At 44.9% G+C, this 65308-nt stretch overlaps 1 protein-coding gene and 1 pseudogene across 1 annotated transcript; one reads left to right on the forward strand and one right to left on the reverse strand.

Annotated features, from left to right (window-relative positions):
- The first annotated feature begins 5661 nt into the window (after positions 1–5661).
- Positions 5662–7608, forward strand: LOC136539169 (proline-rich protein 4-like). Its single transcript, XM_066531113.1, has 2 exons — positions 5662–5908; positions 6057–7608. Exons 1-2 carry the CDS (start codon positions 5746–5748, stop codon positions 7379–7381), a joined length of 1488 nt encoding a protein of 495 aa, XP_066387210.1. The 5' UTR covers positions 5662–5745; the 3' UTR covers positions 7382–7608.
- A 48677-nt stretch (positions 7609–56285) lies between these two features.
- On the reverse strand, positions 56286–60712 carry LOC136539170 (26.7 kDa heat shock protein, chloroplastic-like; annotated as a pseudogene).
- Positions 60713–65308: the final 4596 nt, after the last annotated feature.

Genomic DNA, 65308 nt, shown 5'->3' on the forward strand with positions numbered 1-65308 from the left:
GCAGCTTGCTGCCAAGACAAACAATGTTTCAACAGAGATGCAAGAGCTACAAGCTGAATTGGAGGCAGAGAAGCTAGAGTCTGCAGGACTTCAATAGGAGGTTGAAAGATTGGAGGAGTACACACTAGAATATGATGCAAAAATTGACAAATAAGCTGAGGAGATTTAGAGCCTAAAGAAGATGACAACATATGCTCAAAGCCTTATTCAAGAAATGATAACATTTGGACAGGGTCATATCACTCCTCCCTGAGCTTGCTATATGCTCTCAAGACTGTTGAACTGTATTTTGGTGGCTGAAATTTTGGTGCATGGTACTATATGTGTATGGTTGAACAGAAGTTGGCTTGCCTATTACTATAGCTGAACTTGTAATTTGGTGGCTATTACTGTTAGTGTAGTTGAACTTAGAGGTTGTGATCGCTTCAGCTACTTGGGTTGTGCTGTATATATTCCAACTATTGTTACTATTGTTCAGCAGCTTGAATGTGCAACAACAAAGTCCAAGTAGCACAGCCGATCAGGCTGAGAATTTTGGTTTTTGGTACTAGGCAATTTGTTTGCTGGAATTATGTTTTGATGGCTGGAACTTCTGTTTTGGTGGCTAGAACTTATGTTTTGGTGGTAGGACTATTACAGCCATTTTGTATTCATGTTTGTGTATGGGCAGGATAATATATGGTTTTGTATGCACTATTATATGTCTATGGCTGGAACTTGTATTTTGTTGTAGATGAAAATTTTGTATGGTCATTATTTTATTATGAAATTGGTCATGTGGTCTATAATTTGTGATGATTTTTTAAATGGGCCAACGCATAATATGAGCTTGGACTGTAATAATTTGTGATGATTTTTAAAATGGACTAGCCCATCCACCAATTTCTAGCTGGGCAAAAAAAGGATTTAAACAACATGTGGGCCAACTGGGCTGACCCTAATTAAAAAATAAAAACCCATGCTATATGGGCCAATAATGTCATCTGCCACATCATCTGTCATGTAACATGTACCATGTCACCATACACGTGTCATTATTCTGTTCAATAGTGTTGTGACATGTTTAGTGACATATATTGCTGTCACAAGTTAATGACAGAAGAACTATTGTCATTGGATCCATGACTGTGTTCTCTGTTGATCACAGAAGTCGGTAAGTGAACCACCTTCTGTGACGACGGCCACTTTGTCGCTGCAATGTCATAGAGTGCAGCCCGTGACATGAAAAAGGTTGTCATCATCATAATCTAATTGCCATAGAAGCCTATATCTTCTGTAGTGATTTCACCACTGGTTCTCTAGCTCGTCAACATTGCCCAGTTTCACCGCCGGTGAGCAAAACCAGTGGTGATGGTGTGCTTTAGCCCAGAGATGATGAAGTTATTGTAGTAGTGAATGTATATATTTTGACATGATATGGTCGGTGTGGGGGATATACCCCCGGGTACCACAAGATGGTACATGGGCCGCACCATCCGAGTTGGCCCGGCCCGTAAGATCAAGACGTACACGGCTAGATTACAAGTTGTACCAGATATTGTAATAGTACCAAATAGGATACTTTACTTATAACCCTCCTCCTCCAGACCATATAAGGAGAGGTAGGGTCCCCCTCAAAGGAGACGTCTCAATACAATACACCAAAGACATATGACGTAGGGTATTACGTCGATCAGACGGTCCGAACCTGTCTCAATCGCTGTCTCTGCGCCTTGTGTCACCATCTGGTTCCTGATTACACGCACCGTCTACCGATAATCTACCACCACGGGCACCCCCCTCGGTGGACTGCCGACCATATTTCGTCGACAGTGGCGCGCCAGGTAGGGGCCCCTTAAGGGATCGTGCGCGCTGATCCTCCGGTGAACCAGATGGGATCTTTCTTCAACAACGACATCCGTGGCAACTTCAGCTGCCGCGGAGGACGCTTACTCGTCGTGAGGGCCTGGACCTGGCGATCGACGTGCGATCAAGGCTCCAGGCAATCAACAAAGAAAGGCGTATCGATGTATCGAGCTATAGCTAGCTCCATGCAAAAGACGACGTACAAGTCATCCTCAACCAACAAAAAGGACATGCAAGCTAATTGAATACAGAGGTTTGCGTGCGTGTATACACCTACACGTGCATGATGCGGTACATCCACGGAGTAACAAAGCAATGATCATCTACGTTTCACAACACGAGATCAACTTTGATCCAGCCACAGTCAAGCTGACCAAGTAAGATAACAGAAAAATCCAATCGAGCAAACCAGGGAGGCCTACTATCCGATCTACAAGACCATGCAGTTTGTTATGGATGGTCATGATCTTTCAGCCTGCATGCTAACATGCACATGCATGGGTCAGCGTCGCCTAAATAGACAAGCTAAGTTATATTTTTATTATTACAGTATACAGAGTATATATGTATTTCTGGATCTATTTCTCCATGTATCTATTCGTTGGCAGGAATTCATCTCCATCAGCACGGCGTCGTCCTGCTTTGTCGATGCACCGCTGCCACCGTGAGAGAATTCGACTCTGCCTCCGCCTGATAGTGTCGACTCCTACTCCGACTCCAATATGCATGTTGTGCGTCATCAAGTACAAAAGAAACTAGCTATTGGGAACCTGCACTACGTCAATACGAGATATACATCTAGACGACTTCTTCGGCGACTCGGACATCAAGTGAGCTGAAAGCGAGCCGATTGGCAAGTGATAGTCACACACCAAGCGAGCTGTCCGAGCCCACGTCAAGTTGTCGGCAAGCCACGTCGACCACGTCCCGAGCGGCTCCGCCGAGCTCCAACCACCAGACCACCAGACCACGTCCCGAGCGGCTCCGCCGAGCTCCGACCACCAGACCACGTCCTGAGCGGCTCCGCCGAGCTCCGACCACCAGACCACGTCCCGAGCGGCTCCGCCGAGCTCCGACCACCAGACCACGTCCCGAGCAGCTCCGCCGAGCCCCGACCACTAGACCACTAGACCACGTCGCAATGATGATCGCCACGAAGAACGATGCTATGACAACCACGACCACCGTCACAACAGGCCGAAAAGCTCGAGGACCGGACAACTTCATCGCCACCGACCAGATTTCTATCAAAGATAAGTACACTTCTAATATTTATATTTAATATAATTTTCATTACGACGTTTCTCCACAACGTCCTTGCCATGATTATTCTTCAAATAACGCTTGTCCATGTATACAATCTTAAATATAACATACAGCTATACTTAATGCAAATCCTCGACCAGTCATGTTGACGCTCGATGTCTCCAGAAAAGGCCCTGTCTCCAGCTCCTCCCTACACGTGCACGAGCGTCTACCCTCTGCGTTATGGGTGGTCGGCAGCGGCTCCTTAGCGACGCTTTGTTCATCCTACACGTGCACGGGCTCCGTGCCCTGCGTTATGGTTAACGGGCTAGCTAGGGCTGGAGACTTAGCTACATACTAACTGGTCGGGCAATTTATATTAAGTATAAACACAAACTTCACATTAACACTGATGTTTACAAAGCACCAACTGCTTTATCACATCATGCTCATGACTGCTGAGCGTCATACGCTATTTCTTCACCGCTGATTTTTTCTCCATAATTTATTATTTTGTACATCATGTACTACCATTCTACATATTTATATTGCAGGAATTTCGAGCTATGCTTGGGGACTTCGTCGCTCGCTTCTCGACCTACGCTCGGGGATTGCCTCGATCACTCTCCGACCACAGCTCGGAGACTTCGTCGCTCGCTCCTCGACCTATGCTCGGGGACTGCCTCGACCTCTCTCCGACCACGGCTCGGGGACTTTACGTCTCGACTACATGCGACTGTCAACTCGCATACAGTTGGGGTATTTTTTTCTCACTTAGACCTTGCTACAAGGCTCATACCTCGCCTTCCAGCAAGCTCGGGGACTACATCGGTACGATGCACTTGCCGGTGCATCTCGTATCGCCTGTACGACGATTGGATTCTCAACTTAACTGGGAATTCTTTTTAGACCCTGGCACCACGTGTCCTGCGTCACCTACTACCAGGCTCGGGGACTAAGTGGGCATACTTCACCTTGCGGTGAATGTGCTTGTTTTTCGACCTACTACGCCTCTGATGATCAAAGACGCTACGCTTCAAGACGCACTTACATTTCTTTTCAGAAATACAAGTGGGCACACTTCCCAGGATGGAAATCTTTTTTTTTCTTCTTAAGAGCACCATACATTCTTCGGACAACCTATTTCTCCGGCGACAACGGTGGTTGAAGATGTCAAGAACTCAAGCCTCACTGTTCGGAGAAGGTTAAAATGGCGTGTCGCATCAGAATACATGGCGCTCGGGGACTAGCTGTGGGGGATATACCCTCGGGTACCACAAGATGGTACATAGGCCGCACCATCCGAGGTGGTCTGGTCCGTAAGATCAAGACGTACACGGCTAGATTACAAGTTGTACCAGATATTGTAATAGTACAAAATAGAATACTTTACTTGTAACCCTCCTCCTCCAGACTATATAAGGAGAGGCAGGGGTCACCCTCAAAGGAGACATCTCAATACAATACACCAAAGACACGGGACGTAGGGTATTACGTCGATCAGACGGCCCGAACCTGTCTAAATCACTGTCTCTGCGTCTTGTGTCACCATCTGGTTCCTGATTACACGCACCGTCTACCGATAATCTACCACCACGGGCACCCCCTCGGTGGACTGCCGACCATATTTTGTCGACAGTCGGCATTGTTACAATATTTTACCTACTATTTGATATATAACAATAACTTCCAAAATGGCTCTGCTATTGGCCCTGTTCGTTTGGCTGATAAGCTAGGCTAAAAAGTATTATTTGCTGATTTATTGTGAGAGAAAAATATTATTTCATCACTGAAAAAGTACGGCTTATAAGACAAGGGAACAGTGCCATTATTGATTTTTGTGATCAGTTGGTATCAAACCAATAACTCAAATACCTGCTCCAATATTATATTTGTTGTATGCAAATACACACGGTCAAAAAAAAAACTTATTTTGTATCCACATTCTGAAAGTACCGTCCCGTTTCTGAAACAAACTTTATACTACTGTGCTGAAATTTATTGTCCAGCAGATGAGAGCACACCGGACACGCGCTTTACATCAACTTTGCTTTTCCGATGTCACCAATGAAAGGATGCATTACATAGTACATGTACTGACGCTGCATGCATGCAAATGCAAAGTACCGGAACTGACGTAACCCACACAACTCTAAGGCCTTGTTCACTTTTGTAATTTTTTTTTTAACTCGATGAATAATACTACTTTCGTCTTATTTGGCAAATATTGTCTAATCGTGGACCAACTAGGCTCAAAAGATTCATCTCGTGATTTTCAACTAAACTGTGTAATTAGTTTTTTTTTTACCTACATTTAATACTCCATGCAAGCGGCTAAAAATTGATGTGATGTAGAGAAAATGAAAAAACTTGGAATTTGGATGGCATCTAAATAAGGCCTAACTACTACCAACCGACTGGACATGATGAATGGGCAGACAGAGATTGATCAACTCAAATGGACGGCATTAATTCCCGGCCGGTCTGCAATTTCGGCGCCAAAATTATATGTGTGCTGGCGCGCCTCACCTCATGATCATGCGTGCATGCATGTAAGATCGAGCTGTGTTTGATCAATGCATAGGGCTATATAAGGCAAGCATTCCATTGCCTTTCTCCATCTCATCGAGTTATCCATCTATCCATCCTCCAAACATGGCTGCGGCACTTGGGGGCCTTCTCCCCGGCGTCTGCGCCGTGCTGATGGTAATCGCCGTCGCAAGCGCTGCCTCCAGCGAGGCCTCCTCGGTGGTCGTCGGCCTCGCCAAATGCGCCGACTGCACCAGGAAGAACATGAAGGCCGAGGCGGCATTCAAGGGTATATAGAGTACTAGGAGTACATGCATTTAATTATGCTATAACATTAACAGTGCATACTGAACGCTTTACGCTGATCAGTGATTCGGTCAGAAGAAGCTAGCTAGCTGCTGCTGCTACTGACTGTCTTTTCAATCCATGCATGTCAGGTCTTGAGGTGGCGATCAAGTGCAAGAACAGCAATGGCCAGTACGAGAGCAAGGCCATGGGCAAGCTAGATGGCTCCGGCACCTTCAGCATCCCGCTGAGCACGGACCTGCACGCCGCTGACTGCGTCGCGCAGCTCCACAGCGCCTCGGGCACCCCGTGCCCCGGTCAGGAACCTTCCAGGATTGTGCCGCAGTCGTCCGAGGGCAACTTCGTCGTAGTCCCTGGCAAGACAGACTACCCATCGGCAGAATGCGCATCGGCAACCCTGTGCGGGCCGATCAAGAAGCACCTGTTGGACCATTTCCACGAGAAGCCTGTGCCACCGAAGCCGAAGCCAGAGCCAAAGCCAGAACCTAAGCCGCAGCCAGAGTACCACTCCCCTACACCAACATATGGATCCCCAACTCTGATCTACCATCCTCCAGCCAGGCAGTTGTTTAACAAGAAGCACACGCTTGATCACTTTCATAAGGACCACGACTACCATCACTTTTTCAACCACTTCCACAAGAAGCTAGTTCCGCCGAAGCCAAAGCCAGAGCCCAAGCCCAGGCCAGAACCCAAGCCGCAGCCGGAGTACCACTCTCCGACGCCGACGTACGGCTCTCCAACTCCGATCTACCACCCTCCGGCCAGGCATTTGTTCGACAAGAAGCCTTTGCTCGATCACTTCCACAAGGACCATGACTACCACCACTTCTTCGGCCACTTCCACACGAAGCCCGTGCCACCGAAGCCAAAGCCGGAGCCCAAACCTCAGCCTGAGCCTGATCACTTCCACAAGGGCCATGACTACCACCACTTCTTCGATCACTTCCACAAGAAGCCCGTGCCACCCAAGCCCAAGCCAGAGCCCAAACCGCAGCCTGAGCCTGAGTACCACTCTCCGACGCCAACGTATGGGTCACCCACACCAATCTACCACCCTCCGGCCAGACATTTGTTCGACAAGAAGCCCTTGCTCGATCACTTCCATAAGGACCATGACTACCACCACTTCGTTGACCACTTCCACAAGAAGCCTGTGCCACCGAAGCCAAAGCCGGAGCCCAAGCCACATCCTGAGCCTGAGTACCACCACCCGATGCCCACATATGGGTCTCCGACTCCGATCTACCACCCTCCGTCGTTGGACAAAAAGCCATTTCTCGATCACTTCCACAAGGACCATGACTACCACCACTTCTTTGACCACTTCCACAAGAAGCCTGTGCCATCGAAGCCCAAGCCGGAGCCCAAATCGCAGCCACAGCCTGAGTACCACCCCCCGACGCCAACATACGGGTCACCGACTCCCATCTACCACCCTCCGGCCAAGCACTGATCGATGGAGTTTACGATGGTCAGTGATCAACATTGCTAGCTATGAGTTGCATGCGAGGTCTAGCTAGCGTGGTTTGCACTCCTTTTTTTTTTCTACAGAATAAAGTACAGCTGGGTGTGTATACTTATTTGTATTGCGATAGTGTCATAGACTGTACGTTATTTTTAATATGCATGTTCTATGATGTATATACGTTATTTTTAATATGCATGTTCTATGATGTATAAGATTTGAGTGTACGTTATTTGTATTGCGATAGTGTTATACGCGCTATTCTACACCAAGCTGTTATACTGAACAGAATTCAGTACTGTTCAGTAGACGTGTTTCAGTATTTTTCAGTATTTCGAGGTACTGAGTGTATAGTATACTGAACACAATAGAGAAGGACGTGGACGGTCGATCAATGTGCTGAAATGAATAGCACTGTGTGCACGTCGCCACATGGGTGATGTGATGTTATTCTGGATTAGGGACAAGGCTGTCCTGGATATTGTTTTATATGCGAAGAAAACCTTCTCTAAGTATGCATGGACGAAATAAACCGAATCCAAGTCAGGCCATGCTGCTAGTACAGACAAGCTGTATAAATAATGCAAACCATTTTTTCAAGGCCACAATCTTAAAGACAGGTCGGAATTGAACTTGATATTGTGACGACTGCGTGATATTAGTGACACATAATTAAAGACATAAGGTTCTAGATCGAGGTCTTCAATGTTGATCCCAGCTCAGTTAGTGTGACAAGAGGATATACAATTTGAATCAAGCAAGATAATGGAAGTTAATTCAGACATTTACCTGCATTATTGATGCACAGACAACAACCTGCTAGTACATTACTCCATCAATTCGAATTTACAACCTCCATTCCCAAATACTTGGTGTTTTAGGATTTTTAGGACATATTAGTGTTCAACAGAAATTACACATGTACTCCTATTTATATAAGGTGATCCACATAATTAAGAAATAAGTTGCTAATTAATTAAAACTCATGCACGGAGCCAAGCAGGCCGCAATCTGAAGGTAATATGGGCCCAATATAGTGCCGAGGGCTAAAACATCAAGTTTTCTAGGACAACATGTTCATCCTCATGAGATTTTCTGGGACCAAATGATTATTAGCTATATTATAAGTCAAACTTATCTAACTTTGACCATATTATTGAAAAAATGCATGAATGGCTCTGATCGCTTTGCTGAAAAGCCATGGCTGAAAGTATTGTTTGCTGATTTATTATGAGAGAAAATCATTGTTCGTTCGCTAAAATAATACGGCTTATAAGACAAGCGAACAGGGCCTACAACATTAAATTTCTTTCATTAAATTCTCTATGAAATATGTTTTGACAATGCACTTTTTTTTCATGCCTCAACTCTTTAAGTATAAGCACAACAGGAAACGGCTGATTTGCCGGGAGCAAAAAAATTTGCCAGGTGCTTTTTATCGGGCACCCGGCAAAGGAATTCTTTGCCGGGTGCCAGGCTTGGCGGCACCCGGCAAAGAAAGGCCTCCGGCAAAGCAGCCTTTGCCGGGTGCCGGGCACTCGGCAAATTCCAGCCGTCGGCAAAAATTGGTCTTTGTCGGGTGCCGGCCACTCGGCAAAATATGGCCGCCGGCAAAGGTGGCCGGCTTGATGGCGGCCAGCTGCCGTCAGCCTTTGCCGGGTGCCACGCCATTAGGCATCCGGCAAAGAATTTTTTTATTTTTTTTAAATTTCTTTGTCGCGTGCCCCATGACCTGGCACCCGGCAAAGGCTTCTTTGCCGGGTGCCCGGGGTGGCACCCGACAAATTTTTTTTACCCCATTTTTTTGTGGGGACTTGCTACAGTAAATATATCCCTATTTCAAAATTTGGGACAATTATGAGTTTTTTAACTATATTTCCTTAATTTTTTCTGTTTCATTGAATTTTTCTGACTATTCCAAATTTGAACTGCAGGTACATGAAATAATGGAATTTGGTCATTCAAAAAATAGTATTCATGATATTTAGGCTATGTCGAGGCCGTATGCAGGAAGTGGCATGAAATGTCGCGCATCATGTTGTCGTAACATGACGATGTACTCGTGGGGGAAGTTTATTTAAATTATATAAAATCCAAACGATGTCCGAAAATCACGAAACTTGTCGATGTGTCTTGTTATCACATGTGGAGGCCCCGGTAAAAAATTGAGAAAGTTTCGAGCAAGTTGCGACGTCGGCTGCCTAAAACCCAGACATCTCCACATTTACTGTAGCAAGTCCCCACAAAAAAAATGGGGTCAAAAAAACAAAAAAAAAAATAATAATTTGTCGGGTGCCACCCTGGGCACCCGACAAAGAAGCCTTTGCCGGGTGCCAGGTCATGGGGCACCCGGCAAAGAAATTTAAAAAAAAATAAAAAAATTCTTTGCCGGGTGTCGTCGTCACCTGGCACCCGGCAAAGGCCCATGACTAAAAAGGCCGGCCCACGTCCCAGCCCTAACCTATTCCAGCAGACGGTTCGACCTCGCGCCTGCACTCTGCCGCCACCGCCGCCGCTGCCCCTCGCGCTCCGCCGCGCCGCGCCTCGTCGGTCCGCCGCGCCCACGCCTCTCCCGCGCCTCGCCCGCGCCTTGCTCTGCCGCCCAGTCCCGGCGACCCCGCGGCACCGGCACCCACGGCCCAGCGCCCGCACGAGCCGCGCCCACGCCCGGCGGCGCTCGCCCCGGCGGCCGGCCGGCGCTCCCGCCCGGATCCGGCGGCCCCGTGGCCACGGCCCCGCCCCGACGACCCCGGCGGTGCTCGGCCGGCGCTCCTGCCTGGCCCCAACGCCCTAGCCTCGCCGGCCGCAGTGGCCACGCGGCCCCACCTCGCCGACCGTCCCCGACGAGGCCGGCTGCCCGTGGTCCGGCCGCCGGGCTCCTCCCGCCGCCGGCCAGCAGTAGAGGAGGTAGGTGGAAGAAGGGAGGAGGAAGGAAGAAGAAGAAAAAGAAGGGGGAGGAGGAAGAGGAAAAAAGAGAAGGGGAGGAGGAAGAAGAGGAAGAAAGAGAAGGGGAGGAGGAAGAAGAGGAAGGTGCCGACCCGACCACCCGTTGATCCCCGCGCCGTTCCGACCGACCGTTGATCCTCGCGCTGCTACGGTCATCCCCGCCGTCGTCACCGGCCCTCGCTGTTGCCGTTCTTGCCACCAAGGTAAGCCCTACCCTTGTAGTGTTAGTAGTAGTAGTAGTTAGTAGTGTTAGTAGTAGTTAGTTGTAGTGTTAGTAGTAGTAGTTAGTAGTTTTAGTTGTAGTGTTAGTTGTAGTAGTTAGTAGTGTTAGTTGTAGGGTTAGTAAATAGTAGTAGTTAGTAAGTAGTAGTGGTTAGTAGTAGTAGTTTTTAATAGTTAAGTAGTTCTTACTATTAGCATTGTTAGTAGTTAAGTAGTTGTTAGTAGTAGTGTTAGTAGTAGTTGTAGGGTTAGTAGTAATTGTTGTTGTACTACTTCAATACTTTCATGTGCATGGAAAGAGAACTAAAGTATATGGCTCCTCTTGATATATTGGTGGTTGTTGGCCTTCGTGTCCATGTTTGGTATATATGTGGTTGTTGGCCTTCGTGCCATGTTTGGTATATATGTGGTTGTTGGCCTTCGTGTCATGTTTTTTTGTAGGTTTTGGGAACCTCCCCGTGTAGGACCTGTGGGAGGAGGACCTGTGGGAGGAGGACCTTTTTTTGCCCTTTTTTGCAGGAGGAGGACCTGTGGGAGGGACTCGGCGACCCCGATCATCTTCGTCGGCGCTACGGGTCTTCCTGCACCGCGTTGACTCACCACTACATCGACTCTCCACCGCCCCGCTACCCGGACCTCACCGCCACCCTAGGTATAACCCCTCTATCCATATGTGGTCTTTGGTCGCGTAACCTAGTTAGGTGTCTACCGTTCGAAAGAGATACGATCGGAGATATGCAGACCTTTGCATATCTGTGACCGTATCTATTTCGGATTATCCACGCTTTTTGGATAGCCCGCGGATGCGTAGTTGAGGTTAGTTTTCATGCTCCGCTCCGGTTCGAGACGGTGTTTTGGCATCACCTCTCCGTTGTTCTCCGGATACACACTCTCCTTTGCAGGACGTGTATTGGGAGAACGGCGGGGAGGTGCTGCTGAAATTCCATCTCGGATAGGAGCGGAGCATGGAAACTAACCTCATCTACACATCCGTGAGTGGGATTAGGACCTATCCTCACCTATTAGAGAGTAGGGACACAGTGTAGATGCAATTGATGGTCACCTGTGGTGATGTTATATATGCTAGAGGATGGAGGACCGTCAGTGGATGTACACGGGCCGAACAAGTCAGGGTGATGCCAGCTATGAATGGATGTAGAAGACCAATCGTTTCTTGAATCATGCATTTGGCAAGGCCACAAAATTCCCGAAAATGGCTTTGTGTCCCTGCAGCAAGTGTGGTAACAGGAGAATGCTAGACAAGGAACTCATGCGTACACATCTGCACAAGAATGGATTTACGTTGAACTACACCCGGTGGGTCCACCATGGTGAAGCCGATCGTATGAGAGAGGAGGTGGTGAGACAACGCGTTGAGGCTTTTGAGGCTGATGCTAGGGTAGCAGACATGGTAGATGACGTTCACCAAGCATAGTTTGCTGAAGGACGTGAGGAGGCAGAGATGCAGGCAGCCGTAGATGCGTTCAAGTACATGATGGACTCGGCATAGAAACCCCTTCATGCTCATTCTAAGGTCTCCCAGCTGGATGCCATAAGTCGCTTGATGGGGTTAAAGTCCGATTTAAACTGGAGTCGAGAAGGCTTCGATAAGGTGTTGGCCATGGTTGGCACCCTGCTTCCAAAAAACCACGTGTTGCCGAAGACCATGTACGAGGCACACAAGCTCCTTAAAGCACTGAAGATGCCATATGAGCAGATACATGCTTGTCCGAATGGGTGTGTCCTATTTCGAGAAGAACTCAAGGAGGCAAAGTACTGTCCAAAGTGTAAAGCCTCCAGGTTCCTGGAGGTAGAGTCTGGTGATGGTGGTGGCCAGAAGACCCAGCTTAAGATACCCGCCCGAGTCCTACGGCACCTTCCCTTCGTGCTGAGGATTCAAAGGCTATTCATGACCGAGGAAACCGTGAAACAGATGATGTGGCACAAGAATGGCAAACGCTACCATCCTGACAAGATGGTGCATCCATCTGATGGTGAAGCATGGACCAACTTTAATGACAAGCATCGTTTGAAATCCGATGAGGCTCGTAATGTACGTGTCACGCTGGCAACAGATGTGTTCAATCCTTATGGCATGATGTCTGCCCCTTACACATGTTGGCCCGTGTTTGTTATCCCCCTCAATCTCCCCCTTGGCATCGCCTTTCAACGACACAACGTGATCTTGACGTTGATAATTCCCGAGCACCCAGGGAGTAAGATGGGTGTGTTCATGGATCCTGTGATTGATGAGTTGATCAAAGCTTGGAATGAAGGGGTATGGATATACAACCGAGCTACAAAGCAAAGCTTCAAAATGTACGTCTGGTACCAGTACTCCATGCATGACTTCCTGGCGTATGGGTTATTCAGCGCCTGATGTGTTCATGGGAAGTTCTCGTGCCCAATATGCCATGAAGCTGTGAGGTTCATTTGGTTGAAGAGGGTGGTAAGTATTCATCGTTCAATCAACATCGTCAATTCCTAGATTCCAACCATCCATTCCGACAGGACACTAAGAACTTCAGGAAAGGTGTCGCAGTCACGGACCCTAGACCGCACTTGAAGACTGGTGCCGAGGTTCATGCTCAGATAGATGCTCTCTTGCCCAATGAAGAAGGTGGTTTTGTGGGATATAGTGAGCAACACATGTGGACTCATAAGTCCGGCTTGACGAGGCTCCCCTATTTCGATGACCTCCTACTGCCCCATAACATTGATGTAATGCACACTAAAAAGAATATCGCCGAGGCACTTTGGGCAACACTCATGGACACTGACAAGTCTAAGGACAACCCTAAGGCTTGAGTGGACCTAGCAACATTGTGTGATAGACCACAGCAAGTGATGAGGCCTCCTGCAAACGGCAAGAACTGGAAAAGGCCTAAGGCCGATTTTGTCTTGAAACCCGAACAAAGGAGGGAAGTACTACGATGGATCAAGGCGTTAATGTTCCCTGATGGGTATGCAGCGAACCTAAGCAGGGGAGTGAACTTAGGAACTATGCGAGTCAACGGCATGAAGAGTCATGACTACCACGTATGGATTGAGCGGCTTCTTCCGACGATGGTACAAGGCTACGTTCCTGAGCATCTCTGGCTAGTGCTAGCAGAGTTGAGCTATTTCTTCCACCAGCTTTGTAAACTTGGAGAAAGTGGCGCCTGAGTTGCTTTGTAAGTTGGAGAAGATCTTTCCACCCAGCTTCTTCTTGTCGATGCATCATTTGATTGTGCACCTCCCGTATGAGGCCCATATGGGGGGCCTGTGCAGGCCCGTTGGTGCTACCCAATCAAGAGATGTCTGAAGGCCGTTCGCAAAAAATGTAGAAATAAAGCTAAAATTGAGGCTTCCATTGCAGAGGCTTCCATTCTGGAGGAGGTGACAAACTTCACACAGCTATACTACATGGAGAACCTTCCTAGCATGCATAATCCACTCCCTCGCTACAATGTTGACGAGAATGAATCCAACCTTAGCCTTTTCCAAGGGCAACTCGGTAGGTCAAGTGGATCGACCAATAAGAGGTTGGAAAATGAAGAGTGGCGCATGATCATGCTATATGTGTTCCACAACCTACCCGAGGTGAAGTCGTTCATTGAGTAAGTTCTCAAAGAACTTGTTTAAATACGCTATCACTATTCTGCATCCAACTGATTCTTTCTCGTTTGCATAGGGAATTTATTCGTGTATCCTGGCATCAACCAAGGGATCCTACCCCACGGCAAACCGACACCCTTCTTTCACGGGGTCCGAGAGCAGGGAGGCCCGATTTCATTTCTTGGTTCAAAATAAAGGTATTGTCCAATTTACCTCGTACCTAGTTTGAGATTCCGAGTTTCACGTACTTAGTCTGGCAATCTTTCCTTCTTGTGCTTGCAGGCCCAAACCGATGCAACTATGAGTAAGGAGTTGAGACAGGTTGCAAATGGCTTCGACAGTAAGGTGAAAGCTTATTCAGGTTATGATGTGAATGGATATCGCTTTCACACAAGAAGCTACGAGCGAGCTCGGCCCCATCGAAAAACCATAAACAGCGGAGTTTGTACTCCCAGCACTGATGGCCTCGAGTATCATGGCATAATTGAAGATATCTATGAACTTGAATTTTATGGTTCGAAACCTCTTCGTCTCGTCATGTTCAAATGCCACTGGTTCAATCCTCGACTAACGAAACAGAGCCCTAATATTGGTCAAGTCGAGATTCGACATGATTCCATCTATCAAGGAAAAGATGTCTTTATTGTGGTGGATCAGGCCGTGCAGGTTTATTATTTGTCATACGCATGCCAAGGCAACAAGGCTCTTCAGGGTTGGTCTATTGTGCACCAGGTATCGCCACATGGTAGACTAGCTACCCCAAACGATGAAGATTACAATTTCAACCCAAACACATATGATGGAGAGTTCTATCAAGAAGATGGGCTACAAGGGAGGTTGGTGATAGACTTAACCGAGGCGATTGGAATGGAAGTAGACAATGAAAGGGTTGATGACGAGGAAGGAGATGAGGTGCAAAATGCCAAGGACATAGAAATGCTTGAGCGATTACATTTAGATGATGACGATGAAGGCAACATTGAACCATCGGACAGTCTTGTTTATTTGGACAATTTTGATAGTGATGATGAGACATATGATCCAGATAATCCCAATAATGATTATTACTTCTAATACATGTAATACTATGTTATTTTGTAATCGTGTTTTGTTTATTTACTTAGCATCTATTTCTAATACATGTAATGATGTCTTGTTTGTTTCTTTTTAATTGTAGGTGATTGAACAAAGATGGTGGGCGGCAGTGGGCCAAGGAACGTGAACTCGAGGTACCAGAGGGCACGTGAGGACGTAGATGCCGGAGAGAACGCATCGGACGGGAGGAGGCAGAGGGCCAGGAGCTGTGGCAGCGGGAGCGGCAGTAGGAGGGGCCGGCCTCCTCTAGTCAGGCCACGTGACGTGCTGGAGGAGGAGCGCCGTACCACAGACTCCTCGGAGGACGAGCAGGTTCTAGCGACGGATGAGGTTCTGGCGACGGACAGCGAGGGAGAGGCATAGGAGGGCGGCGAGGCCAGAAGTAGTTCCACTGCCTCTGCTATGGCTAGCCCCTACTTGCGAGGTCCCTCAAAACTCCCTGGGCCTCCGCTTCCTCCCGTACGCCCAGTGATCCGCCCCCAGGGGGACAGGTAACAAACTTTAGATTTAATCATAGCTACTTCATATAACCTGTTGAAAATTGTCAGAGAAACTAATAATGTTTGTTAATGACTTGTGCAGGCACTGGGAGGTTGTGTCGCCTGGTGACTCATGCAACCCCAACCACATCTTGGGGCTTGTGTGTAGGCACTATTACCCCGGCATTGTCACACACAAGGGGACTGTGGGGCCGGCCAAATTGTGGGACCACTACAAATCTGCCCCCGACGCAGATTATGAAGACAAGCAGGAGCGGGTTAGGAGAGAGTTCTGGGTAAGTCTCGTTCGCACAACTTTGATCAATACATCGCATTCATTTGACATTTTTTGACATAATGAATTGATACATTGTGTCTATCTGCAGACTTTTTTCAGGTGTGAAGAGGGACAGGAGGAGAGGGCGGAGAAGAACTTGGTGAAAAGTGCCAAGAAACGCATTAGCGACAAGCACTACGAGGAGCGCCTCACTTGCATCATCAAGTACTACGTCACGCGACTTGGTCAGAAAGTCAGCAAGACACAGGCAAGACAGATGCCTCTGACCCAGGAACAGTTCCTTGAGGTAAATGAAGAAGAATAATACTGATTCATTTTGAGATTAAGTAGCTTTCATTTGGTCGTCTTACATCTCAAATTCTTTATGACATGTAGATGATTCCATGGTGGTGCGAGTCCTTTGCCGACTGCTGGGAGATGATCGTGGACAGGTGGTTCATAGAGGGTTATATCCAGGAACACGAAGCCCACAGGGAGCGGGCTTTGCAGGCGACAGGCCCCACACACCACCAAGGCAGCCGCAGCCTCGGCGCGTACAAGCAAGCTTGGGTACGTGAATTCATTTTTAGTATTCTGACGCTCCATTCTGCATGTTTCTTCTAATCATCTTGTTGTCTTTCTCGTAGTCGGCGTCGCATGGTGGCCAGCCTTTGTCCACGTTCATGGCGTATGGACTGGCCCACAAGGGAAAGGCGACTTCCGCTGTCACCTTCAGCCCGGATGACCCACCCGAGTCGTACAGCAACCCGAGCGCCCACACCCGCATCATCTCCTACGCGTCGGAGGCAAGGTCGGTCCAGGGGCCAGACTGGGATTCGAGCACCGACGACATTGATGGCACGACTGTCATGAGGATCGGACAGGGCAAGAAGCATGGGCGGTACTGGCTTGGCGATGGCACCCTCGAGTCCGGCTTTGTTCCCTCCCTCTCCCAGATCCGAGCGGGTCGACGCACTCCAGGTTAGTCCAGTTTAACTCTTCATACATTGATCTTTACATAACTTAGTTACCTTTACATTACTAAAACATTCAATTGAAATGTTGCAGGCCGAGAACGAGAGGATGGCTCAGGAGCTGCGGGACCTGGCGGCGAGGACCGAGGTGGCCAAGCGGGAAAGACAAGCCGAGTGGGCCGAGCGGGAGAGACAGGCCAAGCAGCTGGCGGAGATTACGATGTTCCTGCAGAACTTTGGGCAAGTGAACGGTGTACCTGTGCCGATGTTCGCTCCAGCGCCGCCGCCAGTTGTAGCTAGTCCAGTGAGTATGAATCCATATTGCTTCGACTAGTGCTTTCATTAGATGACTGACTCTAAGCGCCTGAATCTCTTGTCCTTTATGCAGCCTCCGTCGACGGGTTCGAATAACCCATCTCAGGCGCAAGCAGGCAGTGCCGAGTTTCCTTCACCAGGCACTCAGTTTTGTCCCCACCTTTAGTTTGCATCTCTTTTTCACCGCTTGATAGACATGTGATGCACTGTGATCCACTATCGACTTGTTTCGATGGTAATTGGACCTATTATGTTTGTGATGTCGTGTATGTGAGGTATTGTATTCGAGATGTGATATATATGTGTGGGATTGAGTTTGTGATGAGATGGATGTGATATATATGTGCTATATTGTCTTTGTGATGCTTCAGATGTGATATATATCTTTTATATGCTGTGTTTGTGATTATAGAATCAAAAAACAAAATAAAAAAAAAATTTGTGGCTTTGTCGGGTGCCATGGCCCTGGCACTCGGCAAAGCTGGGAATTCCTTTTAGAATTCCTAGCTTTGCCGAGTGCCAGGGCCAGGGCACCCGGCAAAGTTTTTTCAAAAAAAAATTCTTTGCCGGGTGCCCCATGACCTAGCACCCGGCAAAGAAATTACGAAAAAAAATAAAAAAACTCTTTGCCGGGTGCCCCTGCGGTGCGACACCCGGCAAAGAAATTATAAAAAAAATAAAAAAAATCTTTGCCGGGTGCCTCCCCGGCACGGCACCCGGTAAAGAAAATTTGAAAAAAAATTAAAAAAATCTTTACCGGGTGCCTCTGACATGGCACCCGGCAAAGCAAGGGATGACGGAGCCGGCGCCATAACGACCACTTTTCTTTGCCGGGTGCCGGGTTTGCACTTGACAAAGTCTTTGCCGGGTGCCCGATAAAAAGCATCCGGCAAAGAAATCTTTGCCGACTAACTTTTTGCCGGAGGCTCTTTGCCGAGTGCTGCACCCGGCAAAGGCTTTGCCGAGTACAAAGTAGCCTTTGCTGACTGCATTCGGCACCCGGCAAAGCGCCTGAATCCAGTAGTGAAGTTGTAGTATCTGAACTTAAGCACCAACTCATATCACCACACGTACATCCTAGTGCACAAGCTAGACCTACACCTATACGAAGAGACTGCACGTGGCTAAGAGGTATCCGAAGTTATCGAGGCTTTGAACATGACAGGCATGTCACCCTGACTATTGTGGCGCATCCACCTGCGAGGCAACGGAAATTATTTTTAGGAACAGCTGTTCCTGGGTGAGGCACCTGCGCGAGCCAGCGCTCAAATGTGGGTGGGCTGCCCGAACCCAGTCGGAACTAGCCAACCGAGCTCCCGCTCGGTCCTCCTTTTGACAATGCACTTACTCAAACTGTGTAAATTTTAATGTACATTTATAATAATTTAATTGGTCAAGGTAAGATAAGTATGACTCGTGACAAAAACAAAGTGAACTATATAACTTGATGAAAATTACATACGTAATAAACTTATTACCGTACTAATAAGCACAATGTGTTGGACAACATTATTTTCTTTAGTTCGATGTGTTCAAATTATATTGTTGGTGAGTATGTTTATTTTACTAATAATTTTTGTTACATCATCTTTGCTAATTTACACTAGTATCAATCGTGTAAGAAATATGGACCCTAGTAAGGGTTTAATTATTTTAATGGTTGATTGGCAACATAACCATTTGACTAACAATATTTGCTAGTATACAAGGTGCATTAGTCCATACATTGTAGAGATGGACATGAGCTAGGCTAGGGTGAAGATCAACACCTCAATGAAACACTACTGGAAACAGAGACTTTACCGAGTGCAAAATTCTTTGTCGAGTGTCAAAAATCGGGCACTCGGCAAACAAGGGCACTTGGCAAAGGACTTCTTTGCCGAGTGCCAGACTCTCGGCAAAATCTCTACACTCGGCATAGGCTGCCCGCGAAACGGTGTTCGGTCACGATCTTCTTTGCCGAGTGCCTGCTGTTAGGCACTCGGCAAAGATTTGATTTTTTTTTAATTTCTTTGCTGAGTGCCCCAGATCTGACACTCGGCAAAGATTTAATTTTTTTTAATTCTTTGCCGAGTGTCTCAGATCTGGCACTCGGCAAAGAATTTTTTTTAAAAAAAATACTTTGCCGAGTGCCCCTGGCACGACACTCGGCAAAGATTTAATTTTTTTATAATTTCTTTGCCGAGTGCTCCTGTGGACGCACTCGCCAAATAGGAAATTTTTTTAAAAAAATTTAAAACCCTCTTTGCCGAGTGCCTTATGACTGGCACTCGGCAAAGACACCCTTTGCCGAGTGCCATGCCCCGGCACTCGGCAAAGTTTTTTTTGTTTTTTTGTTTTTGGGCTCCAATTTTTTTGTGCAGCCCTTTTAAAGCACCGGGAACTCCGAGTTACAATTTGGGGATTTTTTTGGCTTTTTGATATATTTAGTTACTTTATTTCGTTTACTTGAATTTTTCCAAAAAATAGAAATTTGAGCTGCACGTGGTATGAATAATGAAATTTAATGATTCAAAAATTGATAGTCATGTTAGTGAGTGTTGTGAGAGGCCGTATCCAGGAACGGACCCGAACATCTTGTTCACAAAACATGTTCGCGAAATTGCGTGTGAAGTGTTTTTAAATTCTATAAAAAGCAAACGAAGTCCGAAAATCATGAAACTTGTTGAGATATCATGATATCATATGTGGAGGCTATGATAAAAATTTCAGAAGATTTCATGCAAGTTGTCACGTACGATGCTTACAAACCAGCACATCTCTACATGTGATATCAGATCTCACATGTAGAGATATCCTGGTTTGTAAGCACCGTATGTGACAACGTGCATGAAATCTTCTGAAATTTGTATCATAGCCTCCACATATGATATCACGACATCTCAACAAGTTTCATGATTTTCGGACTTCGTTTGCTTTTTATAGAATTTAAAAACACTTCACACAATTTCGCAGGACATGTTTCGTGAACAAGATACCCGAAATTTTGGGTTCGTTCCTGGATACGGCCTCTCACAACACTCACTAACATGACTATCAATTTTTGAATCATTAAATTTCATTATTCGTACCACGTGCAGTTCAAATTTCTATTTTTCGGAAAAAATTCAAGTAAACGAAATAAAGTAACTAAATATATCAAAAAGCCACAAAAAATCCCCAAATTGTAACTAGGAGTTCCTGATGCTTTAAAAGGGCTGCACAAAAAAAATTGGAGGCCAAAAATAAAAAAACAAAAAAAACTTTGCCGAGTGCCGGGGCATGGCACTCGGCAAAGGGTGTCTTTGCCAAGTGCCAGGCATAAGGCACTTGGCAAAGAGGGTTTTAATTTTTTAAAAAAAAATTTACTCTTTGCCGAGTGCGTCCACAGGAGCACTCGACAAAGAAATTATAAAAAAAAATAAATCTTTCCTGAGTGTCGTGCCAGGGGCACTCGGCAAAGTATTTTTTTTAAAAAAAAATTCTTTGCCGAGTGCCAGATCCAAGACACTCGGCAAAGAATTTAAAAAAAATTAAATCTTTGCCGAGTGCCAGATCTGGGGCACTCGGCAAAGAATTTTTTTTAAAAAAAATCAAATCTTTGCCGAGTGCCTCGCTGATCCGGCACTCGGCAAAGGGCGGTTGGGGGCGGGGGCCGTGGGGACTTAGGCATTTTGGGCCGGCCGGGCAGTCAGAGCCAGCCAGCCCTGCGCCCACGCTTGCCCGCCCCCGCCTCCGCGCCGCGCGCCGCGCCCACGCCGGCCCGCTCGCCCGCGCAGTCCCCGGCCACGTCGTGCCCTGGCCAGCCCTTGCCCCCGACCGCGCCGCCCGCTGCCCACGCGCTCGACCGCCCGCCCCTAGCCCTGCGCCCGTCAGGTATGCCTTCTCTCTTATTGTTGTCAAGGTAGTTGTAGTTGTAGTAGTATTAGTTGTAGTAGTGGTAGTAGTAGTACAACTAGTGGTAGTATTAGTAGTAGAATTAGTGCTAGTAGTAGTAGTAGTGGTAGTAGTAGTAGTACAACTAATGGTAGTAGTTGTAGCAATAGTGGTAGTAGTAGTAGAACCAATGGTAGTAGTAGTAGTAGCAATAGTGGATGTAGTAGTACAAGTAGTGGTACTACTTGGATATATTCTTCTGCATGGATTGATATCCAAACTACATGGCTTCTCTTGAGACATATGTGCTTGTCGGCCATCGTGCCGTTGTTTTTTTGTAGGTTTTGGAAACCTCACCGTGCAGGGCAGGTTCTGCCAAATTTTTTTGTAAATGACAGTATTTTGTTCCATTTTTGTAGAGAAGAGATCGTCGGAGTTGAGTCGGAGTTCTCGCCACCATGCCGGTCTGCCTGCACCGCATCGTCTTGCCACTACACCGACCCGCCACGGCCCTGCTAGCCGGACTCCGCTGACACCCTAGGTATAACCCCTCTTTTCGTATCATGGTCGTAGATCGCGTAACCCAGTTAGGCGTCTCCCGTTTGAAAGAGATACGGTTGGAGGTATGCAGATCTTTGCATATCTATGACCGTATCTATTTCGGATTGTCTACGCTTTTTGGATAGCCCGTGGATGCGTAGATGGGTTAGTTCCCATGTTCTGCTCTGGTCCGAGACAGAGTTTCGACATCACTTCCCTGTTGTTCTCCAGATACGCACTCTTCTTTGGCAGGATGTGTATCTGGAGAACAGCGGGGAGGTGCTGCTGAAATTTTATCTCGGATAGGAGTAGAGCATGGAAACTAACTTCATCTATGCATCCGTGGGTAGGATTAGGACCTATCCTCACCTATTAGATAGTAGGAACACCATGTACATGCAATTGATGGTTACATTACTCGTTGATACATATGTTAGAGGATGGATGATTATCAGTGGATGTACATGGGCTAGAGAAGTCAGAGTGATTACACCACAGAATGCATGAACAAGACCGATGCTTTCTTGAACAGTGCATTTGGCAACACTGCTAAAGGACATTGCCTAGTTTTGTGTCCCTGTAGCAAATATGGAAACAGGAGAAGGGTAAACAAGGTGGAAATGGGTAAACATCTTGTGAAGAATGGATTTACGCCGGACTACACTATGTGGGTCCACCATGGTGAAGCCCATCGTATGAGAGAGGAGGTGGTGAGACCACAGGTGGAGGCTTTTGATGCTGATGCCGAGGGTAGCAGACATGTTAGATGACTTTCACCAAGGACAGTTCGATGAGGGATGTGAGAAGGAGGAGATGGAGGCAGCCGCACAGGCGTTCTACGACATGATGGACTCGGCATAGAAACCTCTTCACGATCGATCAACGGTGTCTCAACTGGATGCCACTGGATGCTTAATGGGGTTGAAGTCCGAGTTAAACTTGAGTCAACCTGGCTTCGATAAGATGTTGGCCGTGATTGGCACCCTGCTTCCGGAGGGCCACATTCTACCAAAGAGTATGAACGAGTCACAGAAACTCCTTCGAGCACTTAAGATGCCGTATGAGCAGATACATGCTTGTCCAAAAGGGTGCTTCCTATTTAGGAAAGAACACGAGCATGCAAAGTTCTGTCCGAAGTGTAAATCCTCTAGGTACCTGGAGGTAGACTCTGATGATGGCTAGAAGAGGCAACTTACGATCCCCTGTGAAAATCCTACAGTACCTTCCGTTCCTACCGAGGATCCAACGGCTATACATGACCGAGGAATCCATGAAATAGATGACATGGCACAAAAATGGCAAACGGTACAATCCTGACAAGATGGTACATCCATCCGATGGTGAAGCTTGGATCCACTTTAATGACAAACATCATGATAAAGCAGATGAGGCTCGTAATGTACGTGTCGCATTGGCAACAGATGGGTTCAATCCTTATGGAATGATGGCTGCCCCATACACATGTTGGCCCATCTTTGTTATCCCCCTTAATCTCCCCCCGGTGTCTCCTTTCAACGACATAATGTATTCTTGTCGTTGATAATTTTTAGACACCCAGGGAGTAATATGGGTGTGTTCATGGAGCCCGTGTTTGATGAATTGGTCCGTGCTTGGGACAAAGGGGTATGGACATACGATCGAGCTACAAAGACAACCTTCAAAATGCACGTTTGGTACCACTACTCCCTGCATGACTTCCTAGCGTATGGGATATTCTACGCCTAGTGTGTTCATGGGAAGTTCCCATGCCCAATATGCAAGGAAGGTGTGAGGTTTATTTGGTTGCAGAAGGGTGGCAAGTATTCATCATTCGACAAACATCGTCAATTCCTACCTCTTGACCATCCATTCAGACAAGACATCAAGAACTTTATGAAAGGTGTCAAAGTGACAAACCCTGCACCGTGGATGATGACTGGTGCCAAGGTTCATGCTTAAATAGGTGCTCTCGTGCCCAATGAAGAAGGTGGTTTTGTGGGATATGGTGAGCAGCATATGTGGACTCATATCTCGGGCATGACGATGCTCCCCTATTTCGATGACCTTCTTCTACCACATAACATTGATGTAATGCACACTGAAAAGAATGTCGCCGAGGCACTTTGGGCAACACTCATGGACAGTGAAAAGTCTAAGGACAACCCAAAGGCTAGAGTGGACCTGGCAACATTGTGCAATAGACCAAATCAAGAGATGCAACCTCCTAGTTGTGGCAAGACCTGGAGAAGGCCTAAGGCCAATTTCGTCTTGAAAAAGGACCAAAGGAGGGAAGTACTTGAATGGATCAAGAAGCTAATGTTCCCTGATGGGTATGCAGCGAATCTAAAGAGGGGAGTTAACTTAGGCACTCTGCGAGTCAACGGGATGAAGAGTCATGACTACCACATATGGATTGAGCGGCTTCTTCTGGCGATGGTTCGAGGCTATGTCCCAGAGCATGTCTGGCAAGTGCTGGCAGAGTTGAGCTACTTATTCTGCCAACTTTGTGCCAAGGAGCTCTCTTGGACCGTCATTGATGACTTAGAAAAAGCGGCACCCGTGTTGCTCTATAAGTTGGAGAAGATCTTTCCACCCACCTATTTCTTGTTGATGCAGCATTTGATTGTGCACCTCCTGTATGAGGCACGGATGGGGGGGGGCATCCAGAACCATTGGTGCTATCCAATCGAGAGATGTCTGAAGACTCTTCGCAAAAAATGTAGAAATAAAGCCAGAATTGAGGCTTCCATTGTAGAGGCATACATTCTAAAGGAGGTGTCAAACTTCACAGAGAAATACTACACTGAGAAACTTCCTACCGTTTATAATCCACCCCCTCGTTACATTGCTGGCAAAAATGAATCAAACCTCAGCCTTTTCCAAGGGCAACTTGGAAGTGCAAGTGCATCGACGACTAAGCAATTGAAAAATGAAGAGTGGCGCAGTATCATGCTATATGTGTTGACCAACCTTATTGAGGTGCAACCGTTCATTGGGTAAGTTCTAAACAAACTTGTTTCATTTCACCGTATGTCCTTGTTTCTTCATCCAACCCCCTTGTTTCTTGTTGGTACAGGGAATTTCTTCATCAATCCTGGCATGGATCAAGGCAACCTACCCCACAATAAAATGATACCCTTCTTTCACGGGGTATGGGACCAGGGAGCCCCGATTTCATTTGTTGGTTCAAACAGAAAGCCCAAACTGATGTGCCTATAAGTGATGAGTTGAGATAGATTGCAAACGGCTGTGCCGTTAGGGTCAAGTCATTTACCGGTTATGATGTGAATGGATATCGTTTTCACACAGCAAGCTACGAGCAAAGTCGGCCCAATCGATAAACCACAAACAATGGAGTTGTTACGCCCAACACTGATGGACTCGACTATTATGGAAGAATTGAAGAAATCTACAAACTATCATTTTATGGTTCCAAACCTCTTACTCCTGTCATATTCAAATGCCACTGGTTTCATCCTGGTGTAACGAGACGGACCCCTAAGTTTGGGCTAGTCGAGATTCGATAGGATTCCGTTTATCCAGGAAAAGATGCCTACATTGTGGCTCAATAGGCCGTCCAGGTTTATTATACGTCATACGCATGCAAAGACGCCGAGCATCTTAAGGGTTGGTCTATTGTGCACAAGGTATCGCCACACAGTAAACTACCTGTCCCAAACGATGAAGATTACAACTTCAACCCAAACACATATGATGGAGAGTTCTATCAAGAAGAGGGGCTACAAGGGAGGTTTGACATAGACTTAACTGAAGAGATAGGAATAGAAGTAGACAATGAAAGGGATGATGACGAGGACGCTGGAGACGAGCTGCGAAATCTGAAGGACATACAAATGCTTGAGCGATTACATTTAGGCAATGACAATGAAGACAACATTCCTCCTTTGGATAGTGTTGATGAGTTGGACAATGTTGATAGTGATGACGACACCTATGATCTAGCTATTCTCAATCATGAATATTATTTCTAATACATGTAATACTATGTTTTTTGTAATTATGTTTTGTTCATTTTTGCATATATTTCTAATACATGTATTACTATGTTTTTTGTAATTATGTTTTGTTCATTTTTGCACCTATTTCTAATTATGTCTTGTTTTTCTTTTTTATTGCAGGTGATTGAACAAAAATGGCAGGCGACCGTCATAGGTCCGTGAACATCGATTTACCAAAGACCATGCTGGCCGTAGGAGGGGGCAGAGGGGGCGGCAGAGGGATCGGACAGGAGGAGGAGGAGGACCGCTAGCCGCAGGAGGGGGCCGTCTCCTCCCATGCCACGTGAGGAGGACCGCCAGTTGCAGGAGGAGGTGGCGCCCATGGATGAGTCAGACAAGGAGCTGGTTCGGCAGATGGAGGAGGAGGAGGAGGAGGAGGGGGGGAGGTGGCAGGCACGAGTTCCGCTTCCTCCAACTCCTCTTCGAGTGTCTACTTGCGTGGTCCCGTGAGCCTCCCTCAGGTTCCGCTTCCTCACCAATGCCCAGTGATTCGCCCCGAAGGACACAAGTAAGTAACTGTATATGTTATCACCACTACTTCATATGATATGATGAAAAAAACTAATAATTTTTCTTAAACACTTGTGCAGGAACTGGGTGGTTATGTCGGTAGGTAGCGCACGGCTAGTCAACGGCACCCTGGGTCTTCTGTGTAGGCAATACTTCCCCGGCATTGTCACATACGCATCAAAGACCGAGCCAGCCTACTCGTTTGACCACTACATCATCGCCTCCGATGCGGAGTACCCCAACAAGGCGGCGCGAGTGAAGGCAGAGTTTTTGGGTAAGTCTCCCTCGCACAACATTGCTCAATACGTCGCATTCATTGGACTTTTCTTGAAATAATGAATGGATACATCGCTTTTGTATGCAGACTTATTATAGATGCGAGGAGGGATTTGCGGCTAGGGCGGAGTAGGTGACTACCAATGCCTGTAAAAAACTCGTCACCGACATGCATCATGAGGCGCGCATCCAGGCCATCATAACCTACTACGGGTCAAAGCTTGGAGAGAGGAAAACCAAGAAAGACGCAAGAGAGATACAGCTGACCCGGGAGCAGTACCTTGAGGTAAATGAAGAACATCAATATTGATTCGTTCTGAGATTAAGTTGGTTTAATTTGATCTTCTTATATGTCCAATACTTGATGACATGTAGATGATTCCCTTGTGGTGCCAAGCGTATCCCGAGTGCTGGGCGATGATGGTGGAGAGGTGGTTCACGGAGGAGTACCTCAAGATGCACAGGGATGCCCAGGACTGTCGTTTGCTGATGCAAGGTCCGACACACCATCAAGGCAGCCGCAACCTCATCGGATACAAACAAGCATGGGTACGCGAATTGATTTATCTATTGTCACGCTCAGTTCTTCCTGATTTCTAATCATCGAGCTGTCTTTCTCGCAGTCGGCGTCACATAGTGGCCAGGCTTGCTCGGACTTCCAGGCATGGTGTATGGCCCACAAGGGCAAGGCGACGTCCAACGTCTCCTTCAACCTGGAGGACCCACCCGAGGCATACACGAACCCGAGCGTCCACTCCTACATCAGTGAGTACACTGAGGTGGCGAGGTCGCTCCATGGGTCAGACCACGATTCGAGCACCCAGGACTTCGATGGAGAGGCCGTCATGAGGGCGGGGCAAGGCAAGAAGCATGGGCAGTTCTGGCTTGGCGACGGCGTCATCGACACGGCCTCTACTCCTGCTCTCTCCCAGATCCGAGCATGGAGCAAGAGCGAGAGCCCGACCATTCGCACATGGCCGACCACTGCATAGCACCGGGTCGACGCACTCGAGGTTATTCCTGTTTTACTCGTCATACATTGATGTTTACACACCTCAATTAGCTTTGCATTACTGAAACATTGGAGTGAAATATTGTAGGCCCAGCTAGAACAAGAAATGAAGGAACGTCAGGAGCTGGGGGCCTAGCTAGAGGCCGAGTGGCAGGCCCAGGCGCAGAGGCTGACGGACATTACGGAGTTCCTACAAGGACTTGGGCAACATGTGGGCTTCTCTCTTCCACCTGGGCTGTTGGTTCCACCTCCGCCTCCGCGTCCTGTAGCTGCAGCTACTCCTGTGAGTATCAAAGTTTTTTACTTTCGCTTGTACTTTGCTTGTATGGCCTCTATCGTCCTAGATTAGCTATCAAAATAATATTGTCTCATATGCAATCATTTCTAATTTGTGCAGTCTCCATCTAACGGTGGTTCGAATAATCCACCTCATGCACCTCCGAATGATGCATCTGGGCCTTCACCACAGTCGCAGTGGCCGAGATGAGTGCATGTTGTATTTTTTACATTTGTTGTTCACTTGATGATGGACTTGTGATGTACTTGTGGACTTTGATGGACTTATGGACTTATTTGGATGGACTTGAGCACTTATTATTATATATGTGATATATATTGTGATGGATGTGATATGGGTGGATGGATGTGTGGATGGATGAGATATATATGTGATGGCTGAGATATATATGTGATATATGTTTGTATGAATGTATTTGTCATGATGGAATGTAAAAAAAATTAAAATTTGCCGTTTTGGGTCACTTTGCCGAGTGTTACACTCGGCAAAGGACCCCTTTGCCGAGTGCAATGGTCACAACACTCGGCAAAGCTGGAAAAATGGGCGACCAGAAAACAGATTTTCCAGCTTTGCCGAGTGTTGTGACTATAACACTCGGCAAAGAATTTTTTTAAAAAAAAAAATCAAACTTTGCCGAGTGCCGGCCATAGGACACTCGGCAAAGAATTTTTTTTTAAAATTCAAAACTTTGCCAAGTGCCATCCATAGGGCACTCGGCAAAGAATTTTTTTTTAAAAAAAAATCTTTGCCGAGTGCCTTCCAGGTTGACACTCGGCAAAGAAATTTAAAAAAAAATGAAAAAACATTTGCCGAGTGCCCTATGGCCGGCACTCGGCAAAGAATTTTTTTTTTAAAAAAAATAAAAAACACTTTGCCGAGTGCCTGTTGGGTCGGCACTCGGCAAAGAAAATTTTCAAAAAAAATAAAAGCTCTTTGCCGAGTGCCTTTCGGGTTGGCACTCGGTAAAGAATTTAAAAAAAAAAAAAATAAAAAAATCTTTGCCGAGTGCCTGACGGGTTGGCACTTGGCAAAGAATTTATTTTAAAAAAAATAAAAAAATATTTGCCGAGTGCCTGCAGGGTTGGCACTCGGCAAAGTGACCGTCAATGGGACTGGCGCCGTGACGGTCGCTTTTCTTTGCCGAGTGTCCCCGGGGCACTCGGCAAAGCCTTTGCCGAGTGCCCGATAAAAAACACTCGACAAAGAGGGCTTTGCCGATCAAATTTTTGCCGTGTGTTTTTTGCCGAGTGCCGCACTCGGCAGAGGCTTTGCCGAGTGCCTCAGGCACTCGGCAAAGAACCTGAATCCAGTTGTGAAAGATCAATGACGAGAAGATCCTAGAAGGAAAGCAAGAATCTCAAGACATCATACAAGGTGAAACCCGGACACAAAAAGGATGTGAAGATTTCAGCTCATAATTGACTGCATTCAATGAATAGTCTGGCCATGAAGAAAACACACACACGCTGGACAATCGAGGTGTCTGTCCAGTGAGTGCATGAGAAGAAACTATGCAAACAAGCATGGGACAGTCCGACCAGAGGTACATTAGAGCATCAGACAATGAACGAACATTCAACAGAAACTAGGGTTTTGTGGCTCGGTGAAAATAAACGGATTGAACTGTCCGGCGGGTAGAAAATGAGAGCACGAGACATTCATGTCAGAAGCGGTTGAAGTTGAGGCTGATTGTGCATTTGATCACTATGACTGTACAACGTGGAAAAAAATTAAGAGCACCAGACTTTCTGATAGATGATGTTATATCGCCATTGGAAGTGTCAGAGATATAGCCAAGGCTGGCTCGGGGAGATAAATATGCGAGGTGTTGGGCCGACCGAGGGGTCCAGCCCAAGGTGAAAGGTAGTTAATTCCATGTATAAAACTATGTGTAAGCCTGGGAGTGGGGACATCGTGGGGTATCTTTGTATTTAGGAATGTGCTACAGGTGGTGAGGGGTATTATTGATACACGGAAATGTTAAATGTACATTTTATCCCTCCAAAATGGAGTCGCTTTAATGGTGCAAAAGGGGATTACCAGAGAACACTACTATAGAATAGCACTTCACTGCCGGCCTCATCACTGCCAGAATTAGGAGAATCGGCAGTGTTGACGCTTCACTGCTGATTATAAGCTCTGAAAACCAAAAATTAATTTGGGATGTGACCGAACCGGTAGTGATGACAACTATCATTGTCGGTTTGTGTCTCTAACCGGCAGTGGCTTGACGGCCACATATCACTACCGGTTCAAGCCAAGAGCCGACAGTGATTGGGCTCTATCACTGTCGGTTCTAGCAAAGAACCGACGGTGATAAGCCTATAGCACAAAAAGGCTGCAGCCGTCCTCTCCTTCCTCCTTTCTTTCATCCCGAGAACAGAGGCGCGCGTTTGAACCCTTCCCTCCATTGTTGCGGCTGCTCTTCACCATGAAGCTAACGTTTGGATTTTGAAGAATGACTCGATCTTTTTGCTTTAAGGTTAGTAACAAACATCCACTCATTTGATTTTGTTGCTTAATTAGCTTCGTTTTGATGGCTACATTGCTTGATTCTCATTCTAGTTCTTTTTCCATTTTAGAGAGCACTTTTCCAATTGGACATTTGTGCAAGGCTCAAATTGTGGTGAATCTATCATTCAAAAGGTTGGTGTCTATGAACACATTTAAATTCCTAGCTAATTATTCCATGGTGGTCAAGATCATCATTGTTAGTATGTGATGCTATAATTAGTTCTTAGAAGTAGAGTAGATTCTTTTATAATTTATTGAGAAAATTAATCTGAGTCACATAACAACGTATTGTTTGGAGCTACATTGTTGTTCATGATCATGTCTTCAATTTTGGACTTTTTTTTTAAAATTAGTGTCTCCATTTTTATGTGGCATGGAGTAGAATAATTGTTCTTCATTATTGTGCAATAATTTTTTATGGGGCTGCGTTTTTCAATTTATATGGGCATTATTTGCAGCTACATTGTTGTTCATGATCATGTCTTCAATTTTAGTCTTTTTTAAAATAAGTGTCTCCATTTTTACGTGGCATGGAGTAGAATAGTTGTTCTTCATTATTATGCTGTAATTGTTTTTTACTACGATTTTCAATTTACAGGGCCGGGGCTACCATTTTCAATTTTTCAATAATTAATGTACAATAATGTTTTCCAAAAATGGTACTTTCAAGCTACAATTGTTGTTAATGAAGCTCAACTTCTTATTAATTCTTTATAATTATTGTCTCAATATTTTTTTTGTGCAGAGATAGATCGAGAGTGGATGCATCTATCCTGAACGGACAAGCGATACATGCATGGCGTCAGCCAGTTTATCACCGATGCCAAAGCCCATGCTGAGAATGGGAACCCTGTCTTCTGCCCATGCAAAGATTACAAGAATCAAAGGAACTTTCGTCAAATTGAGTCTATACGATCACACTTGATTACCAGAGAGTTCATGCCAAGCTATACGACATGGACTATGCATGGCGAGGTTGGTGTAAATGTTCCTTAGGAAAACGATGATGATGTGGACATGCCTGACATAGCCATCCATGATGCTGACGAGGAACCCGGTGTCAACACGGAACCTATGGCCATAGTTAATAATATATTTAGGAACACGCTAGCTGATGACACTGAGGATAATGATAGCATTTCTCACCTACTACGTAATGTAGCGACCGGATGTCTTAGTGAAAGACAACTGATAAAGCTAGAGAAAATGAGACATGATGGCAAAACACCATTGTATAACAATTGTCCAATGAGCAAACTAGAAGCCGACATCATGCTGTTAGAGTTCAAATCGACAAATGGATTGAGCAATAAAGGCTTTGATCAGTTGTTAGGTATAATAAGGAAAATACTCCTAGAAAAAAATGAGTTGCCAGAAAAGACATACTTGGTCAAGCAAATGATCTGCCCCATCGTCCTCGATGTTGAAAAAATTCATGCGTGTTCCAATGATTGCATATTGTACCGTGGAGAAAAATACAAAGACTTGGACAAGTGCCCCAAGTGTGAAGCTCCACGGTACAAGGAAGATCTGTTAGGTGAGGGTACCAAGACCAAAGGAGGTCCCATAAAGGTCGTTTGGTATTTTCCTATAGCTCTCTAGGTGCATAGGTTGTTTGCATGTGCAAAGTCAGCCAAGTTGTTGCGCTAGCATGGTGAAGAGCGTAAGAAAGATACAATGATGAGGCACCCCGCCGATGGGCATGACTGGAGGACTATCAATACTATGTTCTATAAGGACATCGGTGGAGAGGTAAAGCACCTTTGGTTTGCTTTGAGCACAGATGGGATGAATCCTTTCGACCATGTTAGAAGCAATCATAGCACCTGGCCAGTGACGCTCTGTATATATAACCATCCACCTTGGGTCTGTATGAAGCGGTCGTACATCCAGCTGCCACTACTGATCCAAGGGCCAAGATAACCTGGGAATGACAGCAATATGTTTCTAGAACCAGTGATCGATGAACTAGTGGAGATGTTTGAAAAGGGTGTGCTAGATGTTTGGGATGAGTACAAAAAGGAACATGCCACAATCAAGGGAGTACTTATCACTACAATCACCGACCAGCCAGGTCGAGGTTCGTTGTCCGAAGAGAAGACAAAAGGCTATACTAGATGTGTCGAGTGCTTGGACTACAACGATGCGGTAAATCTGCCAAATAACTCAAAGATAGGTTATATGGGACATTTTAGGTTCCTACCTAAGGATCACCCTTACCGCAGGAACGAAAAAGATTTCAATGGTACTATTGAGAAATGCTTAGCTCCAAAATATCGAGATGGGCCTGCAATACTTCAAGAACTCAACAAACTGGAGGTTGTCCTTAGGAAGGGGGACAATGCAGTAACAGCGCCTGATGGGAGCGTTTGGAAGAAAAAATTGGTTTTCTAGAAACTACCTTACTAGCCATTTCTAAGTGTACGCCACTGTCTTGATCCCATGCACATCACTAAAAACATGTGCGCTAACACGTTTAACACCTTGATGGACACTAGGGAGACATCGAAGGATTCACAAGCCACATGCCTGGACATGCAACACTTAGAAATTAGGAAGGAGCTGCATCTCGTGGAGCTAGAGAATGGCTAGTTCGAACTTTCGGTTGCGTCATGGACATTGAAGAAGGAAGACAAGCATGCGCTTATTTCTTTCTTCAATGAAATCAAAGTCCCGATGGGCTACTATGCGAACCTGAAGAGGCTAGTGAACATGAGAGAACTCAAGTTCATCTATGGCCCTATGAAGGCCCATGACTATCAAGTCATTATGGCTTAGTTGCTCCCTGTTGCCCTGCGTGGTATCCTCCCCCCAAAGGTTCGCGCCCCAATCATAAAGCTATGCTCGTTCTTCAACGCGGTCTCAAAAAAGGTTATTGATGTGTCCACGCTAGAGCAGCTACAATGAGACATAGCCAAAACTCTCATTAGGCTTGAGATGCATTTCTCGTCGACTTAGTTTGATATCTCATTGCATCTACTCATTCATTTTGTTGACCAAATTAGAGCCCTTGGGCCAATGTACCTGCATCAGATGTTCCCTTTTGAAAGATTGATGAAAGTTTTTAGGAGGTATGTTAGGAACAGATTCTAGCCAGAAGGGGGCATGGTTGAAGGATGGTCAACGAAGGAGGCCATTGAGTTCTACACATATTATCTAGACATCAAAAGGGTCGGAGTTCCAGAATCTCATCATGAGGGAAGACTACGTGGTAAAGGAACGATCGAGGAGAAATCTGTTATAGTAGATGACCCTGTTTCTTTCAGATAGGCATAGTTCACTGTTCTCCAACAAGCCAAGGGTGTGATGCCATACATTGACAAGCACAGACAATCGCTGCAAACTCTGTATCCGAGTAGGTCATAGGCTTGGCTAGATAAAAAACATAAGGAGGAATTTGTCAATTGGTTGCGACGCCGCTTGCTTGGAATAAAGTTTGGTAATCAACTAGATGCCTTAGCCAAGGAACCTTTGATTACATATCTTAAGTACGAAGGGTATGAGATCAATGGATTCACATTTTACACAAAAAAGCAAGATGGAATGAGCACATACCAAAATTGTGGTGTTCGTTTTGATGCTCACAACAAAAACGGCAACGTGCAGGCGACATACTATGGTTCCATAGAGGAGAAATTAGAGCTAGCCTACGGTCCGTTGAAGGCAGCTCTTTTTCGCTGCCAGTGGGTCCGGCTCGAGGAAATCAACACTGACAGTGAAGGGTTCGCTACCGTTGATCTCACTAAGATCGCATATAGAGACAACCCCTTTGTCCTTGCAAGAGATGTTATGCAAGTCTTCTATGCAAGGGACAACAAGACAAAAGGAAGGCTAAAAGTAGTCCTAGAAGGGAAAATGAAGATTGTCGGTGTCGATGGAGTGACGGATGAAGAAGACTACAGGGTCTATCAGGAAATGCCTCCTTTCGGGGTGAATGTACCCCTACCTATCCTTCAAGAGGATGACGAACCTGCTTACGTATGGCTTGATCACAATGAGGCCCTCATTGTTGATGCACCTAAAGATAGTTAGATTATTGTTAACTATGTAATCATTATTCAGACATTGTTCACCAACTATGTAATCTAATTTATATTTTCTATGCTTCTCTAAAATTAAATAATTGAATATGTAATCAAATATTGAGATGATGTTCAGAAACACTATTATTTGATAATTATAGACCATTAATTATTTATCATGGAATTAAATAATTGAGACACAAATATTTGTATTATTTTACAATAAATTATATGTATTTACATGCACTAAACCGCCTAATCTAATGCCTCCTATGAGTACTTATCTTCCATTAGACACTAAGTACTCAAGAGAGGACACCAAATTACACAATTCCGTCGAGCACACCCCAAGGGAGAAACTAAAAAATCTACATTTTTCCATCAGGATCACAAATAAGAGAATAAAGCTTACAACATTATTAGCTATTTCTTACATCACTTTTAATACAACATCGGAGTTATGAATAATTTAATTTAATAGCGGAATATAAACATGTGATTAGAGTTATAGCAGAAATAAATATATATTCATGATATGATGAAACATTGATATATAAACTATGACAAAAAGTTATAAAACTTCTATTTATAAAAACATTTAGTGAGAGTTATAAATAAAGACTATGATTGTAGCATAAAGGAATCCTCTCTGAGCCCACCAGAAAGAATCCACACACAAGTTTCAGCTCTAGCATCCGCCTGTCACCTGCAACAAGGGGAAATAAAACCCTGAGTACTCAATTGTGCTCAGCAAGACTTACCTAACAGGAGAAAGAAAAGACTTCAAGGATATGCAAGGCTATCTGGCTTATGGGTTTATTGCATCTATAGGAGCATTACTAAACGTGCGTCCTTATATTCAATTTTATTAGCAGTCATCATTAGTTCATTAACTAACCATTCTATGTAAGCATCTATGCTACTTTCAAGCTGGTGGTAAGCAATCAGAATCATTTTACCATATTTCATCTTCTAGTTCTTACTATGGTGCTAGATTGTAGACAAGTCATACCGGATCGCCCGGTGATTCACGAACCAATGTGCCCAGCTGGGTACCCTAAAACACATGCCCCGCTTGCACCCAGGCACAAGTAGGACCAACCCACTACCCTCCTGTCATGGGGTCCAGGTCCCCATCTAAACTTGGACTCCAAGCCCCCGCTCCTGAGTCCCAGACTCAGTGCGGTGCTTAGACCTCCACCATCCCCGCCTCCAATCAGTCAGTCCAGTAAGAGCTAGAACCCATGACAAGAGAGCAATGAGTCTTCCCATGCCCATACACAAGTATGTGTTTAGGATAATAAGTCTATGACCTACCTAGAACCCAATGCAATGGCTGGTCTTTAACTGACATAGGCAGAACAAATGCAATCTGAGCCTCGCTCGAATGCCAAACTAAGTCTAGATCCAAAGTACCATTCCTCACAGTCTCCAATTATCATTCATATATATTCTAGGTGATAATAATATAGTAACAACAATAATATATTTCCCATCTCTCGCGAGTGACAGGCAATCAGTAGACTTCTACCAGAGTCATGTAGCATAGCAATTTACACGATCCTGTCATACTAGTATGACTCATACGATAAAGATATATATATGCAAGTGGGTTTCATTCAACTCCTTAAAACTTAATGCACAAACATAATATAAAGTGCAGAAAAGTAGGGGTTATGCACTAGGGCTTGCCTGAGTAACATATAGCCAAAAGTTAGTATTCCATCTTTGTGGCACGATCTCCAAAAGTACCATCTCACCAACAACTCCCGATGACTCTGTGATCCATCATCGTCCCTATTATGGTATGCAATGCGATGCAGAGATGATGCAACCGTTAATTAGCAAGGCAACAATAACTCTTAACACAGAGTACATGCTACAACCTTACAAGCTAGCTCTAAGGACTACGTACTAATCTATGTATCAACATTGTTGAGAAAGGTGTCATTTCCCAACAAGTGTTTAAGTCATACAATTCCAAGGTGTTTCTTTATTTCATTTATTTAATTTACTATATATTCCAACTAGGGCTCATTTTCTATCTTAGCAATTTACTTACTATGAATATACAAAAATTACAGAGAACAAGTGATAACACTTCTAATCTACTATAAAATTTTTAGAGCTAACACTATCACCGATTTATCACAAAAATTCCTACAAGTTTATGTCTTATCAATATTAACCTTGTCAAAATAATTAGAGCAACCCTAAAAATATACCGAACCTATGTGAACAAGGTACACTATCAGATAGATCATGATTTTAGAAACTTAACAAAATTGGTTTGGCATTTTTAGGATTTTTCTACACATTTTGGCGGATTTATGAAGTTTCTGCAAATAAGAAAACGGAAAATGAAATTTCCTCCAGGCACTGGGCTCCGTGGCTACCCCGTAGCCATGGCAGCCCACATGGACACGTGGCCTAGGTGCACAGTGCATGCATGCGGCCCAGGCATGGGCGGCACAAGGCCATCCCAAGCGGGGCGCACGGTAATGGGCGCGGGCGGCCCAAGCACGCAGACAGCGGCCCAGCAAGCCAAAAGCGGCCGGCCCATGTGCGGATGAGCCTAGGCGTGGTGGTCAACTTGCACGAAGGCCCCTAAACTTTCTCAAAACTAACCCAGAGTACAAAACACTATTCATGTGAGTCATGGATTTTGCATTGAGAACCCTAAAAAAGTTTCTATTCTAATTTCTCACCCGTCTCCTTCCATGGACCAAGCAGAGGAGTAGAGGAGGGACGACGTGTAGGTGCGACAAGGTGAGGTATGATGGCCTAGACACACGCGCACATCATGGCAGTGCAGTACACCACAACACCTGGCTCAGTGAAGGTCGACGAGCACGCACGTGACACCGAGGAGAGTGAGGTGGAGGCGGTGAGGCAGGTGGTCAAGCGCGGGAAGGCGCCGAGTAGTGGCGAGCTCGAGCTTTGGGATGGCCCTGGCGCCCGCACACCCGAGAACGAAACAGGAGAGAGCGGAGCTGAGCCAGAGCAGCACGAGGAAGGGAGGGGAGCGTCATAGGGGCTCGGCGTCCTTAAGAAAGCAAGGGCAAGGGCGAGGACAGCAGCTCAGCCTTGGCTTAATGGCGCATGAGGCAGCAGACAGGCAACATGGCAAGGACACGGGCAGGAGCAGAGCCATGTGCTCCCCACGGCAGTGGATGCAATGACAGAGTAGGCCGTGGTAGATGAAATGAATGGCTTTGAATGATGCTGAATGCCGGTTGATGAATGAGCACCCGATTGTATTCGCAACGCATTCTAATGAAGTTAGGCAAATTGTTCCGAGATCCACGTGGCACTCAACACGACTATAACCTACACCATTCTCGAGTACTCGCCTTGGTGCAAATCACTAAATAAAAGCATGGCACTAGTGCTTAACTAGATTTTTAGGAGTTAATTGCCAAAATGACATTATCTACTATCATTTCATACTTAGAAGAATTCATGGTTTCAGTTAGAAATAACATCCCTAAGCACTTTTGGTTGAATTTTTAAACGATCAAAACTTTACCAAACTTCACCAACAACCATTTCATGGCATAGCACACACTTTATACCAAGTATTAGAACCAAAACATCAGGGCATTATTTAACAATTTTGCATTTTAAAAATCACCAAAAATGTGTACTTTCAGCACAACTTCAACTTTTTGCCGATTTAACAAAAAGGGCTAATTTTAATTTCTAATTTGATTTTTGAGCTATCAAAATAACATGGAACAACATCTATTCACCAATTCAACAGTTGCATTTTCATCTACTAAAATTGCACTTCAAGTTTTATTTAAGTACCAATTACAAGTTATATTTTATTTTTGTTTATAAAAATTGTTTTTCATGCTTAATAAAATAAACAAGCTATTCGCTATTTATTTGCTATCAGGCATTTTAAGCACTTTCTTCATAGTTTTCCAAAACAAGCCCTAAACAACTTTTGTCCACAAGATTATTTAAAAGTTGTTAAGCACCGAGACAAGTTGACTAGCGACACTTATTTGTTTGTTTTATTCACGAAAGTGAGTCACACAAGATTCGTTTATAATTCCATGTCTGCTTTAATCTTTTAAACCCAAAAACTTATTTTGCTAATTTCTCTTAGGCATTAACCTAGGTGTTAAGCTAGCTCGTAACACCAGAGGTGTTACAACCAACCCCCCTAAAAAGAATCTCGTCCCAAGATTCGGAGCAAGAATCAGAAGAAGGGAAACGCGATTACATATCGTAGATCAGAAATCACATGAAAGATTACACGACTTTGAATACTAAACCACACGGGGATTTAGGGATACATGGTTAAGAGCAACCTAGTACAACCAAGGCTTAATCCAAAAGTAGGGATAGACGAGGGCAATGAAGAAACAACAAGATAATGATTATCCAAAACATGGCGTATGACCAACAGATCTAGAAATAGGAGACTGAGAAGTCAAACATCATGAACCCTAAGACCAAACTAACCAATGGTAGACTTAAACTTCTTTGAAAACCAGATCCTTCTTCTTCTCAGATTACACAATCACCATAGACTAACGAGCCTAGTTCCACAATGACAACTGGATCTCATAGCTCTGCTTCGGATTTGAGAGGGATGGGGATGAGGAAGGAGAGCAAGGACCAAGGGTATCTTATAGTGGCGAATGGAGATAGGGCGCAACACACCAAGAGTGGAAACGGTGTGGATGGGGTACACTGACGGTTCATGCTGTGGGGATAAAGTCAGCCATGGTGCGCTCCCTACGCGAGCGAGTGGAGGGAGGATAAGGAGAGGAGAGAGGGTTTGCTCATCGAGGGAGGCGTGTGGGCGGCCGTGTCCCCGAAAGAAGAAAGCAGAGAGGGAAAGGGGGGTCCGGTACAGAGATGAGAGCGTGGGGTCAAGAGCCAACCGGGTGCCAAGAAAAGGAGAAATGCACAATGCACGAAGACAACGAGTGCGGCATGATGTCATGGCCATGCGGGGACAAGGTGCTAATAGGCCCAACACCGACGGTGTCCACAGGGCACGCAGCAAAATAACCCGGCATGCGCAGTGCGGTCAAGCTAGACATAGGGCTTAGGACAAAACATCCACTCAGGCTTTTACAATCACTGCCAACTACCCACGGCTAACTTTCCTTGCTACTCTTCTTTTTCTTTCCCTTCCTTCACCACATCCGTCTTTCATGTAAACTAAAACCATGCCATACGTTATTCCTCCAAAACCACCTCCTCTTGTTTACTTTGAGAGAACACTATTTCATCAACCCGTTGTGGATTTCCTGTTCAAACACCTGAATATTTTCAAGAATAATATTTTGTATCAAAGCAGTGTGGTGGTGTAACTTGGTAAAGGTGCATGGTCAACAACCTCGATACCAGTGCGTACCAAGCAGCATCACCATGTGGTAGTTGTTCCATAGGGGCCCTCAGTTTCGTCGTGGCACTAAAAGCTATTAACCAGGTAACTCCTGCCAACTTACATGCAATGAAGGTGGTCGGGTCATAGGCCACAGAATCAGAGGAGTATTGCAAGGGAAGATTCCAACAACAAGGGTTCCTTTCGCAACAAGGGACAAGGAATTCGAATCCAATGATAGATTTGATTTAAAGAGATTCAAGTGTTCTACTGAGACATCCACAATTAGCTGATATAGTGTCCTTTGTTATCTAATCACGAGTTGTCTGCTGGCATCTAAATGGTAACTTCTCTTGTAACCCACTTAACATTATCCTTGAAAATCGTAAGCACGTCTACTGAGACCTAAGAGTAGATCAACGCAATAAACCCAGCGAATTAAATAAAATGCACATTCCAATGGTCTTATATGGGTACAACATACAGACACTCACTCTCCCATTCTCGACACATCGTTCACCTTCCCTACGGTCGAACGATCTCAACAACTACGGATGAAATACAATGGAAAGATTACAATACCAGTGGACAACGACGAAAGACACTACTGACTACGGGTACATCATCCTAAGGCAACTAATCTACTTAGGACCACGCATCTTCATTCCCAGGCTCAGCAGATTCTTCTACCACTCTAGCTATGCATTTTCATCTACTAAACTTGCACTTCAAGTTTTATTTAAGTACCAATTACAAGTTATATTTTATTTTTGTTTACAAAAATTGTTTTTCATGCTTAATCAAATAAACAAGGCATTCACTATTTATTTGCTATCAAGTATTTTTAAGCCCTTTCTTCATACTTTTCCAAAAACGAGGCCTAAACAACTTTTGTCCACAAGATTATTTAAAATGTGTTAAGCACCAAGATAAGTTGACTAGCGACACTTATTTGTTTGTTTTATTCACGAAAGTGAGTCACACAAGATTCGTTTATAATTCCATGTGTGCTTTAAACTTTTAAACCCAAGAACTTGTTTTGCTAATTTCTCTTAGGCATTAACCTAGGTGTTAAGCTAGCTCGTAACACCAGAGGTGTTACAACCACCCCCCCCAAAAAGAATCTTGTCTCGAGATTCAAAGCAAGAATCAGAAAGAGGGGAAATGCGATTACATATCGTAGATCAGAAATTACACAAAAGATTACACGACTTCGAATACTAAACCACACGGGGATTTAGAGATACATAGTTAAGAGCAACCTAGTACAACCAAGGCTTAATCTAGAAGTAGGGATAGACGAGGGCAATGAAGAAACAACAAGATAATGATTATCCAAAACATGGCATATGACCAACAGATCCAGAAATAGGAGACTGAGAAGTCAAACATCATGAACCCTAAGACCAAACTAACCAATGGTAGACTTAAACTTCTTTGAAAACCAGATCCTTCTTCTTCTCAGATTACACAATCACCACAGACTAACGAGCCTAGTTCCACAATGACAACTGGATCTCATAGCTTTGCTTCAGATTCGAGAGGGATGGGGTTGAGGAAGAAGAGCAAGGACCAAGGGTATCTTATAGTGGCAAACAGAGATAGGGCGCAACACACTAAGAGTGGAGACAACATGGATGGGGTACACTGATGGTTCATGCTGTGGGGATGAAGTCGGCCATGGTGCGCTCCCTACGTGAGCGAGTGGAGGGAGGATCAAGAGAGGAGAGAGGGTCCGCACATCGAGGGAGGCGTGCGGGCGGCCGTGTCCCCAAAAGAAGAAAGAAGAGAGGGAAAGGGGGGTCCGGTACGAAGATGAGAGTGTGGGGTCAAGAGCCGACTGGGTGCTAGGAAAAGGAGAAATGCATAGTGCTTGAAGACGGCAAGTGCAGCACGATGTCATGCCCATGTGGGGACAAGGTGCTAATAGGCCCAACACCGACGGTTTTCACAGGGCACGCAGTGAAATAACCTGACATGCGCAGTGTGGTCAAGCTAGACACAGGGCTTGGGACAAGACATCCACTCAGGCTTTTACAATCACTCCCAACTACTGATGGCTAACTTTCCTTGCTACTCTTTTTCTTTCCCTTTTTTGGCCACATCCGTCTTTCATGTAAACTAAAACCATGCCATATGTTCTTCCTCCAAAACCACCTCCTCTTGTTTACTTTGAGAGAACACTATTTCATCAACCCATTGTGGATTTCCTGTTCGAACACCCAAATATTTCAAGAATAATATTTTGTATCAAAAGCAGTGTGGTGGTGTAACTTGGTAAAGGTGCTTGGTCAACAACCTCGATACCAGCATGTATTGAGCAGCGTCACCATGTGGTAGTTGTTCCACAGGGGCCCTTGGTTTCATCATGGCACCATAAGCTATTAATCAGGCAACTACTACCAACTTACATGCAATAAAGGCGGTGGGGTCATAGGCCACAAAATCAGAGGAGTATTGCAAGGGAAGATTCAAACAACAAGGGTTCCTTTCACAACAAGGGACAAGGAATTCGAATCCAATGATAGATTTGATTTAAAGAGATTCAAGTGTTCTGTTGAGACATCCACAATTAGCTAATACTGTGTCCTTTGTTATCTAATCATGACTGGTCTACTAGCATCTAAATGGTAACTTCTCTTGTAACCCACTTAACATCGTCCTTGAAAACCGTAGGCATGTCTACTGAGACCTAAGAGCAGATGGACACAATAAACCCAGCGAAGTAAATAAAATGCACATTCCAATGGTCTTATATGGGTACAACATACAGACACTCACTCTCCCATTCTCGACACATCGTTCACCTTCCCTACGGTCGAATGATCTCAACAACTATGGATGAAATACAATGGAAAGATTACAATACCGGTAGACAGCGACGAAAGACACTACTAACTACTGTTATATCATCCCAAGGCAACTAATCTACTTTGGACCACGCATCTTCATTCCCTGGGCTCGGTAGATTCTTCTACTATTCTAGCTATGGATCTGCCTCCTCTCTTGGTAATGGCTGAGTGAGAGGAATCAAGAGTTCTACTTTTAACACTTTCGAGGGTGGAGGTGCTGGAGGTACTGCAACATCGGTTCTCCTTCTTTCTGGCTTGTGGACAAGGATTCCCTCCACGATCAAGGGATCCTGCCTTTTAGCAGCCAGCATCCTCCAATTGTCCCTGGTGACAAGGTAGGCCTCCTCCAACAGATGGACATGCCGATCTTTAGCCTCCTTTAGAGCTTCTGTCATGGCAGTCTCCTGACCCTCTATGGCTACCGCACTGGCATGCGCTTCGACGAGTAGCACCTAGAGCATCCTAGAGAAGATCTCGGCTTCCTCGGCTCGCCGAAGACACTTCCTCAACTCCGAGGCTTGTCGATCAAATTGCTCATCTAGAGCAAGCAGGTACGTGGTCAAGTGCACCATGGTTGGATTGTCTTCTTGCGCATCTCACCCTTGCGAAGCCTCCATGCGAGCCCTCCATGCCCATCGATTCTTTTCCAAAGGTGGAAAGAACCTCATGGGGGTATGAGCAATGGGCTCTTCATAGATCTAGTAAAGATACCACAAGGCTTTGCGGGCCACAACCTGGTAGGTGTCGATGAAGCGAAACCTGGTTGTTGTCACATTCTAGGCTTTAGTGATGTTGGGAAACTCTTCACTCTTCTCAATATAGATGGTAACCTCACACCGCTCAATGCCATGCTTTTCATATTCACGGCCCTCATACTTAGGATGATCTTTGACTCTGAGTTTTTGCAGGGTGGCATGTAGGATTCTAGGAAAACCCTCAATGTTTAGGCAGTAACTACTAACCCAGGCTACTGCCATCCCTAGCGATGGTTGCAAAGAAGGACTGAGCAAAAAGCTTACTGAAAAGAAAAAAGCTAGGCAAGCTAAAGTGCACTGAGTGGTGGTACCAATGGCTAAGCCTGGCCCTGCTTATAATGGCAAAGTAGTCAGTGGTCCTAGCGCAGTCCACCCATGGTTCCAGCGTGGTATCACTACAATGAATCGACCAAATTTTTCATGCGTTTGAGGCGAGCAATGTCCGAGGTCATTAATGACTAGTATGATTGTAGGGCAATGGTTCGACCAGAGTGTAGGAAAGAGTACGAGGAGAACATGGGTCATGGCAGACGTGAACTACAGGCGATGCGAAGCACGAAGCCATAGTTTAGCATTAACTTCGGAACAAGGACGGTTCAGTCATGCACAATACGACATGCGTGACACATATGGATGGCGTATCTACATGCAATACAGGCACTACAATGCACAAACAGGATATGCATGAATGCACATCCTATATGTCCTTCTACTATTGCCAACATATAGGGCAACTATTCTTAGATTTTTGGCACATCGTTCTCTCCCTTTAGCTAGTCGATACTATCGGACTATGCTCAGGGTCAGTGTACCTGAAGAAAAATTGAATAAGCCTACCTAAGTCAGTAGAGTGGCATCTATCCTGGATACATAACCATAGTAATAGGGCTACTTATATAATTTCACATACAAACGTCCTAACTTTTTGCAAAAATAGGTTGTCAAATTTTAGTTTAGAAAAGGATTTTGAAGCTTTATTTCCTCATTTATGCTCCGATACCACCTGTGGCAGAACCACCCAATCTAATGCCTCCCAGGAGTACTTGTCTTCTATTAGACACTAAGTACTCAAGAGAGGACACCAAATTACATAGTTCCATCGAGCACACCCCAAGGGAGAACCCGAAAATACATATTTTTCCATCAGGACCACAAATGAGAGAATAAAACTTACATCATTATTAGCCATTTCTTACATCACTTTTAATACAACATCAGAGTTATGAACAATTTAATTTAATAGCGGAATATAAACATGTGATCAGAGTTACAGCAGAAATAAATATCTATTCATGATATGATAAAACATTGATATATAAACTATGACAACAGGTTATAAAACTTTCATTTATAAAAACATTTAGTGAGAGTTATAAATAAAGACTATGATCGCAGTATAAAGGAATCCTCTCTGAGCCCACCAAGAGGAATCCACACACAATGGTCAGCTCTAGCATCCGCCTGTCACCTGCAATAGGGGGAAATAAAACCCTAAATACTCAATTTTACTCAGCAAGACTTACCCTATAGGAGGAAAGAAAAGACGCCGAGGATATGTAAGGCTATCTGGCTTGTGAGTTTATTGCATCTGTAGGAGCATTACTAAATGTGCGTCCTTATATTCAATTTTATTAGCAATCATCATTAGTTCATTAACTAACCATTCTATATAAGCACCTGTGCTACTTTCAAGCAGGTGGTAAGTAATCAGAATTATTTTACCATCTTTCATCTTTTAGTTCTTACTATGGTGCTAGATTGTAGACAAGTCGTACCGGATCGCCCGGTGATTCACGAACCAATGTGCCCAGCCGGGTACCCTAAAACACACGCCCTACTTGCACCCTAGGCACAAACAGGACTGACCCACTACCCTCCTATCATGGGGTCCTAGGTCCTCGTCCAAACTTGGACTCCAAGCCCCCGCTCCTGAGTCCTAGACTCACTACGGTGCTTAGCCCTCCATCATCCCCGCCTCCAATCAGTCGGTCCAGAAAGAGTCAGAACCCATGACAAGAGAGCAATGAGTCTTCCTGTGCTCATATGCAAGTATGTGTTTAGGATAATAAGTCTATGACCTACCTAGAACCCAATGCAATGGCCGATCCTTAACCGACATAGGCGGAACAAATGCAATCCGAGCCTCACTCGAACGCCAAACCAAGTCTAGATCCAAAGTACCATTCCGCTCGGTCTCCAATTATCATTCATATATATTCCAACTAATAATAATATAGTAACAACAATAATATTTTTCCTATCTCTCGTGAGTGACAGGCAATCACTCAACTTCTATCGGAGTCCTGTAGCATAGCAATCTACATGATCCTGTCATACTAGTATGACTCATAGGATAAAGACGTATATATGCAAGTGGGTTTCATTCAACTCCTTGAAACTTAATGCACAAACATAATATAAAGTGCATAAAAGTAGGCGTTATGCACCGGGGCTTGTCTAGGTAACATATAGCCAAAAGTTAGTATTCTATCTTTGTGGCACGATCTCCAAAAGTACCATCTCACCAGCAACTCCCGATGACTCTACGATCCATCATCGTCCCTATTATCGTATGCAATCCAATGCAGAGATGATGCAACTAGTTAATTAACAAGGCAACAACAACTCTTAACACAACAATTTATGAAGTTTCTATAAATAAGAAAAAGGAAAATGAAATTTCCTCCAAGCACTGGGCTACACGGCCAGCCCATAGCCATGGCGGCCTAGGCGCACAGCGCGTGCATGCGGCCGAGGTACGGGCGGCACAAGCCCGGCCCAAGCAGTGCGCGCGGTAACAGGCGCGGGGCGGCCCAGGCACGCAGACAGCAACCCAGCAAGCCGGAAGCGGCCGGCCCACGCGTGGACTGAGCCTAGGCGCTGGTGGCCAACTTGCATGAAGGCCCCTGAGCTTTCTCAAAACTAACCCATAGTACAAAACACTATTCATGTGAGTCACAGATTTTGCATTGAGAACCCTAAAAAAGTTTCTATTCTAATTTCTCACCCGTCTCCTTCCATGGGCGAAGCAGAGTAGCAGAGGAGGGATGGCTCCCGTCGATTCTTGTCGGAGGAACAGTGGCCAGGCGGCACAAGAGCAGCAGCAGACCCTACCATGCTCATAGGCGTCAGTGGTATGGCTAGAGGCGGCCCGAGGCACCCTGGCCACGCACGCACGTAGGCAGCCACATCGGCGGCGATGGCATGGCCATGGTCGGGGGTGCTGCGGGGTGCGGTAGTGGAGGTGGAGCGGCGTGGGGCAACGCGGGGCTCGAGCGCGCTCGCACGTGCGGTGGCTGGCGAGGTCACATCCCCAGCCATGGATGACGGGGCGCAACGGTGAAGGAGGCTCAACGAGGTAGCGGCCTCGGCGAAGCAGAGGAGGCCTAGCATGGCTCCCGCACTGGCGAAGCAGAGCACGGCGTGGCGGAGGAGGCTCAGCCGAAGAGAAGGTGTGGCCTTGAGTCGGTCCCCGATGTGGTTGACCGCGTGCAGGTGCCGCGAGGTGAGGTATGACGGCACGGACCATGCGCGCACATCACGATGGCATGGTACATAGTGACGCCCGGCTCGGTGAAGGCCGACGAGCATGCGTGGGACACCGAGGAGAGTGAGGCAGAGGCTGTAAGGCAGGTGGTTGTGCACGGGAAGGCGCCGAGCGGTGGTGAGCTCGAGCTTCGGGACAACCCAGGTGGCTGCATGCATGAGAATGAAAGGGGAAAGAGCAGAGCTGAGCCAGAGCAGCGCGAGGGAGGAAGGGGAGCGTCCTAGGGGCTCAGCGTCTTTAAGAAAGCAAGGGCAGGGGCAAGGACAGTAGCTCGGCCTTGGCTTAATGGTGCACGAGGCAATAGACAGGCAACATGGCAAGGACGTGGGTAGGAGCAGAGTCATGTGCTCCCCACGGTAGTGGACACAATGACAGAGTAGGCCATGGTAGGTGAAATGAACTGGCTGTGAACGATGCTGAAGGCGGGTTCGTGAACGAGCATCCGATTGAATTCGCTAATGCATTAACGAAGTTAGGCAAATTTTTCCTGAGATCCACGTGGCACTCAACACGACTATAACCTACACCATTCTCGAGTACTCGCCTTGGTGCAAATCACTAAATAAAAACATGGCACTAGTGCTTAACAAGATTTTCAGAAGTCAATTGCCAAAATGACATTATCTACTATCATTTCATACTTAAACGAATTCAAGGTTTCAGTTAGAACTAACATCCCTAAGCACTTATGGTTGAATTTTTAAACGGTCAAAACTTTACCAAACTTCACTGACAACCATTTCATGGCATAGCACACACTTTATACCAAGTAATAGAACCAAAACATTAGAGCATTATTTAACTATATTGCATTTTAAAAATCACCAAAAAGTGTACTTTCAGCACAACTTCAACTTTTTGCCGATTTAACGAAAAGGGCTAATTTTAATTTCCAATTTGATTTTTGAGCTATCAAAATACCATGGAACAACATCTATTCACCAATTCAACAGTTGCATTTTCATCTACTAAACTTGCACTTCAAGTTTTAATTAAGTACCAATTACAAGTTATATTTTATTTTTGTTTATAAAAATTATTTTTCTTGCTTAATCAAATAAACAAGTCATTCGCTATTTATTTGCTATCAGGTATTTTTAAGCACTTTCTTCATACTGTTCCAACACAAGCCCTAAACAACTTTTGTCCACAAGATTATTTAAAAGTTGTTAAGCACCGAGACAAGTTGACTAGCGACACTTATTTGTTTGTTTTATTCATGAAAGCGAGTCACACAAGATTCATTTGTAATTCCATGTGTGCTTTAAACTTTTAAACCCAAAAACTTGTTTTGCTAATTTCTCTTAGGCATTAACCTAGGTGTTAAGCAAGCTCGTAACAACAGAGGTGTAACAAGGTGTGGCAAACTTTTTTTATATATTTTTATAGAATTAAATGAACCTCAACTTAAACTATAAAAATGATAACAAAACATTTCCTAACGTAGATCCTCCTTCAATGAAACGGTTAAACCACTAATCCCTCTTTCTCACTCCCTCGGTTCGAAACTTAGGCGGGACAAATTTTTTTTATCGAGAGCCTGAGGTAGTGGCTCTGATTTAAAAAAATAAAAGCTAAGCGCCTGCTGGCAGCAGGCAACGGCAGCTGCTTTGCCAGGCCTATCACTGTTAGTTTTTGCATAAAAACAGACAGTGATACATGGAATCACTTCCGATTCTAAAAACCGACACTAATGACCCCTATCACTAATGACAGCTCTCATGACTACGCTAAAAAGATGCCAGGATTTAAAGCAGAACTTGAAAAGATGGATCGTCTTGCTGAGGAAGGCATTCAGGTTGAGACCGCCCGTTGGGAGTCAAGATCGGTAATATACTACTATGGGGAGGAATGTACGCCACACCGAGGATGGGAGCTTTAGCTCCACAAATCCACCCATGAGCAAACTCATTTTGTGGATCTCCCAAGTAAGTGAGGAGGTGAGGTAAGGGACTCGCACTTCTAATAGGGAGAAAGGCGTGCTCACCCAAGCACTCAGAACCAAAGAGCACCCTAGTCGCACTAGAGGAACCAGTGTTGTTACTTGGAATCTAGCATTCTCTAAAGAATCTCACACTTATCGGAGCCGCTCGAGGGGTAGAGCGAAATAGGAGGCAGAGTGTTTGAGGCAACTAAAAGAGATGGAAGACAAAATGGACTCACGGATTGAGACGACTGTTGAAGTACGAGTCCAGCAAATTTTGTTGTCCAAGGGGTTAGGAGTACCACAAAACCCTACTCCTACTGCCTTTAGCCCACAGTTGAGGGGTCACAATAGCTGTGAATCGACCCCGCTCGAATGAAGAAGATGCAAATGTGCCTCATCTGGTGGACGGCATCACTGAACCCATCAATGTCAAGTTGTACATCCATCAGGAATGGACAAAGAACAAGGTGGCACTCGGCCATGCCTGGCCTATGGGAGATGGGACCATTAATGACCGCCCAATTCCACAAGGGGTATGCTCGCATCATCATTGACAGAATACTTGATAAGAAGTATAACAAGGGCTCTCAAGTGGCTTGGCGCAAGCACTTCATTAAGCTTGACCACCAATTGTCCTTTGATGATGATGACGACTAGTGAGTCTTCGCCCACCCACGATGATCATTCACCATCTCCCTAATAGAGATCACACTCCTCATCCCTTGCCATCACCCCCGAGAAGACAGAGGTCTCCTTCTATTCCTCCTCGTCCGACTCTATCTTCATAAGCCCTAAGAAAAGAGAAGACTCCTCCTCCTCCTCCATCTTCATCAGCCCTAGGAAAATAGAATTCTCATCATCCTCCTCCTCCTCCACTACCTCAGCCCAAAACAAGATCTAAGGCATCCTCACAGTCGTAGAAAACGTCCTTGGATTCGGTCGCTACTGCTCCCAAAGTGGACCAACAAAAAAACAAAAGGTCGGTCAGTGGCAGTGTTACAAGCTTGATGAAAGAAAAATTTATAGCACACATCTCAAAGGAAGATTGTGTTAGTTTCTTCAATCTTTGTGCCTCACTGCCTAAGTGTTTGTTGAAGTTCCGAATTTGAAAGACAAACACAGAATAAGTACGCTACAATAAGAGTCAAAGAAATACACAATGAAGATTTAAGGAAGATACAGCAGTACGTCGAAGACAACCCCTGAATTAACCATGGAAGAGGCCGCGAACATCTATTATGATGTATAAGGGACAAGAACACCTGGCAATGAAATATGAAAGTGGCAATCTTTTGGTTCTCGATGACGAGTATAAAAATTTGACAACATATATGCGCTATTTGCATGAATATTACATAGCTCAAGCAACAAAGACGGAGAACTTTGGTTTTGAGGTTATTACCTGTTCGCCATATGTTTTTTATTATCCTGAAGAAGAGAAGTTCGATGTCGAGTGGGAGTGCATGTTCCAGCTATACCAGAAATGCTCTCTCGATTCACAAATATTGACGTTGTGGACTATGTTAGTTCCCTACACACATGATATTACAATTAACTACTCTCTCGAGCCATAAATTGTTAACTTTTGAGCACTTTCTATGATTTTATGTAGGTGTATAGCAAAATTTTGTATAGTAAAAAGAAAATAGGATAACATAGGCTTCTTGGAACCCAGACGAGTCCATGAAAAGACATGTTTAGGCCTCCATGGATGTGATATGGAAGACCTGAAAGAGAGATTGATTGTTGTTTTCGATGAATCCAAAATGAAGAACAAAACCCACATATTTCAAGCCTACAACTGCGAGTATGTGTTCTCGGCTTTTAATTTTATGCTTCTTTTTTCGTTAAGATTATTCGATATTTAGGATTTTGTGATTGCAGCAACCATTTCGTCTTCATTTGTGTCAATCTTGCTAAAAATCTGATCGAGGTGTGGGACTCGAAGAAAAAACTATTTCATCATCTGGATGCACTGGTGGCAGTGCTGAATTAGTAAGTGGTCCTAATAATATATTATTTTCTAATCATATATACCGCTTTCTAATGTTTCTCCTTTTAATATTGCGTAGTGTCCGAAGAAGACATATCATGGGATGCAGGTCCCATTCAAGATTGTCGAAATGGAGGAGAAGTACCTAAAATAGCCGATGTGAAACAATGAATACAGGTTTTATATAATGTGGGCAATGCTTCGCTACATCGGCGGAAAATCAGAAGAAGCAGATAAGTTGGTGTGTATAATCTCAATTTTATTTATGTCTGTTAATAATTCAACAAAATGATTTACTGATTTCTCTTTGGATATCATCTTTTTTGAACAACAACGCAAGAAATATAATCACGAAAGGTTGTTAGACATGGAGATCGACGCACTGCAATCGGAGCTGGCAAAATTCATCCTAGCCGAAGTATTGAAAAAAGATGGAGTATTTTCCATTGCACAATCCGTGAAGTTCAAGGACCAGTATGGCCTAGAGCGGCTCGCTAAATTATTGTAAGAAGTCCGAGAAACATGCTTCATCTTATCGAATAATTTTTATTTTTATTTTGAGGGATCGAGATCTTGATAAGAACATTTAAACTGTAACCGTAACATTTGTAATGTTTAATATTGATAGATTTGTCGTCTACGTAGCGTATATAAAATAAAACCCGATTCTACAAAAATATATAAATTAAAATAAATTATAAAACAATAAAATGCGAACGGACTATCACTGCCGTTTAGCAACAAACCGACAGTGATGGCCAAGATGGCACTGTCGGCTTGAGCCACAAACTGGCAGCAGTTGGCTTAGACATCACTGTCGGGTCTTGTCCCAAACCGGCAGTGCTGGTTATGACAACACTGTCAGCTAAAGACACAAACCGACAGTGATGTTCGATGTTACACTACCGGATGGTCTCATAAACCGATAATGTTGGTGGAACTGAACTCTGCCGGGTTACCGACGGTGAAGTTGCAGAACTCTACCGGTTTGTAGGAATCGGTAGTGATAGCTAACCCTTATCACTGTCGGTTTGGTTGTGTCGGTTCAAAATCTGACAATAATAGAGTGTTTTGAACCGACAGTATTGTCTTGATCTAGGTAGTGGAAAGAGCCCATTTGTTAATCTCTGTCACCTCATTTTTTGTTTACGTAGGTAGGCCCTTCGGGAAATACCTTCGCCAACCCTTCTTGCATGTGCTTATTACATACCGTTTGCACATCCCAGGGATTATTATATATATGTGTGTTTGATTGAACTGCTTCTTCTAATTTGAGGTTTTCCGCTGCATACGTATGTTTGTTCTTTCGGTAGCTTATTATCTTGTTCAATTATTTTTATATTCCAAAGCACCAGTCGTCTCCTTAAAAAAATAAACTAATGTTAGTCGAACTACTAATGATATAGGAGTATATTTTTATGTTCCACAAGGACACTTTACAGCCACTTTTGATGCGTGAGCCACAACAGACGTGCATTATTGATCGATACAAAATGTAATGAACGACGCAGCATTTATGTTTGCATCTGCAAATTCGGCACCAAATTAAGGGGCTGTTTAGATGTCGAAATTTTTGGTAAAATAACATTATAGCAGTTTCATTGTTATTTGACAATTAGTGTCTAATCATAGTCTAATTAGGCTTAAAAGATTCGTCTCGTGGATTTCTTCTAAACTGTGTAATTAGTTTTATTTTTTATTTATATTTAATACTTCATGCATGCGTCTAAAGATTCGATGTGACGAAGAATCTTGAAAAATTTGATATTTTAAGAGGGAACTAAACTGTACCTAAGGTCATGTGCGCCACTGCAGGCCACACGTACGTACACCTCTCGGTCGTGGTCGCGGTCGTGGAAAATCGATCTGTATAAGCAATCAGCTGACAAGCGACGCATGCATTATTTCAGAGACGACGAAAGAGATAGGCAGGCAGCTCTTCTCAGGTTCTCAAAGTCTTGCACATGCATGCATTTATGACCCCCTGAGAATTTAAGGCGGTGTTTGGATTTTATGACTAAAATTTAGGAAGGTGTGTTGAAATGATGTTGTATGTAGTAGTTTAGATATTAATAAAAATAAATAAATTACATAATTCGTCAGTACCTTCATGAGATGAATTTTTTAAGCCTAATTAATCCGGTATTAACATATGCTTACTGTAGCACCACATTGTCAAATCATAGACTAATTAGGCTTAAAAGATTCGTTTCGCAAATTAGTCACAAAGTATACAATTAATTTCGTAATTAATTTATATTTAATACTCCATACATATATCTAAACATTCGACGAAACATAGACTAAAATTTAGTAAAAAGAACCGAACACCACCTAAATACTGTACGTACTAGTAGGAAGCTATAGTTTTGCCACCTTTGCAATTATTGATCTTCCAACGCGAAGTGACGAGAGCATTTATGTCGCTGCACGGTACACATCAGCCATGACCTCAATTGTCATAAACAGCACTACTGTTTGCTTTATTAGCTCTGATCCTAGCCAGCGATTATAGCGCCGATATATACTAAATTATATTATATAAATGTAATCGAGCATCAATTCAAGAGAACGAGCCAAATTTAAAATCCATTTCATTATTAGAATTCCCAAATATTGCATCTTTTATCTTTCTCTTTCCAAAGTGGCGAAGTGTGAGAAAGAGAAACCTACCACCGGTAACCATATATCTTAGTTTTTTTTGGGATATATATCTTAGTTAATTTTCCAAATAGTATCACGGTCATGCCAATTTCCTCTACCGTGGCCACATACTCGACGCTGCTCCTGACCTCAGCTCCTACGAAGTTCTTCTCTAACAACTAGCAACATCTTTTTTTAACAGAAAACAACAACTAGCAGCATCTATTGTTGTAGCTTCGGCTCTGCTGGGCCATAAGTTGGGCTGCTATTAATGCCTGGCCGGCGTATGGTAGTCATGAATAATTTTTCGGCATTAACATTAAAGCCCAACGTACGTCTAACCCCATGTCCCCATCAATCATGTTTCTTCACCATGGACCAAGTTTGGAGCCAATTTGGCCCATCTTCAGTGGGTGTCTGCATATTTGAGTTTTCCATAATCCTTTTTTTTCTAAAATATTGACAGTTGGATAGGATCTTGTAATAAACATCAACATGCTCCCCCTAGCATAAACACTTGTTCGTCCCAAGCAAAGATTAAGACTTAGACTCGGTGGATCAAGAGTTGCTACTACGTTATACATCCTACAAGTATGTTCCATGCAACTCAACATCCTCTTCTAAATTGAATATGTTGGCACTTTATACAAAACTCACCCATATCACCTTAGTCTTCATAGGGCTTATGGCCTTCTCCCTGTCATGGGGGTCGAGAAACAAAACAGCTTGATAGCAAACTACTTCTGTAATTCTGTGTAACCATCGTTCCGAAGGTTTTAAGATCTTTTTGCAACAGATTTAAGTTCCTCGAGTGATACTCTTAAATCACTCATCAATGTATTGAATCCTTACCAAGGCATTGATGCTTTGCCTTCTTTTCTACTTATAATTGGCTTATGTGGAGCATTTGGTTATGAAGAATGAAGCATACATGCATTGCATATACTGCTAAATCAAAACTTGGATCCATGGAGAAAAATACCATACACTTAGATCAAAATGTGCTGTGTATGTAGAACATGATGATCATATTTATTTTTACTCCTTAACACAAATGATCTTCCTCTTTTATTTTGATAGCATGGCTATCTTTTCTTTTTCCATCTTTCTTTCTCATTTTTTTCATTTTTATCTTCCTTTTCTCATCACACTTTTTCTCTTTGTTTTAGCCATATTTTGCCCCCACATGTCTATGGGCCCAACTTTTACTAGGTATGTTGGGATACATATTGGGGCATTGCTACAACAACTTCTTCTAATATTTATAAAAATGAATATTGGGTTAACCCAATACATATAGTATTGAAGGGTATATTACTTAAAGGACACTAAAGATGTCCTAAGTTCAGGAAACATTGTATGTGGCGAGGGTCAGATATAAACAACAAGAAGCCTCCTAAGGCAGTTTGGAAGATGGTTTGTGTTCCTAAAGAGAGTGGGGTTTGGGGGTCCTCAATTTACATACTCATAATCAGAGCTTACTCCTAAAGAATCTTCATAAGTTCTTCAATCAGCTAGACATTCCCTGGGTGCACCTTATATGGACTGTTCGATATCCTAATGGTAGACCTCCAGCTTTAACTCGCAAAGGCTCTTTCTGGTGGCGTGATATTCAAAAACTCTTGGCCACTTCCAAAGGCATGGCAGCTGCTTCAGTTAATAATGGTTCTTCCTGCTTCTTCTGGTTAGATACTTCTTGGAATGGCTTTTCTTTAAGTACGTCTATGCCAGAACTTCTTTCCTTTGTGAAAGACAAGTTTACTTCAGTTGAGCAAGTCTGCCAGTCACCAGCTTTTCATGGCCTCTTTCATCTGCCACTTTCGTTGCAGGCCTATCAGCAGTTGACCTCTCAAATGTTGTTGATAATTTACATTTACAAGAGGGTTTTGATCTCCAGACATACATTTGGAACTCCCCTAAATTTACCTCAAAGCAGGCCTATATGAACCTCATTGGTAGGAGATAGGTACATCAAGCATTTTCCAAGCTTTGCAAATCTTGCTGTCAAAAGAAGAGGAAAGTTTTCTTTTGGCTTCTTCTTAAAGACCATATCAGTACCAAAGAACTTTTAAGAAGGAAAGCAATGGAGCTTGATAACTACAACTGTGTTCTTTGTGACCTTGCCTTGGAAGAATCCCTTGTCCACCTCTTCATGGCTTGTCCTTTTGCAAGATCATGTTGGGAAACTCTTGGCTTGGTTATCTACCAACCTTCTGATCCCTTTGGGGCCCTGGTATCTTTCAAGAATCAACTGAAATTGCCCTTCTTCATGGAGATCATTGTCACGATGTCCTGGTCCATTTGGACTGTCCATAATGATGCCATTTTTCAGCAAGTTCAGCCATCAATTGATCACTGCAAGGCAATCTTTTGAATAGAATTTGCTCAAGTTATACTTAGAGGAAAAGGAAACCTCGCGCCTTTGTTTAGTCAATGGCTAGAAGCCAATGTGTAATCTTGTTGATTTTTTCGTTTCCTTCTTTGTGTCTTGACAAACATTGTAAGACCTGTTCCTTTGTTTAATAAAAGCATAGTAGGGGCGTGCCCTCCTGTTTCCCTAAAAAAAATTAGGGCTGCGGTCTTGCAGTTTTGAGAAGTGGAGACAACATGTGTAGTTGTCGTGGAGTGGGACTGCTCAAGATGCCAAACTTCAGAAAAACACCGTAATTGCCTGTAAAAGATTTTATATGGTGTTTCCAGCGTTTTGCACCAATCAACACCGTAGAAGAAGCACAAAATCCGGTGAATGCCGCCGCCATACATATTTGAAGCAAAATGCTTACGTCCACATAATTAATACCATAGCAGCGATGCAACGATCTGACCCATGGTAGGTAAACACAATACACACCTAGTAGTATTTCAAGAGAAACTGGTTTCCTGAAGAGTTAGTTCCTATTTTCCGTCGATAGCAAGCTCCTTGGTGAACGAAGGATTAACCTTGGGGACGGTGACAACCAGCGCCCGGAGCTGCAGTTGGGCGCGGACACTCTTTATCGTACAACTTGGGCACGAGCAGCCGGACATGGAACGAGACGACGCTGTCGGCGGGGGGCTGCTCCCTTTGTCTTTGCTCCTCTGCTGCTGCCGGCTTGGGCTTCTTCGTCCTGACGATGAGCACATCGTCCTCCACGGCAACCTGGAAGTCGCCCGTTGTAGCACCCTCCGCAAGTTGAAGAATGTTAACCTGACGTTCTTGCCATCTTCCTTGATCTCCCAACGCGGCGTCGACGTGGGCGGCATGTAGGGATGCACAAGCGCTTCCATGGCCAAGACAGGTGGTAAAGAGAAAATATTACTCCTACAATTTATATGCATGCTACTGTACATTTGTCGACAGAATATCGTCGACAGTCCTTCGAGGGGTATCCCATGAAGGTAGATTGATCAGCGGAGGTGCGCGTAATCAAGAACAAGAAGGTAACAGAGATACAAGAGTTAGACAGGTTCGGGCTGTCCGCACGACGTAATACCCAACTCCTGTGGTCTGTTGGTTTGTATTGGCTATCGTATGATACTGCGTGTGTTTTGAGGGGGGTCCCCTACCCGTCTTATATAGCCGGGGGATAGGGTTACAAGTCAGTTAGATTTAGAAGATAACTGGTAAGTAATAATAGATTACAGGGATCACGGGATCGTAACATATCCTAATAGATTACAGCCGTATCTTCTGGATATCTTCCCGGTGTCTTGCGGGGGGGCGCCGAGCAGTGTGGTGCTCTTGCAAGGCTTCGTCTTGTGGGATGGACCACCCCTAGGGGACGCAGCCCATGTAGTCTGTCATGGGTATCCGGGGTCGTACCCCCCACAGCTAGTCCCCGAGCGCCTTGTATCCACTGTGCAACGCCGTCTTAAGCTTGTCCGAGCAGGATATAAACAAAGCCGAGCAGTCAGACTCATAGTCTGACCACTCTAATGAGTCACCGAGCAGTTGTGGACCGTCACCGAGCAGAGTATCCCAAGTAAGGCTTGCCAGAAAAATATAAGGATCTCAAGTTTAAAATTGAAAATTTCCTCGTTGTGAACTAAGTGTGCCCACTTAGAGTCCAACCACGAGAAAAGGAGATAATCTTCTTCAACTTCGGGAGGCACGGAGTCTTCCAGATTAAAGAAAACACTCACCACAAGGTGAAGTGTGCCCACTTAGTCCCTGAGCCTGGCAATAGGTAACGTGGTCACGTGGTGCCAGGGTTCAAAAAGTAGAAGAAAGGTAGAGAACCAGTCGAGCAGGCAACCAGTCCATGGGCTGAGCCCTGAAATAAAAAGCGCACATTCACCGCAAGGTGAAGTGTACCCACTTAGTCCCCGAGCCTGATAGTAGGTGACGTGGTCACGTTGTGCCAGGGTCAAAAATAATAGTAACCAGAAGAAGTCCCCAGTGTGGTGAGAAACCAAGTCATAATGATAACGTAGTCCCCGAGCCACAAGTAGAAATCTCAAATAAATCAAGAAGTACCAATTACTCAAATCGTCGAGAAAAACTAGAGTAATGGTTGTAAAATAGAAATTACAGAGCCTTGATGGTATTGCGGAGAAGTCGGCGAATATTCGGTGTGTAGTACCAAGTTGCGTCGAAGAATGGGATGATATGGACCACAATTGCGTGGAAGCCCAGATAATGGCCCACCACTGCCGCTTTGGTGATTTCGAAAGGACGCAAATCAATATGGTGCGGTTTCCTAAAAACCCTTGAATGCGAAAAGTGGGTACAATTTCTTTATAACTACGTCGCCACACTCCGCGCTCCCACCTTTGCCACTTCGCCACTTTGTCTTCCTCCTCAGCCTCACGCTCCTCCATTCGCATTCACACGTGCTCCGCTGCTAGGGCTAAAAAGCTTGCAAAAAAAGGCCAGTTCCGATCCAGATCTGAGGGATGGCGCCAAAGAGGGGAGGTGGTAACCCGAAGAAGGCAGGCCGTCGGGGCGAGCCGTGACAATGAATGTGTGTCGTCACTCATGGGGGAGACAGAGGTCAACAAGATGGTGGAGGCGGGCGCTCTTCCTGACCGTATCACCACCGTATGGCGTCCGGCCGACGGTGAGCCCTATTCGATGCCACACACCGACGAGCTTGTTGTGTTTGAAGATTATTTCTGGCACGGATTAGGACTTCCGGTACATCCTTTCTTGGGGGATCTGTTGGAGTTTTGGGGAGTGAGCTTGTGTAATCTCCATCCGAACACTATTTTGCACATCTATGTTTTTATCCACTTCTGCGAGGTCTATCTTGGCATTCTTCCTCATTTCAATCTCTTCCGACACCTTTTTTGGCCCAAGAAAAAGGAGGGGGCGGTTTCAAAGTGGTTGGCGATGTGTATCTACAGCTCCATGATGGGATGGCGGGCGAGTACATTACTGTGCTGCTGAATACCTCGCTGAAGGGGTAGAATGCCAGATGGTTCTACATGAAGCAAAGTCATCCTGCCATCCGATGTGATGTCAACCAGATTCCGGAGAATCAGAGGAGCTGGTCGGAGAAACCGACTAGTGCCGATATGGAGCAGGTGAAGGAGCTCCTCGAGCTCATAAGGGGCATGAAGATGAATGGAGTGGTGGTGGCGGTGAGCTTCATAGTACGCCGCGTCCAGCCCTGCAAGGAGAGGGCTCATCCAAGCTTTGACTTCAAGGGAGATACTGATGACACCCGAGAGAGGATGAAGAGACTGACGAAGGAGGTTGTGCTATGCCAGGCCGCTAAACTATTTGCTCCAAACGTGCCGTACAACATGCCAGGGCAGCCGAAAGCCTTCAACTGCATGAACCCACCTCCTCAGGTAAAAATCTCGACTGTTGTTCTTGGTGCTTTTTATCCCATGTTGGCGCCGAGTAGTGGACTGATTCGCTTGTGGAAAGATCCATTTGCAGGAACGGGCAGCGTACTTCTCGGGTGTGTCGAGGAGCGATTGGGCAAAGGCAGTGGATGCCATGTCAACCACTCAGCCAGAGGAAGGTGCTGTCAGCGCTTCAGGGCGTCGGCCGATCTATAGCATATTGACAGTCAGCGAGAGCTGGTCGGCGATCAGGTCAGTGAGAGGATAGATGTCTCCCACCTGGTCGGCGAATTTGCCCCTTAGAACATCCTGATGGATGGTGGCCGTAACCCCTGGAGTTTCCTGATCGGCCTCCGATGGATTGGAATCGGAGGGTGGCCGGTGCTGGACTAGAGTGGTCAGAACTGATTCCACGATGGAGAGGCAGTCGGCGAGCTTCTGGCCATCTTGATCGATGGATGCGATCAGATTGTCGTTGTTGATCTGCTTCCTCGGATAGCGGGGGAGCAGGCGGCGAGTTGTTGGTGAAGACGACCTCAGAGGCGGTTTGGAGATCGGATCTGCCGTTGCAGGTGCTGGTGTGGTCGACGCAGAATCGATCTGCACTGGCTCGATAATTTCTCTGTCTCCGTCAGCATTGATGATCCAGGAGATCGATCCGACCGTGAAGATCTAGCTGGGCTTTGGAGAGGACGAAGAGCCTGCAAAATGTATCATCTTGTTCGTCATAGAAACAGCACACACACCCCTACCTGGCGCGTCAACTATCGACGGAATATCATCGGCAGTCCTCCGATGGGTATCCCACGAAGGTAGATTGATTGGCGGAGGTGCGCGTAATCAAGAACAAGAAGGCAACATAGACACAAGAGTTAGACAGGTTCGGGCCGTCCGCACGACGTAATACCATACTCATGTGGTCTGTTGGTTTGTATTGGCTATCGTATGATATTGCGTGTGTTTTGAGGGGTTCTCCTACCCGCCCTATATAGCCGGGGGTAGGGTTACAAGTCGGTTAGATCTAAGAGATAATCAGTAAGTAATAATAGATTACAGGGATCACGGGATCGTAACATATCCTAACAGATTACACCGTATCTTTAGGATATCTTCCTAGTGTCTTGCGGGGCGCGCCGAGCAGCGCCGTGCTCCGCAAGGCTTCATCTTGTAGGCTGGATCACCTCTGGGAGCGCAGCTTATGTAGTCTGACGTTAGTATGCTGGGTCGTACCCCCACAACATTGCAACTCGAGCACGTAGAATATATACTCATCAGGGAGAAAGAAACTATTAGTAAAATTTGCTTGCTAGTACGTCTCATCCTCACCAATACAATTAAGGAGGTAGCATACCAACGGGAGAGATGTTAAAGGGATGGTCGGTGCCCTTGGCATCCAGAGAGTAACAGATGGAACGAGGCCGCTTCTTCGCTACAGGAGCGCAAGGGAGAGCCACCACTGCTGCTTTTAGAAACCCGAAGGACGACGCACCAGCTGAAGATCTTGCCGGCCCGCTTAGCAGTAGGCCGAGAGAACTGGAAATTGTCGACATTGTTTGCAGTTCAGTAGTAATATCACTATAGTGGTCGAGTAGCTAGTTCGTCAGGTGCAATGCAAGTGTCTCTTATCTGTGTACCTCAACTGTATATATAGACACTTGCATTGGAGAGACCTAAAGCCTAAAGAGAACCAGTTAACTGCTGCTGCGTACTTTTCGTGCTCGGGAGTGGGAGTATATATGGATCTGCAACACCTTTCGTAAAGTAGCCGTGCTGCAGCAATGATTCTAAACTTGTGGTATGCGCATTCCCCGTCACACTAGCTTATGTGCAACTGGGACCTTTAAGTGTTCGAGAGATAAGCACAAAACAACAGTCAGATTGTAGGACTAATATAATAAAAAGTGACAACAACTTGATGCAAATTTACAACGCAAAAGCTAGGAGAACTGATAGTTTTGGAGGTACTCGTACTTCAGCATCCAACACACGTAGTAGCACCCTACCATATGATCTTTCACCGCTGCAAAATACGCAACAATCTCTACCGACACATTAGTGTCGCGTGTGCAGTAACTGACAGTGACTCTGCTTCACACTATTAGATCATAAGACTAGGATCTGATTAATGATTGGAATTCTATTTGACGATGCCATACTCACAAGATTTCCGACTACCAGATATGCTGGCTACCGAATCCGTACCGAAGAAGACCCGAAGGTTCACGACTTGATCAATCAGGGAAGGATATTTGAAGATTACGCCAAAATTCCGACTATGACACGACCATGTAACTTGTAGGGCAAGTAGGCCTCGAATATAAATAGCTAGGGATCCCCATTGTTATAATCATCTAAACTCTCATAGTCATAGCCATCTTGTAATCATCATCTCGCTATTCGATGAGATCGTAATACAAACAAGTAGCAACTGGACGTAAGGCTCCTTTACTTGCTTTCCGGGGGCCTGAACCAGTATAAATTCTCTGTCCCGACAGTGGTTGTTCTTTGCACCAAGCGAATTCCTCCAAGAACCGAATATCTGCCGGCAAAAAACACCGACAGAGGCATGCCAGGTAGGGGGATATCGCACAAAGATTGATCATGCTGATCATCAGTGGAATTTGGTATGCTGATCTGACGTGTTCTGACTTCGAGGCATTACCTACCTCAGCCAAATCTAAGATTTTGGCTGATTATCACTTAGGACCTCAAATCTATTCGCCATCTCGCAACATGCTACCGACTATCCACTTTGGAAGTCTGGTATTCGAGCACGACGGAGATTTCAATCTCAAGTGGACGGGAATTGATGATCCCGATCTCACTCACGCTGGAGGAGAGGTTTTTACCTCCTGGGGACACCCAGCTGAAGAGGAGAAAAACGACAAGACCGTTCAACTCGATCTAGACTTCGAGGACTCACAAGATGAGATTGATCCTTTCGAAAGTCATCAAATCTACATGGCTAGTCATGACCAGACTCCGATAGATGAGGCAGGGTCATCAGCTACCCGATCACCTCCATGTCTCAGCAACGCATCGACGCTCAATACGGTTCCATCGCGAGCGGCGACATAGTCGACCCTGGCTCCAAGGAATCTATGTTCTGACTTCCGAGCATTACAGGAAGACAACATTCACCTTAGAACGCTCCTAGGCACTATGGGGCTCTGGCAGAAGAGGGCACACCTTTGGCCAAAATCATCGAACAAGCGCAAGATCTGGCTAACCAGACGAAACAGCGTATTGATGCCAAGGCAGCCAAATCCCGATCATAGTCTAGAGGTCGCAACCCTCCTCCCGAGAGATCTAATCGATCGGTAGGAAACCGCTATCAACCAAGGCGAGTCCGAGATCTATGGCCCGAACTTGAGATGCATCGCAGAGGTCACGATGCTCGGGAAACCATCAATGTCAACATGGCTCGGAACAGGAATTACTCAGTCACCCCCTATTCAGCATTTGCACATAGGCTACGCCAGGTGGTCTGGCCTGACAAATTCCACCCTAGGGCCATTGAAAAATACTATGGGACTACCAACACTAAGGAGTGGATCTAGATCTATAATATGGTGATCGAGGCAGCATCAGGTGATGACTATAACAGAACCGCCCAATTTATACAAGATCAAGTACGGCTGTCCCCGCTAACCCGTTGACACGCACATACTTTCACTTATATAAACCCGGTAGCCCGCCGAGTGTCCCAAAAGACCTCGGTAAATCAACATCACAACCAAGATCGCGTGATTAAGCAAATACACATCATATACGCAAAGTTGCAGCAAAAACAATATTACAAATGGGTTCACAAATAATAGTACAAGTTTGGGTTTTAAAACCGATTATTAAAAACAACATAGCTTTCAAATGATTACATTAATATAAGTGCTAAATACATTGCTAGCATAAGTGACATCATCAGACAAAAGCATATAGATGAGAAGTAACTATAGAATCACCGAGCCCACCGGCGGTTAGCCACCATCTTCAACAGGCCAAGAACTTCACCTGCAACAAGGTAGGATAAACCCTGAGTACTCGAATGTACTCAGCCATACTTACCCATCGAAAACCAAAATAAATAACACCAAGGATTATGCAATGCTTTATCGGTGGATCTAGCTGGACAACCTTTTTGCATAAACGCTTGAGTAACCATTAGCATTATTCACCTATACTAGCAGTGACTTTTAGCCATTACCTACCATCTATATTAGCACTTGTACTAATCAATCACTTGATTAAGTTGCAAACAATAATAACCATATCAGGTATTTCACGGCTCATCATTATCATCATCATCATCCTTTAACCATATATTTAAATTTAGTGAATCTACGTTGCCGCTGCTCAGTCAAGTTCTCACTATCCGAGAGAGACGGCGATTCGAATCGATTCCTATCTAGCTGGAGGGGTATTCCTAAAACAAAACTTGCTTCCCCTATCAGGGTCGCAAACAAGTCACCTTTGGTATAATTCAGGAGTCGCGAGTCCGATCAGTGCCGCAAAATTAGAGAACCACTCTGCCATGAGTGCTTGATGACTTAACCCGCCCTTGGGCTTACGCCAATGGCTCTCCGCATATCCTTACTTCCATCCAGATTGCGAACCCCTGCTCGCGTCCCCGGCCTGAATCGAGCTACTAGGCTTCGCGGTTGGAACGAGTTATCCGGCCTGCTAAATGTTAGGCTGCGTTCAACATGGCATAAGGACATACAACGTATCGGTCCTTAAATGACACAGACGGGGATAGATTCACACCCAAGACCTCCATGCCTTGTTGCTGCACTACCGTCATCCCGTCTGGTCTCTTTTTATTATTAACACATGGTTCTTTTTCATGATAGCAAATATAGCCAACCGTGATCAGAGCTCATCCTACATCTCGCAGGTGACAGGAAATCACCCGACTTCTACCGGTCTAAGCATAGCTAAGCATCATTCGATCCTACACTTAATTAGGATTCACAGGATTTTATTTGGACAAGGTAAGGATATAATGCAACAATTGGTTCCAACCAATTCCTATACTTAATGCATCATCAACAATAAAAGATACTCAAGATATTTGTAAAAACATGGGAGGCTTAGAATACTTCGGGGCTTGCCTGGGATCTGACACAAGTCAGTTCAATTAGCTTGCACAGTCTTGGTGACATCTCCGGTCCTAGCACTTGCCTAGTCCTTCCATCTTCGGGATACATCCACCAAACCCAATCTTCGAGTTCGGCTCCACATCACATCCTTCACGTGGTTCATCTAGCATACCTAAATGAGATGCAAGATGCATGTGTATGAATGTGATGAATGATAACACAAGATGCATCATATAAGCATTCAAGACAAACACAAGATTATGCACGACATAGACACCAATAGCTATTTAACTAACATCACACACTAACTATAGAGAGCAAGCACATCAAGCATGACACAAGTTTAACAAGGTCACAAGTATCATAACTTGACCATCAACAAGGGCATAAGCCACACTTAGCAACACATGGAGTAAACAACCACAACTAGCATATGTCTATTTCTGGACTAGAAACAACAACTTCATGTTTGGATCATAACTAGAGTTATAAAAACCCAATAGCCATGCAACAAGACATTCTGGAAAGCTTATGAAATTGTCTACAATTCATATTTAAACCTCTCAGCATGATTCCGAAGTTAACATGGTCAAACAGGCACATTTATCAAATCTGGTCCAGAAATTCTAGAGAGCTGCAATTTCTGAAGACCAACTTAGAACAGTCATAACTCACAAACTATTTGGCCACATGCCATGAAAATTTAACACAATCTAGTTAGGTGAGTTATCTACAACTTTCTTATTATCATCTTAAGATGATTCTTCATATAACAAGGTCAATTAATCCAATGAATGCATCTCTGTCTAAAACATGGACAGAAAATGACATGCCACTTTAAACAGGTATAACTGAAGTTATACATGTCCAATAAATGTGGTTCTGGACTTTTTAGAAAGCTTAACAAATTATAAACAACTTTATTAGAAACACCTAAAGCTAATTCTACTATTAAGAAGGCCCAACAGTGCCAACAAAGAAACCCTATCTGGGTTTGGGCAGAAACCACCACAGAGATTTAAGCAACTATAACTCAAGATCTACTTA

The sequence above is a fragment of the Miscanthus floridulus genome, chromosome 2 (assembly GCF_019320115.1).
Source record: "Miscanthus floridulus cultivar M001 chromosome 2, ASM1932011v1, whole genome shotgun sequence".
Taxonomy (NCBI): domain Eukaryota; kingdom Viridiplantae; phylum Streptophyta; class Magnoliopsida; order Poales; family Poaceae; genus Miscanthus; species Miscanthus floridulus.

Excerpts from the sequence above, each read along its gene's own strand:
- LOC136539169 (XM_066531113.1), top strand. The coding sequence starts at position 5,746 with ATGGCTGCGGCACTTGGGGGCCTTCTCCCCGGCGTCTGCGCCGTGCTG. Across the intron at positions 5,909-6,056 it reads GGCCGAGGCGGCATTCAAGG|GTCTTGAGGTGGCGATCAAG; the intron begins GTATATAGAGTA and ends CATGCATGTCAG.